This window comes from Prenolepis imparis, unplaced genomic scaffold, assembly GCF_030444845.1.
Source record: "Prenolepis imparis isolate NDT839.2.m4 unplaced genomic scaffold, iyPreImpa1.0 SCAF_2, whole genome shotgun sequence".
Taxonomy (NCBI): domain Eukaryota; kingdom Metazoa; phylum Arthropoda; class Insecta; order Hymenoptera; family Formicidae; genus Prenolepis; species Prenolepis imparis.
Window position 1 is genome coordinate 19,850,050 of NW_028141160.1, and position 60,948 is coordinate 19,910,997.

Below are 60,948 nucleotides of genomic sequence, written 5' to 3' on the forward strand. Positions count from 1 at the left end.
CATATTAATTATAAACAGATTATACTGATATTATCTGTTAGCTTTCCTAAAACAGCTTTTGCGGTATATGAGCATTACTTTTAATAAGCAAATGGAAAAATTTTCGGGTGTATGTATTATATTAAAATATATCGCAAATTAATAAGATTAATGAATAATAAATTATAAAATATATATATATGAGAAATATACATATCAAATTCATTATTATCAACTTTATGAATTTTATGACGATGAATGTTGAACAATATAATTGTTTTTATAATACTTTTTTCCAGATGTTTATATATTTTATGCAATGTCTTGATGATAAAGATATACTCTCTGTTGAAAGAATTATATATATGTATCTAAACATTCGAGAGATTAACTGGTATCATGTTTCAACGTGAAATTAAATTTTAATGGAAAGAAGGCAAATCAATTAAATTATTTAATTACATTCTTATAATATATATATGTCGCCATCTTGTTTATGCAATAGTGGAAGTTACAATTATAAAAAAAAGAAAAAAAATTTTTTTTAATACGCATACACTACCAAAATATATCGCAAAAATTTCCAGTCGTGGTCAAGCAATCCCAGGCGACTTCGGAGATCCCGAAAGCTTGCCTGTGTCGCGTTGGCACCGCATCATCCTGCAAAAGCCGGATCTCCGGCTTAAGAGCGCGCAGCTCGTGATTCCGATAAAGTTTTCGTTATACGGGACAAGCATCGCGCTAGGTGCGCTAAAAAGCCGCGTAGTCGATATTTTTCGCCGTACGAAGAACGGTTCTTCCGGCGTGGGACGCGAGAACGTGGACGAGGAGAGAGAGATGCGCGGCGTGGCGCGACGCGATGCAATAGTGGCTTATAAGTACATTCATGAATAATGCAGCAACGCGAACAAAAGTATGCGCGCGCGAGCTACTGCGTCCCGCCATATAATACTTGTGTGTATTTTGCAAACACCACCCCGCCGACGCTGATCGCGTTTTCGCGGCGGTACCGGGTATATGCGCGTATATACGCGATTTAAATAACGCTTATCATTTTCATTTTGCGGGAAGCCTCGTCCATAAATTAGCATAGATGATCTCTTGGGTCTCCGCGCGGTCCCGGGCCGGCGCGCTCTGCCATATTGACGTTTATTTCCGGTCCGAGGTGCGAGGACAATTTCCCGCATTACGGTGCGGTATGTATATGAGTTAAATGTAAATAACTCTAGCTAACACTTTAGCTAGGACGCACGTGAAAAAGTGCATGTTGGATCGGAAAGTCGATGCTTATCGCAAAACATCTTTGCCTTGTTTTAATTAGGTATGTTAACGTCTTGGGAAAAATATCAGCTGATTAAAAAAAAAACGCATGGAATTAAGAATTTTTGAATATGTAATGAACATTTTTTCCTTGATTCTCTCTTATGAAAATATCTTGCACACAATTCTCATTCTACTTACTATTTATGAAACCGCAAATAAATTAATCCGATTAATTGTTCGATAATTTTGACGCAATCGTTATTTGATTTGGATTATTGTCGCGGAACAGCGTTTACATTCTTTCCCCTTTTCTTTTCTCGCCGCGCCATTTTTCCACTTTTCTACTTGTCGGCGAGTTTAGCTTCCAAGTGCTCGCAATGTTTCGTGTTTCTAAAAGCTTAAGAAACTTCTTAACCTCTGTAAAAGCGTCGTTTTGCAGCGCCGTTTATACTTATAAGAAGAAGCAGAATTATGACCCGCTGCGCTTGCAATGGGAAAGCGGAATTAAGTATTGCCGTTGCTCCGCTTTTTAAAAGCCCACATGACGGGGAAAATCGATATGAATTTGTTCCGGATATATGTATCTTTTTCAATAAAGTCCAGCTGTATATTTTGCAGATTTTTTAGAAGAGAGAAAGAAAGACTTTTCATAAATTTTAATTGAAAACTCCGAGGAAAATGAAAAAAAGAGAAGGAGAGAGAGAGAATAATTTTTAAAGCAATTTATATCTCTCTTACTGGATAATAATATTACATACGATTTGAGGAGGCGAAGAGAAGGAAAATTTATGTAAACAGAATCTAAATTTTAAGTGACAGCGATATTGATATAAAGGATTTGGAACGGATTCGGCGAAACACAAATGTGAGATGCGAAATTTAATATGCCGAAATTTCTCTCCATACGCTTTCATACTTCGCTTTCAGCGAAATGATGGCGGCTGAAGAAACGTCCGCTCTTTTACGATGCCAATTGAAATGCTTAACGTCGACGAGTAATAGCCCACGTGTTTTTACTTCCGCGATGTTACGTACGTCCGCCACGCCAACCGATCCGGATACGTCGAGGCAAATCGGCTTTCACCTATCGCGTAATTCTCTTTGAATTGCGCATTACGTACGCGCGCGTGAATAATCGTGTAACACGATTCCGCCGCTTTCCAGCGATTAACGGCGATCGTTTAGGTCTGACGGATCGTTTAATCCAAAGTCAAACATCTGTCGACGCGCGACTGCGTCGCTTTACGTTTCAGCTGAGCGGCGACGGCCAATCACGGTGATACGGAGACGCTCTCTATATAGCGTTGTCCGCCACTGTCTGAGACACATCGATTGACGTCTGATTTGAATTGACACACAGGAGGAATTACACACACCGTCGTGTGATCCGTTAATCGCAGACAAGGGATTTACATTGTTTCATTTCATTTGACGTTACCGTAGCGGAATAGCGGCTTAGTTTAGTAGTCGTATTGTCCTCAAGGACGGAATTCGCAATATTCCTTGCGGAAATCTGGATTTCCCATTTAATTGTAGAATGACACACTGGGTAATTTCTTGCCCTATAGATTTTTGATTTTTTTATAGGGTGTTTTCGCATATTTCTAAATAATTATATCTACGATTCAAGATGAAAATAAGATCGTATTTTATATATAATGTAGATATGTGAAAGGGATGTTGCAATAATTATATAGATAAAATATATAAAGAAAAAAAAATCAGAAACGTAGGAGGAAGAAAGCTAACAATAGAAGTTAGGAAATTGTCTGTAGCAGCTATCTGATTGAATGATGTGAACATATACATATATCAATCTCTTCGCAGTATGGAGATTCTATTTTCTCAAAAGGCTCACCGTTGTAGAATATGTTATTTCTCCCTCGATGATAAGAAGAGAATATTTTCTCCTATGAAAGCAACTCATTGCACGCAAACTTGTAATGTAATCAGTGGTGGCTCAGTAAAAAATTTAATTTACATAAAATTTTACTAGTTACGTAATTAATCTAAAAATTAAAAAGAGAATTTATTTTGTGTTTGATAAATAATCTAAAAGAGAGAGATTATATATTTCCAGAGATAAATTGTATAAAACAATTTAAGTATATATATGATACAGAATATAGCACTTAAATAATTATGATGGAATTAAAAATCGAAAAATGAAAAACTATAAAAAACATTCCTTACAATTAATATTGTAAATATTTAATTATTCATAAATACAAAAAGATTCAAGTAATCGTAGAGACGAAATAATTCGTAAATAAAAGAAATAAAAATTGTTTCTTCTTCATTGGATTTTTTGAAAGTAAAAAAAAAAGATGTTTTAATTTTTTATATCTAGATATTAATTTTTAATTAATTAAATTTTATTATGCTTCTTTTTCATGATAAATAAGCAATAACGAGATAGACATTGAGTAAAGGGCGAGGGTGCACATTAAAAGAATAATCTATTTTCCATAGATAAATCTTTATATATACTTGTTTATCCTATTCGCTTTTACTAAAAGGCTCCATTGAAGGAGGTAAATTGTATCCAATTATTTTGCAGCAAATGTAAATCAATCTTTCTCGTGAAAATATATTTTGTTCTAACAATATTATTATATATTTCTCCCTCTCTATACAGTTGAATTCAATAAGAATTTTTTAATATTTTTTTTATTTTTTATTATTTTTTAATGCTTTTCATTTAATGTTAAGTATAAAATTTGTAAATGAATTAATTTTTTTCTTAATTTTAAAGAAATAGAAAATATAATATTTACGAGTTGATCAAAATCTTAAAAAAAAAAAAAAATGATGGAGTATGCACGCTTACAATTGACGTGAAGAGACTGATGGGCACAGCATTATTCGCAAGTCAATCATGGCACTATATTTTCTTGTCTACGTTAATTATCATATTCTGATGCATTCATCAACCGTATATCTGCATCCTTACATTTGCATACATCACCGATAGTATATATCAAAGTCTTTGTATTCGAGGCCTTCTGGAGCAGTCTACTGCTTTATTGGCATAATAAAAATAGAACGAGAAGTAACCGAAGCGAAGACAAATAAGTGGGACACGAGGTAGCGATGGCTGACCTGTTAATCACAGGCTATCGATCGGTCTAATTAATGCACCTCGTTATATCAATCGGTGGAGGACGGAGCTCGTTCCTATTTGCGGTCACACCGAGAATACGTCGCACGAGGATTTCTTTGCACCCGTAAACATACTGATCTCGTCATGCGGTATCGAGTGACCCGGAAATCACGGAGTATCGATTGTACCTCATTTATTAGGGGAATTAATACTGCATTTGTAGTTGGCAAAGAAAACAGGAATTTTACAGTCAGCTCAAAGTAATTTAAGAGTAGGTACAATTTTTAAATTTAATAGTTAATTTAACCATTTCACATCAAATTCTTATATAGTTGGCATAAAGATAACAATGACTATTATCTGGCTATATGAAGAAAATTTACAGTAATAAAATAAAATATGAAATTTTTTTTCGGCTATTTGTTATAGATACTATTTTTTATACTCAGACTAAGTTATCTACAATCTACAACTTTTACGCTTATATGTAATGTACTATCTCAAGAAGTGTACGTGTTAACGTCTTCAGTTTTCCCCGTTTAACTTACAACGAGCGCCAATTTATCGCATCTTCTTTGAGTCTTCTACAAGGTTACACCATTCGTCTGATAAAAATGCTGCTGGGGACGAGATAACTTACTCAATATAACCTGTTTTCGTATCGCGCGCGATAAGAAAGCACGGTTCTTGTCTAGGACAAGAGAGACAGCCCTCTCTTGGCGCGAACGAGAGCGGGAGCTCCTTTTCCGCGCCTGTAAATCTGCCTCGCTCATAAAGAGCCCATCTTGCCGAGCGAGTGAGTATCTTCCAGACACTAGCTATTGCGACTTGTCGATAAGAAGAAATATTCCCCTCTTGCACGAGAATCGGCGCACGCCTCGTGCACGAACGAGTGAGAAGAATGGTACTTTCGGTCGCGGAAGTAGCTGTGTATGAGGAAGATGATACGTGGAGACTACCACGGCGTATCCTGCCCGGATCTCCTCTACCTCCGACTACCGTTATATATTCCAATTCGATAGACACGTTTTTCCAATGTCTGATAGGAAAATGGTTGGCTCTATCGGCTCTCAGTCGTGGATTATCCGTTCGCGGGATAACGGTTGGTGGCGAAAGAGAGGCGCGGAAGAAGAGCAGGGAGGAGGATGGCGAGGTAGAGATAGAACCCGATTTTCTCTCGTGGAAACCTTGGAGATTTTTTCGGCTATATTTACACGGTGCTTTTCGATAGATTAATTTCAGCTATGTCTTTATGTGCAAAGCGAAAATAAATTATAATAATTATGTGACATTCTCTTTCCCTCACCCTCCTTTCGCTTATCGATGTATACAGAGAAAATATTATAGTAAAAATTACAATATTATTTTTGTAATCGTGAAATATATTCACATATGCACATATAGGAGAAATTATGATATTTTTATTCAATGATATTATATGCGTATTATATTTTACAAAGAAATATTGTAATTATTCAAATATTTTGATGCACAAGCAAGTGTATAATCATTAACAATAGAACAAATGCGTAACAAATATCTTATAATGTCATTATATTCCAGCTTTACAATAAATATTGTAAAAGGAAATACATTTTAATGTTATTTGTACTGTAAAATTTTCTCCGTGATATTACGTTGCACGCATTAATGGCGTATTGATAAGTAATACATATATAAATTTATCTCCGTGATCAAAACAATGTAATGGTTCGCGCAAATTAATTTATTATAAAAAAATTACTTTATAAAGCTTTCTTTTTCGATATTTTCGGCGAGTTTTAACATATACAAAGCGGTTTGTAAAATTGTGATTCATTTTTCAGGTAAAATTGTCATTCATTTTGGACAATTAAAATCCATTTTTTTTCTATAAGTAAAACAAATTTTAATACACGTCTATTGCAGTCGTTTGCATATGTACAAAAATTAATATTTCATTTCAGAATACTTTGCTATTGTATATAATAAATAAAATATCAAAGAGAACATATAATCTTTATTTTTTAATTATATGGTAGATTATCGGGAAAGGTATTTTTAGCAGCGTTCTCTTTGTAAACGTGCATTTGTACGCCGCGTTTTCTAATACGTTGTGAAGATCCTGATGCACGAGTGCTCTTTGTTAGAATTAATTAGCGTTAAAGCAAACCTGACATGCTTGCGAGATTGGATAACTGTGATGCGTACTGCTTTCCAAGGGGTTAGCTCTTTAATAATTTATCATAATGTATCTAATCTCGCGTGCCACGTAGACGCGCATACACATACCACTTTAATGCGACACGAAGGAAAAAAAGACTCAGCATATTAAATGCTACAATTTACATGCACAGTACGTACATTAAGGAATTAAGTGGCCGCCTTGTGTAATTTGTATAAAACGCGCGATTATACCAATATGTGCGCGATTATTGCAATAACTTAATGCGTATAAGCGTCTCAAATATTGAATGAAGTTGAAAGACTATGATATTCTGCGAGATAAATTTAAATGTCATAAATAAATAAGTATAATAAATGAAATAAATTTCGAAACTCTATTATCTCGCAATCAGAAAATACGTAATAATGAATGTATCAATTTAAAATATTATATTGTATTTATACATTCCTTTTAAATTTTTTAAAGTATTTAAATTAAATATTAAGTATAAACTCACAATTTGTGATTGACAGAAAATGTTATTACGCGCAACTTTATTAATATCTTTTATAATTTTCAATTATGTAACCGACATTAAAACGTTTCGTATTGAGATCAGTAAAGCCCGGATTATAATAATACGTCGTGAATAATAATATTACGATAAAATTCATTAGTAAATGCGTGTATTTTACTGCTAAATCGGTGAAATTTTGACGCATAAGTATAAAGCAATTTTAAATGATTTGTAAACCAGTTTTACTATAAAATGTGGTTATAAATAACTTTATTGAAATGGATAAAAATTATAAAGAATTGTACACACAAAGGGAAGTTATAAGATTAAATTAAATAAAAAATAATTAAAAATATTATTTATGTACTTTATATATGCATGTATCATAAAATGCTGGATATTATTACATGCAATATTTATAAGTTTTAAAATTTGGCAAATAGAGATATTTAAAAAAAATGTTTTAAACTTTTTCACTAATTGCATAAATTTCGTTAAAATTTAAAGTATATTATTTGTATACTATAAAGTATATTATTTGTATACGTTAATACATACAAATAAAATATATCATTGAATTATTATTGTTTTTAATATATTATATAAATATAATATTATAATATGACAAAATAAAATAATATTAAAGTTTTTATAATATTTGTATAATTTTAAAATTTCCCTTTTCTGTTTTTTCGAGTTAAATCTATTACATAAAAAAAAAAAAGAAAAAAAAAGAACAATATTATGAGAGATATTTTGTCTCAGGCTGATATATGTATAATCATAAAGAAAATGTCCAACATTTTCAATATCAAATTTTCCAACTAAAGTACTTTGCGAGGTTTAAATTTGTACTCGACATCTCTCGACATTCTTTATATCGCAAAGTTTTACAAAGAATTATATACATAAAATCGATTGTACCGTTTATTTAACTCAATGAACTTGTCTTCTCATTCTTCGTGCATTACGCGTTATAAAAACTCTTTTCTTAAATTAAAACCCTTTTGAAAGTTCTTATAAAAGCCCATAGTGCTTAGCTTCCAGTCACTGCTTCAATTCATTGCCTCTCAAACGGTTCTTAAAAAATTCTAGTAACACCTAATTCTATTTTCCAACTATCTTTAAACATGGTGAACTAATTTTATTTCAAAAGCTTGATAAAATACTTGTCTAACATTTTCATAGTCACTTAAAATTTTTTCTTTTTTTAAGAAACTTTTGTATTTACATATTAGAAAGTTACACACACAAATATTTAACGCTTTTTTATTCTTTATAAAAAAAGAGAACGTAAAAAGTCTTTTTTGTTATAATCTAAACTAAATTGTATGAGTTCAAATTTGCATCACAATAAATTAAAATAGAATATAAATTATCATTTTTATTGATATTTAAATCATTTTTTTTGTATAACAGCTTTATTAGCAGTTTTGTATCTTATTCTGAATACTTTTTAAATATTCTATAAAACAAAACAATAAAGCAAAACAAAAAAATAGATATATTGTTTTATTTGGAAAACTGAAATTAATAAATAAATAATAACAAATAAATAAATAAATCGAAGGAAATTAGAATAAAAATATCGTATGTCACCTATTTTATAAATTCATGTCAACTATCTGCCTTGTCTCCAAATCAAATAACCACGATTACTCCGACTCAGATCATATGAATCGATGATTGACAATGATATCAGTTATTGCACTTTTAGGCAGAGTTTAACAACAATAGATTTCACTTACGTTCCTCGTCATGATAAAAAATTCAAATAAAAGTAAATTCGCTCAAGTCCGACGTAAGTATGCTTAAGAGTTAATAATCTTTCAATACGTAACAAGATTATGTGAACACAAAGAGAACAGGGGGGGGGGGGGTCGTACATTCACGTCGGGTCGGCCAATATTCAACCATCCATCGCTATCCCATCCGCTGTTCTCCCGCGTACCCCGTGCGTTTCCGCGTTCTGTATAAAATGCACTCCTCGCGCGCACGCATTGTATGTAGTCACACAGTTGTTTCGTTCTCCCCGATGAATTTCAATGAAAACCCACGGGGCGAACGTCGGCCTCCTATGTGTCGCTTCAAACGTTGCAGTCGCGCTAACCGCAGTATCCGACCATCGGCATGTCGTTTGCGGCGACTGTTAATTCGTCACTCGTTTCTGACGACCGCAAACAAGTTCTGCCTCTCGATTTTCTCGTTGACTCGCGCCTCGTAATTAGGCCAGGAAGGGAGGAGGGGAGGGGGGGCTCACACGAGCATCCGCTAACGACACTATGGCAACCGTGACTATGTAACTTCCGTTCGCGTGCATTTGGATCTTGCAGAATCCAAAGCAGTCCTCAATTAGAGGGCATTCACGGAGAAGGACTAGTAAAGGGACTAGTAATCGAGCGATAGATTCGAGCATGTCTGCTGTTTGGAATGCGGTATGCGAACACTATAAGGTAGTCGACTATACTTGCAACTTTTTACAATTTCTAGAAAGAAGAAAAATATTCTCTCTGTATACTAAAATGTTAAGGTTTAATTTATTCTTAATATACTGAATGTATATTTTTTGCAGAGAAAGGAAGAAGAAAAAGAGAGAAATATATAAAATTTTAAAATAATATTGCCTTTATGGAAGATATTAATAAATATCATTATATGACATATTTATTTGAAATTTAATATTGCTCTTAAATTAATTTGACATCAATAATTTTTCAATTTTGTAAACAAAATTTACTTCAAGATTATTCTTGTTATAATAATAATAATTTTTGCTTTTACAAATTAAAATAGTAATGAATTGTATATTTCTGTAAAAATAAATAATAATCCAGATTTTAAAAAGAAAAACTTTCGAATTTCTAATCTATATATATGTATGTATAAAGTGAATTCATATATGTATAGTGAATTCAACTCCGACATGTAATGGAATATTCGTAGTGACTGAAACGAGCTATACGAGCAATGTCCATCTCCAACCAGGCACACGTTTGTTTTCCATATTTCATAGTTACGAGAATATGAGTATTCGGCTACACTCGCTTGTTCGGCGAATATGTCGACGGATGCTCGACCTCGTACCTATTCACCGTAAATACATGACTTTTATTCGTCACTAGATATTGAACCGTAAGATAAAAACACAGTAAATAAAATGAAATAAAATTATTAAAATAAAACTAACTTTTTTGTATCATTTCAAATGCAACAATATATTGATTTTTTACATGAGAAAAAAATGGTTGATTTTTAGTTTTTCATCATACTCTTACAAAGTTGCATCTCTTAGAATCATTTTGCGTACCTTATCGTGTTTATATTCTTTGGGGTCGATTGTTCCAACTTCTTGGTAAGTTTTACCCGACAGGTAGCATATTTTCGTCTCTTTTCAGATAAGTTCTAAAAAAGAGACGAAGATATGCTACCTATCGGGTAAAACTTATCAAGAAGTTGGAACAACCGGCCCTTAATTTTCTTTATTACGTGTAAAAAAGAATAATCTGTTTTAAAATTACAAATAGCTTATTCTCACTTTATAAGAGATAGTGTGTTTTATTAGACAACTTAAGCGAGCTTGACACGCGAAGACAAATTTTGTAATATATTTCATTTACGGCAACATCCCTTTTTTTTTACCTAAAAAATCGATTAAGTTCTATAAGCGTACTTCGATAAATGACCGTTATTTATCTCAATCTCGGGGCGAGAAATTTCTATTCACCGGAAGGATCATAATGCAAAAATTCTTATACATATATAGTAGATCATCGTGACGTGATGTACTTTCAGGTGACGTATTAAAAATATGGCCATTATTTTAAATTCAATGGGTACAAAGGATCAGACAACTAGGATATTCATATTCTTTCATGCTGGTACTTGGGTGTACGTAAATATTTTAGACGTGTATACAAGCGCGACATGTTTTGAGTGCGGTCGACAGTGATATACAGTCTTTCCATTCACATATATATCCACAGGATATATCCGAAACATCATTTATTTATTCACAAGATTTTCTTTAAGCCGCAAATTAAAAACCTATGAGAGCAAAATTTAACGAAAAAAAATTAAACGTAAAATAATATTTTCTTTCTTATTCTCATTTTTGAAGCTTATAATTGAGTAGCATATAAAAAGGACGATTATTTCTCTGCTAAAATTGAAAATTGTTTGAGAATTGCTTTGTTTCTTTAAAATTTGTTCAAAAAATAAATGTAAATATATTTTTTGTACGATAAATAGAATTTACAAACTGTAATTTATATATGTATAAACGGAAATGACATCCATAACTTTTACCCCGCCTGCGGACTAGAGTGGCGAAGCTTGAGTCCTTATTATCAAGATAAATGGCATCTTTTGGAGGGAATTATCGGAAAGGATTATATAATATTTCTTTAATTAGTTGTTAGGGGTTTTCTCTGCGAAACAAACGCCGGGATATAATGTAACCACGGGGGAATAAAGAGATCGAAGCAACGAAATACCCAGAGTTATTGTCTTGCCTTTTTCCCTTTCTCTCCTAACTGTGAGATTTAAAGATTCTTTTCAGCTCGTAATTTTTTTTTGCATTTCACATTTGCGTTTTCGATTCAAACCAATAATATTGAAAGTAGGCTTCAAAGAGAAGAGTGTACGATCGTTATAGATTTTGATGCGCTCGATTCTGAGTAACGTTTGATAATAATCTCGACAATTTTCTGAATACACACGACAAGTCTTTTTTTTTATGTGGACATTTCTCTCCATTCCTTTCTTTTCTCCTTGTATCACAAACAATTTTCTTGACTGAAAGGTGCGATGCGAGAGGAGAAGAGTATTTCGTGTATGTTATTATGCGACAGATACGAATGGCGGTGATGTACAGGCGCAACGATAAATTGTTAATGCAAGTGTCTCATTTACATTCATCTTACATATACCTATATGCACTTTCGCGTGGAAATTCAACCGCCGAAATACCGGACGCGTTCCGCGTTACCGGCAGAATGAGAAACTGTATACGCGCATCGGCCCTCGCATAAGCCGAAGCGCAAATAATGGGTCGCGGACGAGGGAGAAACGACGGACAGGCCCGAGTGAATTATTCCGCGAGAGTAATTACCGTGGCGAATAAATCATTTATCACGCTTTTGTTACGCGCCTGAATTCGGGGCGGGGACTTGTCGACGAAACGAAATTAACCTAAGCTTTGGCGTTCGATCATATAATATAGAGAATAATTTTCTCATAGTTTGACGAGATAATGTTTACATCTCCTGATAATGAGATAATGTATTGCCGTTATGATGTGTGGTTTACTTTTAAAAAAAGAATATCCTCAAGTAAGTCATAGAGATTTTTAGATGGAAAAGACAAACGGGAAGTATTATAAAAGTTATATTTTGTTGAAACTCGCGGAGAATACAATAATAACATAGAGAATACAATCCTTAAATTATATTTATTTTATTCTACGAAAAGATCAAATCTGTTATATATTTAGCAATTAATTTAATATTAATTATTTAATATTGTGTAATTAAAATAACATAATACCTCGTCTAAAATAACACAAGACCTTGCGTCCTGTGTATAGTTAAATTTAGTAAATACATTCTCTTGTCGTATATCCAATAATAAAATAATTAAAATTTTATTTTGTGTTAAACTTGTTAGATTGACGGGCTTCCAATATATGTGCACACAAGATATTGTTCTTTTCTCGTTTTCTCTTAAAATTATTTATTATTCTTTTACATAAGTATTTATAATTTATTATTAATTGAATGTTTGAGATATTTTATGAAAGTTTTCACTAAAAACAGGAAGAAAAAAAATTAAGAAATTAAGCACGCGTAAAAAAATTTTATATATTATTAAGTAACTTTCAGAGAAATTTTCGAAATACTCGATCTCTCAATCTCGCGGGAGAATCGTTACATACCGATATTCCATCCAATGGCTCATTTAACGCATGCTCGAAATAGCTCGATCGGCCGCGCCGCTCATTAATATCGGCGCGGATTTAATTGCCCCGCTGTCAAATCCGAAAAGGGTGTCTAATGCATCGGGTCAACTGCGAGTTGGCAAAACGAGACTCCGGCGACACGTATCTACACACTGTGTTCGTGACAAGAGAGACGGCAAAGCAGACTTTCCCGTCTGATCCTACCGGCTTTGCCGTGGTTACAGAGCAAAGTTAAGCTCGTTAGTATCAGCTTTGCATTTTCTTTCATGCCATTCCGATAACATCGGTCGCTTTGTCGCGCACATCGGCGGCGCGGCCGCGTGTATATACACATCTTACACGTGTGAATACGTATATATGTGTATGTGTGTGTGTGTGTGTGTGTGTATAAGCGCATAAAGAAAAGCATGCAAAACGGTAAAAGCGCAAGCATCTCCCGCGGAGGCAGCATGATAGGGTGGTAGCGGTTTGTGAAGGATAAAATTGATAGAGGACACACATAGGCGCGCGCGCGCTCGCGTAACCCCGAGGCGAACGTTTTAAATGTACTGCATGCGATGATTTAGAACTTTGACCTCGCCAGACTGCTGGTACATGGCTGTAACGTTTTTTGCCCGTGTTACACGGAAAGAGAACTGTAATTTTCATCAGTCCAGTGTCAAATCCCATTCGGTTCGAATAAATGGGGTCGGATATGGATCAATTTGTTTGAAATTCCGTTTTCATCGTGTAACAAGATCGTCCATCTTTTTTTTTATACAAAGGATTATATACTTCGATAAAATCAAAACGTTACAGGGAGGAAAGTGGGCTGTGTCACGGCTAATCGTTACAATTCGTCGATAAATTTTTGCAAGTATTATAAAGATTTTCCTTTCCTGCGATACACCTCTGATTTAACAGATCATTTTTTTCAATTAGAATATATAAAAAGTAATAGAATATAAAAAATAAAATATAATTATGTATACGATTTATATATACATATATTTTTTTTTACAATTATATTATATACATATACATATATTATAATTGAAAAACGACATTGTGTGCCGCATTGCTAAAAGTAATGAGAGAAGTTGCATGTGTTCTCAATCGTCTAAAAAATTCGTTCTGCAGATCACTAGATATAGAATGTATACAACAAGCTGGAATTAAATGCAGGATACAGTTTACCAATTTTTCATTCAACAATTTATTCGATGTTGTATATGAAATAAAAAGAAAGTCTAGTATATCGAATCGAATGTTGCAAACTAGTGCGACATTTTATTTTCACGAGCGTCTATAAAACACATAGCTCCGAAATTGGATACATGCAGTGAGTTATATACAATTTCAAAATTAGTATTATTTCTACGTTTACCTATGTTAAAAATATGAGGAAACCCTCTGCAAATATTATATTTCTTTTCCCATGTCTTACCATTCCTTTTACGAACTCATTTAAATTTAATTTTATTATAAAATTCTAGTGTTCTGTTTTTTGTACAGATTTCTGGAAGGATTAATGGGAAAACGTATGATCTGTCTTTTTAAATTATGATTTTTGTAATGTATATTTGTCTCCTTTCTTAAATCTGAAACTTTAAACCAGCTTTTCTCATTTTACTGCATCAAAAATTTTGATTCAGTGTAAGATTATATATATATATATATATATATATATATATATATATGTGTGTGTGCATGATATTATGTAGAATAACATGCATGCAAAATGTTTTGGCAAGATGTGCCCGAACTATTTCGCATAAGCTCGCAAAATCCGGCTGAGGCGCAAATAAAAGTATCTCTAGCACAGCTCAATGCTTAGGCAATCGGATTCGGATCGTGGACGCGCATGAAAATTCTCCCAGTTTCCGCTTACACGTTGCAGAAGCCGCGGAAATAGATTAAATCCATATACACAGTGCCTGCACTTTCTGCGAAGTAATTCGAGAGGCGTATTCGAAAGTTCATGCGTCTAAAAGTTCCCGAGCGACTTGCAAGTGCGCTTAAACTTTTCACCGCATAATATCTCTTTTTAAGCTGGAAAAACTATATTTGTGTGTGTGTGTGTGTAAATCAAGAAAATGGAAGTAACGGTAAAGAAAGTATCAAAAAATCATTTTTTATTAAAGAAAACGCAATTAAAATATTTTACATTTATAATTATGCTTTTCAAAAAATTTATTATTTTAAAAAATTTCTGAATAACATTTCAATATATATATATTTTTTTTCAAAAAAATCAGTGATTATTCCTCTATTTGTTTAGCTATAATAAACCATTTTAGTCTTCTTTTTAATAAATTTGAAATGGAAGTTGTAAGAAAAAAATACTTTAATGTAGTTTAACATGCTACAGCTATGATACATAAGTCTTGGAAAAGTTTTGCCCCACTTAAAATATATAATTATTAATATATTAAAATTTCTTATTTCTCGAAAAAACTTTTTGTGATTAAATATTGGGGAAAGTTGTAAATTAAATCATTAAAAATCACACATCAGTTTGTGATGTCTAAATCATATCGAGCATAAAAAATAAATAGGAGAAATAATTAAGTATATTTTCAATTTTATTATTGGAATGCATAACTAATAATCCTCTGTTTTTCCATGAGAAACCGATGCACGATTGTCTCAAAGAAGCAGGTATATTTATTTATCGAAATACACTTTATATCTTCTCTTTCTCTCTCTCTGTGATATACATTGAAGAAGTCATTTCCGGTAAAAAGCTGAACGACACAGAGCTGACGTCGTTTTTGCACTGTCAAACACTTCAATGACACTATTCGCTTTGCTTTTTGAAGAATCGATGCAACGATATACGAGACTGCACGCGGGGCGCGTCACCGCCAGATGATTCGTGATAAACTTTTTTACGGTCGATGCTGTCAACATGATTAGCTGATAACACGCGCGAGTGCTGGGGAGAACGAGGGTAAAAAAAGTTCTCAATTTTCCGGCGCGACGTTTTCACGGGTCATCCCCCGATGTGGTTCGAAAACCCCTGGACGGAAGGGGAGAATTCGCGTCGCTTGCTCGTGGAGTATTTTAAAGTGGATCCGGTAGAATGTGTTTCGCGTCCGCCTGGCAAACGGCAGGTTTTACAACTGTTTCTAGCATCGAGGACCCGATGAGGAGAAAGAACGGGATAACAGGGAGAAAACGTCGGGTTGTGTTCCCGCTGTTGTCGCGCACGGTTTTACGAGCGCTATGTGACCGGCGTATCTAGAAATCGTTTGCGAATAAATCGTTTTTTACGAATTCGTTCAATCTATAGACTGATAGAACTTATTCGCGTACACGCAACAACTTTGAGCAGTGTTTCGCTCCGAGAAACATGAAACGATTATACGAAATGCATGAAACGTATCTGCGCATTAATCCTTTTCCTCGTATATATCTCTATTTATTGAGCGGATAAAAATTGAATTCCGTAAGCTGCTTTTATAGAAACGTTTGAGAATCTTTTCAGACATTCTTGCGTGGATCGCAATAAATAATGATATCACAATTGTCACGATAATACTATTATAATAATAATGAAATAAATTGATCATGACAAAATGATTGAAAGATTTGATTTTTGTACTTACAATGTAATATCAATATCTTAGATTATATAATTTTTTTCTGTTTGTGATATTATTTATTAAATAATTTTTTAATTACTCGGTTCTAATTTTAAAACAATGACAACTAAAAATTAATCTTATAAATTTTTTAAAACAATTAATAATTAATTTGTCTACCAATTTTTTAAATTTGTATCTGTTGCATATAAACTTGAATATTCTTCGTGTGCTCCGTGTTTTCCTTTAATTTGTTTTATTTTTTTAAAAATTATTTTAAAAGAATTAAGATTAAAATTGAAAAAAAATAAATAAAATTTCTTGTTAAACACACAAACTATTCGTTATTAATATCTGTCATTCGTATTCAATGGCCAAATATATTCCGGTATCGTTATAGCTATTAAATTTAACACGATATGTGACGAGCGCGGGCCAATCGATTATACTGCCGTTTGGTAAGTCATTATCTCTGCACAAACAAGGAGCTTCACGTCAACTCTGTGAACTCAAAGACATCGAGATCGATCAATGGCGTGCGCGGCGGCGATGTCGGGAGTAATATCGAGTTGTTTGTTGTCGGTCAACATCAATTAAGCTGTCGACCGTCGTGCTTTAATCTCCGCGGCTCATGAACGACGATGGTGGAGTGATCGACCTCTCGCGATCTAAACGATTCTCCATCGACAGATAAGTGACACAGCCCTTCGAAATTATTGCGAGAGTAATAATACAATCGCTCCTTATCAGGTATGAACCGTTCTCTCGCTTTCTTTCCTATTATGCACGATTTCCGCGACATTGAAAGCGCTTCTTTTCTGAACCGCTGCCAGCCTTAGTTAAGATCGAGCTTCTTAAGCTATCGCTCGTTTACATTCACTTTTTTCATTGAGAGAGAGAGAGAGAGAGAGAGAGAGAAATTGTCTCTCTCGTCGAATTTTACGTTTTTCTTTGATAAAATTCCATCCATCGTCGAATTTCGATCAATTCAACCATTCGGATTACGAGCTTACGAGGGAAGCAGCCCTCTTGCTTCACCAGCCAGTGCAATTGCCAATCGAGCTGAGCCGTGGCTTAAGTCGAAGATTACCATGATGTGCCATATGCGTGCCTGATTAACCATTGCGCCCTAATGCTCTTCTCATCAACATAGCATCATTCATAACCAATTGCCTCCTTTACACAATACTGGAAATTATTGTTATGCGATAAACGTCGTTTTATCGCCTCTCATGTGTTTCAATATTTTCCTATGCGTATCCGATATTTTTTTTTTCAGCGAAAATGCAATGTAAAATTTTGTAAATGTTAATTTGCGAAATCAAGACAGAATGAATTACTTATATGTTCAGAAATTCAGAACAGAGATCTGTTTACAATTTTATGCGTCGTACAATATAAAAAAAACATTTAAGGAAAAAATATATATACAAACACAGAGAGAATTTTCTCTTTGAATTTACCCTGAAAATCATGGTAATCGTGGGACAATATGGTATGGAAAGAATTTTATGAGAATTTCTCTGATTAATATTTATCACAATAAAAATAATAATATCTATTACAATAAAATATAAAATATTTTTGATTAATTTTACTATGCAGTTTAATAAAATTAATCAAACATGTTTCATATTTTATTGTGATAGATATTATTATTTTTATCGTGATAAATATTAACCAGAGAAATTCTCGTAAAATTCTTTCATACCATATTGTCCCACAATTACCATGATTTTCAGGGTAAATTCTAAGAGAAAATTTTCTCAGTGTATACATATACATATACACATATACAAAATATATGTCAAAAAACATAAATTAAAATATGCGGCACACAAAATAATAAATAGATTTTTATTTTGAAATCTGTCGCAAACCGCAGATCATTTAAAGTAGATTCTAGATTAATATAGAATTGCATTTTGAAAATAATGTGAAATGAGAGATAAAACGGAGAATTCTCGGCAAAATAATCCATAATAGCCTAGCAATCTTTCCGTAATTTTTCGCAACTCTTGCGCGCTTATCTCTAATCCTCATTAATTCTTTGTAGCGCCGTGTTTAAGAAACAAATGGTGAAACTTGGACAGTTCGTGTCTCCGTTTTCGCCACAGTAACTTGGCGCGTCGGTGAAAAGGCGCGCGTGAGGGAGCTCTCTCCTTCTCTCGAGACCCGAGAAGCCGAGATGCAAATTTTATTTCAAGAGTGCCGTCTTAACGGCCGAAGCCTTAAAGGGGACTTGCCCCGTTCGCTCTAATCGCGGCCGTGTCCTTAATTGGCGGAGCGTACACAACGCGAGTGAGTAAAAACCCGGTTGTTTGCGAAACTCCGAGATGCACGTTAAGCGCCGTATAATTCGCTCCTTAATGCCCGATTATCATGCATTATCCTAGCGCACGTGCAGACGCACGACGCGCGCGCAAAGCGGAATGAAATTATTATCGGGATATCTACCAGTTTTGTAGCCTGTTCCGGCGGATGACTCGAGGTTACGTTATCGGCTTATTCTCTCCTAAGTAACGTCGCGCCGCTATTATGCCAGCTCGTTTGTATATCGAAAAGATTCGATTAAAGCTCGCGTAATCGCGCCATCAGCGTCAAAGATAGCTATACTAGAAGACAAGACGAAAATTAACGTTATGATGCACTCGATTGATACGTAATTCGTGAATGTGAAAAGTAAGCAGTATCGCGAAATATTGCGATCTGTTACAAGTAACTTGTTAAACGGTGATGAGTTGGAACGGAACTTGCAATTTCGTATTATCGCGGAACACGTCTCGCGCCGCAACCTCGTTAACTATCCCGAGACCACGAAATTCGATTAACGTATTCGTTCGTAATGTATCCGCTTCGGTGTAAATCCGCAAAGCCCGTTTACAACTACTGGCAACTTCGATGTAGATAGTGATACAAGGAGCTAATTCGCTGCATGTACATGATATACTTTGTATGTGTAAAATAAATTAATAAAACATTTGTAACGATGGCACCCCCCCCCCCCCCATTTAGTACATTATAGTACATTATAGTAAATTTAATTAATTGATTAATTATTTGACCTTAAATCAATTAAAACAAAGTTTAAGAACAATTTCTACTAAACAAGTTCTACTAAAAACAATTTCTACTAAAACGTAGATGGATAAGCTATAAGTAATTGAAGTAAGATTGGCACAATATAAATTATTACCATTATATTTAATTATTAAAATTGTTTTTTATTAAATAAATTAAATTAAATTAAAATTTCATTAAAAATTTATTAAAATTAATTGAAAAAATTGCTTTTTCTATAATTATCTTTCTTTCATTTTAAGTTGGATTAGATGCAAATTGAAAGCATTTATTCAACTTAATCTGTTCTAGCTCATCCATTTCGAGGTAACGGACTTATTACAATCTATAATCTGCATTTACAACTTCTACAAAATTCTACATCTACATCTCAAAATTCTACAAAATTCTACACTTCTATATCTCAAAATTAAATAAAACTTTATTACTCACCAACACCGAGAACAGCGGAGTTGTTGATATCGATGCTACGTTGTCTGTAACATACAAATATAAAATCCAAATTATAAAAATGCCGAAAATATAATTAACATTTCAAGAAATTATTATTATATGCGCTGAATTTTATACTTGAATGTAAAATAAGCAAATATATAAATATGTGTGTGGAATAATTTTGTTTTAATTCTTAAAAATAAATTTTTTAAATAAAATAGAAATACTTTTATACAATTTATATAAAAATCTTTCTCTCTCAAAGTCTCTCTTGTTTAAATTAATAAAAAAATTAATGAAATAAATCAAATAAATGACCCGAGTTAATGCACGATTTATGATAAATTAATATATACAAATAAAGATACTCACCCTAAGGTTGCTCCGCTGATGCCCGATGCCTCTCCCAAATCTAGCCTCTTCCTTCTCTCAAGTCATCAGAATCGTCGAAGTCCGTTGACTAACGTGCGCGATACTTTTTTACAGAACTCCCGCACTTGTACGCGCGATACTTTTAACGGCACTCCCGCATTTATACGCGCGATACTTTTAACGGTACTCTCGCATTTATATGCGCGATACTTTTAACGGCACTCTCGAAATCGAAAAATCGAACTATTACTATATATACAAAAACGCGAATTTTTTTTTCGTAGCTTTTTTTATTTCGTATATCTTCGTATTTTCTTGGACCTATCCTAAATCGTCGTAAACGTAAACTAAATGATACTTTTTCTCTGAGAGAAGTGAACAATAATGCTAGCTCGAAGTTAATAATAAAAGAGTAATTACACTCGCACACAAAAAAGTAAAATTATCTCTAATTCGTAATATAAGACTGCACTCTCATTTGTAAATACAAAAAATAAAATGTGAAATCTTCAAAATTTATTCTATTAATATTTACTAATTAATAAATTTTATAAGATTGGTTCTCGTTCGCGATAAATTAAATTTTGAGGATCTATTTACAATCTATAATCTACATCTACAATTTCTACAAATCCGTTACCTCAAAATTAAATAAAAGTTTATACTCATCGGCACCGATGCGCAACAGCGTAGTTGTTGATATCGAAGCTGCGTTGTCTGTAACATACAAATATAAAAACCAAAAATTATAAAAATGCCGAAAATAATTAATATTTCAAGAAATTATTATTATTATACGTGCAGAATTTTATATTCAATGTATAACAAGCAAATATATAAATATGTGTGTGGAATAATTTTATAAATTCTTAAAAATAAAAATAAATTTTTTAAATAAAATAGAAAAATATTTTTATACAATTCATATAAAAGTCTTTTTCTTTCAGAGTCTCTCTTGTTTAAGTAATACTATATAATATTAAATCTATTTTATTATATGTATAGATATATTGTATATAAAATATTATATTATACATAAATATATTATATTACAGAAAAAATTATAATGTAAATACATATATTCTACAAAAGATGTAATAACGAATATTAATAATAAAAGAATTAATTGGTAATTAAAAAGAAAGTTTGAAAGAAGCTTTAGGAATTTTTTAAAATTGGATGACTAAAATGTAAAACAATATTTCTTGGTTACATAAATTTTTTAATGAATAAAATATAGATAAAAGAAAATCTCAACATTATGTGATTTTTAGTATGATCTCTAACTCATATCTCCTTTGAAATATTTTTTTAAGTTTATGTCTCTTTTTCTTGTATTCTTGATCATGTCGAAAATTTATGTTGAATTTTATGTGATCCCGGAACCCGTCGTATGGATATGATCCTGTCATTTTTCGAAAGAACGATGAGTCAAGCGTTCATCCAATATGAGTTGGTATAAGTGATTTTGATTTTACGTGTATTTTAAAAAGGGATAGAGTGAGGTCGGGTCGCAAGATCTTTCTTATTCATATAGTCGCGGTGACAGCCTTTATTTCTGCAATGATCGATTTTCCATCAGAAGGTGTTAAGACGCGACTGTAATGCCAGGAACAACGTTATAGAATGGTGACACGCATAATATTTCTAATAAGACAGAAATAACACTAAGAATTATTGACATATCTCTATCGAATTTCCCTGCAACCGCAGACTTTTTCCGAAACTTAAAATCACATTTTTTGGAGCACAAATTTTAGAATAAGACAGAGTTTATTTATAAAATTATTTAATATCAAATTGTTTAATATAAATTTAAAAATTTTTCTTCTTTAAGCATATTGAGAGTTATTATTAAACATTATTTTTACTTTAAGACATTCTAAGTATAAAATTTAGATACTGAACATTAACATTAATCGTGTGAATCGAAAGAAGTTAAAATAATAATTATCAGAAAAAAGTTCTCCCTAGAAAGAATTATAATCCTTATTTATCTTTTACAAACATTTTTTTACACATTCTTGAATACAATCGGTCCAATCTGTCTCATATATATATATAAACTATTTGCATCGTACATTCGTATAATCTCTATTTTACCCATTATTATCAAACCAATTGGGATGAATATCGCGTGAAATGAATCAGAATTTTTCATTTCGGAGCGCTCTTGCAAATACTCTTTTGCTCGGTTCTCTCAGAAATTCCGCCACGTAAGCGAAAGCTTTGCCACGGACATAGATACCGAAATTCCTCTTGATGCGAGGGTCGAAAAATCTCTTATCAGCTATTTAACCAGAAAATATTAAAAAAGAAAGATTGCATTTTCTCCAGATATACGCGAACGTCTTGTCCATTTTTGAGCATGCCAATATGATAAAACTAGAAATTTTTCTTAAATTTAGATTTGTAACAGGCTATTATTAATAGACTCTAAAAATTGATAATACAAGTCTGAATCTAAAATCTTTGCAATTTTTCTCACATATTAATACGATTACTGCTCATATACATAAAAAAATGAATATTATTTACATCAAGAGGAGCAGTAAGTAAAAAATATTAATGACAATAATATAATAAAATAATAATAACAATTTAAATTTATGGAGATTTTTATAAATATATATATGTACAATATATACATATATTATATCATATATACCCTAACAGTGATATTCTGATATAAATAAAAGTCATGCATCCGCGAGTATCATGAAGATAATTAAATGTCAACACATACCTATATACCAATCTTTTTTAAAAAGTAAAATAATTTGTGTGTGCGTGTGAAAATTTATATTAAGTAAAAATTCAAAAATACAATAAAATTAATATCAATGTAAAAATATTTAATTCATTTATTTTACTGTTGATTGCTCTATATATAATACATTTATGACTTTTGACGCTTTATCGATGATGGTTATTAGACAAATTTGACAGGCACTCTTATTAGTAGTGCGCAATTAGAGAAACATTAAATGTTTTTCTCGCCCACGTTATCAAAGAAGAACTGCACGACTATATCTCGCTTTTTACGAGAGAAATTAAATCTCCCTCTAGATCTCTTTCCCTCCTCAACCCCTCCTTCCTTTCTCACTCTCTCTTTTCCTTTCTTTCGTGTCTTTCGAGAATAGTCTCTATCAGATTCGATCTGTCGCATGGTGTCAAGTCGTGTAATGACTTTATGAGCAATTTCACATCTCGCGAGCATGCGCGCTTTATAGGCGCTCACGCGGCTAATTGGTAATTACATACCGTACAATTCGTGCCAAAGGCTCTACTGTCCGCGTAGAAATTGGACTTCTTTATATTTGCGCTGCTCTTCTGTCTTTCATAAAGTATTCGTTCGCGCTGAAGACTTTCTGACGGGTCGGGAAATTGCTTCTTGATCCCGCCAGCCGGCTCTGCGGCATCTCAAAGTGCGCTGGTTGTATTTATCTATTTATTTACCTTTCGCATGTTACTGCGTTAAATTTCTCTAATAAGATCAGACAGCGAGCCGCCGCCGCAGGTCAAAGATTCCGTTAAGAGAGTTGTACCTTCTTGTCTTTTAAATCTTTCAATTAAATTAAAAAACATTAACTACTTAAATTCAAGTTTTCTATAAATAAAAAATATCTATCTGAGAAAGATAATTCTAATAGTTCAAATAGCTTTTAATATTTTTAATAATTTTAGCAATCCTAATAGCTCAACCTTTTGCCGAAATAAAATAAATAATAATTCATAAAAAAAATTATTAAATATTGTTAAAAAGCTTGCTGTACTCAAAAAAGTATGATATCAATGCAATTAGCGAAATACTTGATTGTATACTATCAATTTATATAATAATCGACGCTAAGTGTGATTTAGGATTCTATTTTAATTTGTACAATATTAATAATATATATTTTATACAACATATAATTATAATTTTATGCAATTCTCAGAGAAATTAGATTAAATCAATTCTCTTGTACTCTTGAATTCAAGTTTCTTGCTGGAAAATACATTTTCTGTAACAATATTTATCTTTGCTGTCCGTTATACCTATGTGTTTTATGACAAGATCATATATATATCGATATCAAACATTTTAATATTAAATTATAACAACACATCATTTTGAGGTTAAGTAAATTGCCTCTGTGTTTAACTAATTTATTACCGATAATGTGACTAAACAGTAACATTTAGGTCATTTGCGTTAAACTCTAGTAAAGGCCTCCAGTCTGTGCGCTTCTAATTTGCGTTATATATTTGCAACCGTAGATAATGGCACATGGGATGTCGAAGCAACTGAAAACGATCAATTTAGTGTCCTATTTATACGTTTAATTAGGTTCACTGCAACACTAATGAGCAGTAATGTTCGTATAATTGAAAATGAAGTCGATCCGCATTTGTCGTATTTAGCATTTTCGTCTCTGATGTTGCCATATTTCTGCTTTCATATGGCAGATGTATTTTCAGGATTTACATATAACTTTATTCACTCTATTATTGCTTTTATTATGTTTAAACATTTAAAGACACGCGTATATAAAAATATATAAATATATAAAAAATATAAATATAGCTGTTGTGTGTGTGTGTGTGCGCGCGCGCGTGCGTGTATATATGAATATGTATATGTATATATATATACATACATATATACATATATATATATATATACACATATATGTATATTAAAATATAAATATTTACATCATATATTTTTTCACATTAATTATGTATAATGTGTTTTTCTCACATGAAATATTATTATTGAAAAATTTAAATCTGAAGGAAAGAAGTAAATATACGATAAAAATAATATTTAGAAAATGTTAAACCATCTAATAAAATACTCTTTTAGAAAAGTTAGTCGCTGATGCATCTATCTTTCTATTTTTGATTCAATATCATTATATATCGCTGCACCATCGCTTGTCGAGCGGAAATGAAATTGAAGGAAATGGACGAGAATAAGATCGTTTTGGTTGGGCGAATTACTTAAGAGTGAAATGGCACGGATGCATCGGTCGAGGAGAGATGCATCGAAGTCGCCGGAAAGGCAGTTGCGAAACAGCAAGGTGGAAGGAAAAACCTGAGCAATCGGGTCAACGGAGAGGTGTCCTCGAAAGGAGAACGCCAAAAGGAAAGAATGGCAATGGGGAAGGGCGAAAGGAAGAACGATTGAGTTTAAATCGATCGGAAAGATTAGAGATGACGAGACGCGGCAGAAATGACCCAAAATCGAAGAGAGGATTACGCGGCGAGAGGGAAAAAATCAATTTTAAATTAAAGTACCCGCGCAATGGAAATTTGTCTCCTCTTGCCTCCGTTTAGCTTTTCGTTAGCCTTCTTTCTCATTTTACGGGAAATGTCATTGAATGCATTTTCGCGAGTGCTTTCTGTGTAGTACAAACGCCAAAGGACCAAACGAAGAAGAATGCCCTAAGTTTCATGGCGGAAACATTGATGGCTTCCGAGTAATAAGCTATTCAGGACGAAGAATTCTCTCTCGTGACTTAAGCTTCAGTGATGCAAAGGGAAAGCAGATTCTTACTCCTCTAATTTAGAGTTAATTTTATTTTAAGAGTTTTTATTTATAATTAAAATTTAAGATATTTAAAATATTTAAAATAAAAGTTGCGAAAAAGGACCTTTGGCTAAATCCTTATAAAAACATAAAAAAAATTAATAAAACTATTTATATTCAGTTAACTCGATTCTTTCTAATATTTTGGCAGGCAAATATCTCTTTATTATGTTATTACTTTTGTAAATGAAATGATTGAATGATTTTGATTAAAAAATGAGAATTTTTGACACGAAAATCTTAAACTTAGTTTCGAAGGGTTTATAAAATGTTCTTTTTATCTAAAACACATCGCCAGAAACTATAACATTTGAGCAATATAAATGATACTCCGTAGAAGGCAAAGTAGATACGTGGCACGTTCAACCAGAAGCAAACCCTGGAGATTCTAGTGCCAGAAGTGCATACGTTGTGCGCATATGGCAATAGAGAAAAAAAATCTTTTTATAGGATGCACAGTGTACACACGTGACTGGAGTGCTTGGAATATATTTGAATAGAGCCGAGACTCTGCCAAACGCGATAACGCGCGAGGCGAAAAGAGGAAAACTCAGTTTATTTTAGTGTTTATTTCAGTGCCATGTTATTTTTTTCGCGAATATATCGCCGATGATGTAACTCGCAAGTTTCGGTGCGCGTGCACAAAATAAAAGAAATTACATGTTACAAAAATTGCAAGAGTTCTCTTGCGTTATAGTTTATATTATGAAAAGAGAATATTGCACAATATGTTGTAAAACTCGATTAACTTTAGCGATTAATTACAAGTTTCATCCGAACTTGCATTATGTAGAAACAATTGAAAGAAAGTTTACATTTCTTAAATAGACTTTAATAATGTGAAAAAATAAAAGAATAATAAGAATAATAAATAATATTAATTTCATCAATGTTAGCCGTGGAATTAAAATAATTGAAGAACAATTCCGAAAAATACTATTTTCAATGCTTACTCGCTATTATTGAAAATAGTATCGAGAACAAGTAAGCTTGCACTTTATATAGTATATTTCATTATTAATACATTAAATTTTCGAAAAATTTTTGTGAAAACAATAGATAGTTGAAACGAGCCGATTGTGAAAAAATAAAAAATAAGCTGAAAAACCGCGGAATATTACCACCTATTAAATTAGCCAAACTGTACAAAATATTTTCATAAAATTTATAGTAATGCATCAAGAGCATATAACAAAATAGATGTCATTTCAGCTATTTCATAATACCATTTCAATTTGAAATATTTTGTCGACATGCATGACTAAAATCTATGAATATTGAGATCAATAAAGTTATTTGAACGAATGTAAATGGATATTTGCTTTACAAACCATGGACACATATAATTTCATGCTTTTATCAGCTTAAAAGAAAAACTGAATGTATTGAAAATATATTAGATTTTTTTTTTCCATTTTGCTACATTGGTTGGTATTCATTTAAAACTGCAACAATGTCCCTAAAAAAGGGTATTTGATGTAATATATATTGAAACAACTCAAATTAAATGGCAAATTAAACTCTGTCTCTATCTTTAGTTTATTTTACCCAAGTACTTTTATCGTCAATTGGTATATCTGATGTTCAGATATTCCATTATAAATATATCCATAATATGTTTCAATACTTTTCAATTTGCATCCTATTTTCGAAAGCATTCGATCGTAAGTAATCGCGAAAATATATATACGGCGAAATATATTAGTTAATAGATCAACTGATTTTTTACTTATTTTGTAATACAATAATGTGCACAATTTGTCTCCCGTATACTTCGATTAGTATCCATAAAATCACATACTGTTCTAGAATGTAATATTGATTTTAATACAAACGCGCGGGCGCGCGCGCACACGAGTATCGAGAATAATATTCTTTTCACTGAAATATTTTAAACTATATTAATACGCTTCCTATATTTACACAGTTTGAAACATTTTAACATAATAAAAAATTGTATAAAAACTCAATTATTATATATGTTACATTGGTATATAAATAAAAGAACGGACATTCATAATTTTCTCTGGCAATCAGATATGAAAGATAATATCCACAGTTATATTAAATTTTTTGAATTTTTATGTACCGTGCAAATGTAGAGCGAATTAAATGTTCTGTTTCGAGACTCTTTATTATTTCGAATGTTTAATAAAGGATCAGATTATTGGCTACGTTATATTCCAATTATTATTATGCGAAAAATATATGTACCCATTAAAGTAAACATATAGATATCTTCAATAATCATATTCATAAGTTTAACGAGTAAATTTAATTTCATTTATTTTGTATAAAATGTAAGTAATGAGAGATGTAACATTTCTCCATAAATTTGCATTATATACGAAAATATCAGATATTAAAATATATAATTTATATGCATATTGCACATATATGTAAGAAAGTAAACATAAAAAACTTTATAATCATAACATTTTTATTTACTATCTAATTAATTAAAATTGTATATAATTATGTGTAATTGTCAAATCGGTTAAATGCATCTAGGGAAGTCTTGACAAATTAATTGAATTTTTTTCTGATCTCTTGACGCAATATTTCAAATCACATTCTGGCATAGTCACGTTTGTAATCTTGCAGTCAGTGCTTATGTTTACCCTAATTAAAATTGCAAGAATAAGAAATTCTTGTGATATATCTTAAAAGATTTTTTATGATGATTAAAAAATTCTGATAAAAAAGCAGATAATAAGAAATCATTTTTCATTACGCATTTGCTTCTTTAAATAGTAAAATGACAAAGTTATTATTATAATATATTGCTTTTATTCTCTATTCTTTTATAAATTAAATCAAAAATTATGAAAATGTCACTGAGTAAAGCAATAGTAAGATTTCATCCAGGATTTGTGAGTATTCTACTGATCTTCAGTAAACACTCACACTTACTTTTGTCTTATATTTCACCGATTTTGGCAGTAAAATTTCGCTGAAAAATCTGCTACAATCAACTAATTCTTCTCATTCAAATCAGTAAAATTTTACTGTTTCTAATACTAATACGTATAACTAAAAACAATGCTGATCAGTGATAATATATACTGATTCCATTTAAAAAGGTATACAATTAATCTCGTACATATTTCTCTTGATTTGAGTTGAATGCGTCTTTGCATCGAGTTCGTTCGACGCTCATTTTGAAATATTTTACACTACTCTGGGGTCTCTCTCTCTCTCTCTCTCTCTCTTTGTGAACTTGTGCATGAACCAGGTGATTATCGTCTCGAAATTGGAGTGAGATCCAAAATCCGGAAAACAAGAGTGGTCACCGGATTCCACATCGCGTACCGACAGTTTCTACATACAGCTCGTCATAGAACCGCCTGTGCTGCATTTCGCTGCTACCCCAGCATTGTTTTCCCGAACAATACGGACAATACGTACAACTGCCTGAGGTTCGTACGACAACCATTCTCTTGCAGCGCAGCTCAAATTCTCCTTAATGTTGAGGCATAGCACGCTGTTAATTACGCGACGAGTCAAATATTATTAACAAGGGCATGATAAAAGAAGATTTGTCTTTATTTCTTGAAACAGTTTGTCGCGCTTTTATGTAACTCAGTTAAACTCAGTTAAACCAAGTTACATAAAAACGCGAAGAAATATTTTCGGGAATAAAAACAAATCTCCTTTTATTGACCTAGCACATAATTGTACGCGTATTATGGAAAACTTGAATTATGCTACGGAGAGACACTTTTGTAACTCATAAAGTTAGTTCTCGTATAAAGACTTAATTATATGTTATTAATATTAATTATTAATAAAATGCGGTAATTAATTAAAATATATTTTACTGTAATGTAGAAACTGGAAAATGTTTTAAAAGTTAAAAAATTACACAATAATAACTATTAACTTTTAACATTACTTTTTATATTACACAATAATATTACTTTTTATATTACTTTTATATTAATTTTTTACATATTATTATGTGACATTAAGATTATGGACATTATAAAGAGATTTTATTTTTCTATATGTGCCCCAACATATGCATCAATTTTCGATTTTCGTCAATTTTCGTGTTTGCAATTATCACAAACTGTTTAAAAATATATTTAGAGATATACATTAAACAAATACTATATTATCGTCTTAAAACAGCAAATATTTCGTTTTAACAGCGATATTCATATTTTAATATCATATTTACGATATTACAACACATACATATAATATGCACATTTAAAAAAAATGTTTCTATGTTGCATAATGCAGTAATGGTCATTAAAACGAAGAATGTGGGAGCACAGCATTCTCGAAATACGAATGGAATCTTTTTCCTCCTCTAATCGGTTCTACGCTTTCTACTTTAATCATGCGAATGTCCATGAAAATCGCGACCTCGCTCTGGTTTCTTTCACGGTAAATTGGGAAAAATATTTATGATTCCAGCAAAAGACTAGCTATTCCATCAGAAGTTTCGCAATATGGCACATAATTAAGTTACATTGCCGGTGTGCACTGACTGCGTAAAGAGCGGCGTCTTGCCAGCTCGTTACGAAGTCATGATGTTTTCCTTCAAGAAAAAGATGAGACTCGCTAGGAAATGGTATGAGAGCACGCAAATTCGCAGGAAATGGAAAATGCACCGCTCCATGTACGTGTTGACAAGATAGAGGGAAAGATGATATTATAAAATCCTATTTTTGTTCTTAATATCCTATGAGCTCTTATTATCTAAATATTGTATATAATAATACATTAATTTGCAGCAAATTTAACAGTATAAAGTGTAGAATAGAAAAATAGAAAAATAGAAATTCAGTTCTTATCAAAATCTTATTTTTTTTAAATTGCAAAAATAATATAATATAGGTATGCTGATGACATAAATAAAACTGCAATAAATGTTTAATGGAATCATAAGTACACCTAAAAAATTCGAAAATATTAAAATATATAATTGTAATTATTATATAAAAAATATGTAGATCAAAAGAATGCATATATTGCTATTTTAAAAAATTAATAAATTTTTTAGAACTATTAAAAAGTTTTTTGTTCTTTTTTGTTACAAGAAATTCTTATTTCATTTTGATGCTTTTATAATGAAACTAGTAAAAAAGCATCTTTCAAAAATGTTCTGAATGTGTACCACGTACAAGAGTTTCATATTAAATGCAATGTTATGTTTAACTATGACAAAAGATTAATACGGTTACACTACTCATATAAAAATTTTTTTATGTCAACAGGACGGTTGCAACCTGAATTATATACATATGTTATGAAAAAGTAAAATAACGAGCTTACTTTAATGTTTAATACACAACAGTATATGTGTAATACGCAATAGTGTACATATATGTATGTACAAAAATTTCAAAAAAATTTAGAATTATCAAACTAAATAAAAAGGGTTTATCAATTATTCATAAGAATTCAAAAAAGTTATTATTATTAAATTTCTTTCCTAGCTTGATAACTAATTTTTTATTAGAGTTGTGTCAAAATTATTATTATATTAATACGGGTTACGGAATAAATTAAAATTTCATATTTTCTTTACTACACTGAGAGAAATTTCTCTTAGAATTTACCCTGAAAATCATGGTAATCGTGGGACAATATGGTATGGAAAGAATTTTATGAGATTTTCTCTGATTAATATTTATCACAATAAAAATAATAATATCTGTCACAATAAAATATAAAACATGTTTGATTAATTTTACTAAACTGCATAGTAAAATTAATTAAACATTTTATATTGTATTGTAATAGATATTATTTTTATTGTGATATTAATCAAAGAAATTCTCATAAAACTCTTTCTATACTATATTGTCCCACGATTATCATGATTTTCATTGCAGGGTGAATTCTAAGAGAAAATTCTCTCTGTGTAGGCTTATATAATATTATTTTCTCGAAGCATATTATTTCTTGATATCATTATTTATGTTATACAAAAATAAAAATCCAATTAATACAAATTACGTTCTGATAAAAAAATGATTAAATTTCATTTAATTAATGTTTCAAGATCAACGCGTGATATAAATTCCATCGAATCATTCGATTATTATAATTTGAAGCAGTCAAATAACACTGCATATAATAAAAATATCTTGCTGGATTTTCGCTTTTATTTTATTAATATAAATATGTTCATTTCATAACATAAATATATATTCCTTTCAATTTATTCATGCTCGAATTATAAAATTGTGGAATGTATGCATGACATTAATTTCACATAACAGTACATTGATACATTAATATCAATGCATTAATTGATAAGTATTTACTATTAAACCGGAAGTGAAACCAAGAGATACGCGATCCATAGATCGGGCAACACACAGCACTGATGGAAACTGACTGTGGTGCGATTGGAAATTTCCATCCTTTCCATATGTACCGTGTGGCGTAAACGAACGTTCGATTAAACATTTTTAATTGCTTTCCTTCAATTAGCAGATCGTATGAGCGTCACGTGCAAGGTATCCTGAACTCGTTCAGAGACTGCCGGTCCAAAACTATCGCTCTATGTATTCCCGTCGTCCCTTTTTCCGTTATTTCTCCCATCTACATCCCCCATCCCTTTTTTCTCTCTTTCTCTCTCCCCCTCTCTCTTTTTCTCTCATACATTCACAAAACACACGCGCATACACATACATGTATACACATATTCACGCTCCCAACATGCAGTCCCACTTTTCCTCTTCTCGCCTATATTCCACAGATTATTCGGGTTAATCCGCCATTTCCACCAACCAACTTTCCTCTCTCAGCTTCCTCTCCAGTTGGCCCTCAACACCCGATTTCTGATTGACTTTTCGCCCTCTCGCTGACCGGCTCGCTCACCGACCCCATTTTCAGCCTCCTGCCAACAGCGTTTCGACGTCGTAAAACGGGACGACTATTATCGATAATGAAATACTGAACTGCTGTGTCCACTTCGGTGGTAATTACCGCTAATTACGACGTTCGGCTATCTAGCTGAGGAAATATTGCGACGAATATCGAGTTCATAGGCAGAACTTAAACTCGTTAGCGGAGTCAAATTAATTTAATCAAATTTTGCGATCTGTGTCGTCTGTACTGCATTGCCTCTTCATTTCGCGACTTTTTGAAGAGCTATAGTCGCTCGTTACCGATTTGTTTAGCAATCTGCGGCAATATTGCGCTCCGATAATTGAGTTTCATTTTGACATCATTGCCTGATTGCGTAGACTGTGAATATTTTGTTCTAGATTTGGTAAAAGTTTAGAATATCAATTAGATAAAAAGATAAATCGTCGTGAAGTAAAAAGCAATATTTTACGAGGAAGAAAAACTTTGCATTACACTAAAAAAATTAATATTATAGAAAATAATTTATAAGAGTATTTCACTTCCCGCGTAGAATTCCTGTAATTAATCTTCTAAACATAATACAATCTCTAAATTTTTTTTACTTTGATGTAAAAGTATATACATACCGAGATTTTATCCTTCAATATTTTATTTGTCTCATTAATATTTTAAGATCTAACATGCATTTTGCAAAATTACTCATAAAAAATTCTAATGAAATGCAATTATAAATTGTAAACATTTTAGCGTTTCTTTTTTGTCTGTCTGAAAAATACGTCTGTTCACTCATGCAACTATTTATATGTTATTTTCGCTGTTATTTTTCAAACATCATACACGTTCTTTCAGAAGCTTCCTGACTGAACAAACAGCGGTGAAAATAGTGCTTTGTTATCCGGGAGTAACTGCTAATTACCGTGACACACGCCTGTGCTGGGTGGGTTAGCGCTGTTATTTCTCGCGCAATTGCCTCTCGTTTACGAACAAAACGAGTTTGCGTAAACACGCGACACTTTGGCGAGCGGACTTTCGCATCTCGCGTTGACGCCTAGTTTTTGCGCTAACGCGTTTCACTCGTTTCCAATTATTAGCCATTGTCTGCCAAGCGAGTATAATCGCGCATCGAACTTATTAAGAGACGTTCTCCTCTCTCGTGGTCGCATTATTGTTGTAATTCCCCGGACACTCCATTTTCGGAGCCATTCGAGCGTTCCGTTCTTCTCTTCCGTCGTCGACGTACGAACACGAGCGTGACGCTAATTAAAGCTCGCATGAGCAAACCCGGTAGAGACTAGAGACACACGTAGATCCGAAGCCGTATCGCGATTAATCCGCGAGCAAGATTGAAACAAAAGCCTTAATCGTATAAATGTGCCGTTCCTCTACAATACGTTCGCTAATGCTAAACGTACGCGTTGCAAGTCGCAATTCTCCATTCAATTCGGCAAGGTCATTTCTGTTTGCTTAACTGCAGTGCATACGTGTGTTTATTCGCCTAATATCGAAATCGTTGTTTAAGAACTGCTATTCAGTTCAATAAATCAGATTTCGACAATGGTATAAGATTTGTCAGATATGTTCAGAAATTTAATGAAAATTGAAAGCATCTAGTTTTACACATACACACAAAGATAATGAAACTTATTTTTTTTTTTAATTGAAAAACATAATTTTTTGTTGATTCAAATACTTATAGTATACTTATACTTTCTAATCGTAATTTTTAAAAAATAGATTTGATCGTCTTTGAAATTAGACGTGTCAATCCATATCACAAAATTATTTCATGGCATTGATTTTTTGATTATAAGATTGCACATCAAGCACGTAATAAACGGGTAAGATATCTTTAAGCCTTTAATTTTAAGTTACACAATTTAACTTTTCAATCTCAAACACACACATAGTTTGACTAATTTTAGAACATTATATAATATTTCACGTAGATATAATAAAATTTAACATTTTTATTTCGAATGTTATAATATTATTATTTTAAATTTAAAGTGCAATTATAAATTCGTGTAATTAAAAAATAACAACATAGATTTATTGCTTTACGGGTTTTACTACGTAACTCTAATGAAGCGGTTGTCAAGTGGCGGAACAAGTTGCCAGGTTAAATACAAGTTCGCGGTCTCTCACCGCCTTCGTTTTAATCATCATCAAATATTATGCAGTCACTGTCGGTTAAACTCTTATGCATTTGGAGCGCGAAGATAACAAAATTCCGACACAAGAATACGTTCTTGATGAGTCGCTTTAAAACCGCCTGTGAATTATCATCGCAGTATTTTCTTATATAATATTAAGACGCACTTAGCTCGGAAGATCTGCCATATTTACGGAAGAAAAGTAAGTTCACTGACTTTAATAAGTCCGTTCTTGTATTTTTACACTGTCGTGTAAAAACTGCGAAAGTTCTATTTTACGAAGAGAGTGACGTTCTCAAACGCGTCACCCACAAAACTCCCTCACCTCCGCTTCACTTTTCCGGTACAAGCCGACGATTATGCGCACGCTGAAACGCGTTCGCAACTGAAAAGCAACAAAGCAAAGTTTCGAAACTTTGCCTCTTTTCCTTGTTTAAGTTACTTATAGTTCGGGGGGGAATTTATTTTCCAAAAATACAAGATATGATAACGGCGAAAACGTCAGATAGTAGATAAAAAGAGTTAAGATTTCTCGAAGAAAAATGTAAGAATAGAGATATTTGTGTACGCGAAAAAAATTTCAAAGCGTTAAAACATGAACAATAGATACAATAATAATACAATATATTTACATGTTACGTGTTGCGTCAACTGTCTCGAGACTAGCTCTACGGATTTGTCCCGGAAATAAGCATGCGCTTCAGAATAGCGACTACACGCAAGTTTACTAAGATCACTTCATCTTGTCAGTTTCATAAGACACTGAAGGAATTGATTGATCGACAGATCACAAGTGCGTTCCTAATAAACAGAGCTTTAGTGCAGTAAAATGCCTATCAAATGAGCTTCTCTGTGCAGACAGCTCGTCTGATAGGTGTTACTGCAGGGAGAACTGTACTGTCAGCAGAAATTCTCTTCCGTAACGCAGCAGATACTAAGACTCTGGCGGATCACTTTACGGGTCACTGCAAGCTAAACTACTCGCTATGCAGGATAGGTCTCATTTAGTGCGCAACCTGTCTAGGAAGTGGAAAACCGTTCACTCCCGGCTACTGTTTCATCGACCTCTCTATCTCAGCAGGATAAAGTTCACCTTTCTAGCTAAACCCTCACTGTAATTGGGAAAAATCAAAGATTAAGTCTGCACATGTACTCTCCTTCTTTAAATGAGTGGACACAGAAATGTAAAAAAAAAAAAAATATATATATATACATATATTACTGCAATAATTATCTGTTTATTATATGTAAGCAGCTTAACACTATAAAGTAGTAATTCACCGTAACTGGGAAAGTAATAGGCAGTCTTAAACTTAAGATTAGATTGGCAGTAGATTTCGGAAAACAACAATAATATATAATAATATCTCTTCTTTTTTAATCTCGAATGCGTCCTGTATCAATCTCGAACAAAGGGGATGAGAGAAGAGCAACGAACGTCGCGAACAAGGTCGCTCCGATCACGTAGAGTATCCTGACGAGGAACAACACCCTATGCTTGCCCTCTAGCGACGTCGTCGTTGCGCATTGCTTTAGCAGATCGGTGCCATTCACTACGGTACACACATACCCTTAACGTCGACCGGGGCTTTTCATTACGCAACGTGATTGATGACGAGCCATCGTCCTGCGATATTATTTTGAGTAAGTGCGCGCGCTCGGTCTAGGCCAGGAACGGCCGCGCAGCAAGACCCATTATCTGTCGGTCCTCTCTCTTTTGCCCTCTCCTCGGCCATTGCCCACCTCATCTCTCGTTTCTCCCTCTCTCTCCCTCTCATGCCATCGTTCTCGTTTCAACGGCCTGCCATCGCGCGCGCACGTAACCCGCCTTTCGTATTCCAACCCTTTTGTTCGGCGTGGCCCGGCGGCGCTGCTAATGGAAAGCACTTTTAACCGATGCTAATGGAAACTCTCGCTTGCGCGCCACCGAGTTATCTCGACGCTCCCCGGTGTGCGGGGAATCACCGCGAAAAATTATCCCTCCCGCTTTTCGCGCGTCTCGTTACGACTTTCGATCGATCGGTTCGTCCCCGCCGACCGGATCGATTCCGACGTGGTTGAGGTTGACGCTTGAGGGCTTGAGGAACGATCGGTGAGCCAGGGCGGATGAGATAAGATCATAGGGAAAGGTCGGCTCTTGTGGGGAAACTTTACGCGCGACTATTGCCACGGAATCTCGCAAATTTGGAAAATCCTCCCCGGGATATATATAAGGGCGATATATTCGGGAAAGAAAAGCAAGATGTATCAGATGTAAGAATTATTTTCACACGCGCGTGTGGAAATTCTACGCAATTTTTCTACGAATGCCAAAATATTTATGCGCTCTCTTGCTTGTCGAAAAAATGGCTCATATATGCTGACAAGCTTGCTCATTTATTTCGGCGCATTTGCAAACAGCGTAAGAGGAACTTTTATGCAGGATACGCTTGTATACAGCATTTTGTCGTGGACACAAAATAATGACACAAAAGAAAGCAAAAGATTTTTAAAAAATCTTTTAAAATTAGCATTTAATTCTTGAAAATAGTGTAATTATTTTCACTACATTTATAAAGGGAATAATTATTTAAAGCGAGATAGCGTTCAATTATTTAGAAATATGTTGTTTAAAATTTTTTCTATCATTATATATAAATATATGAGTATCATAACTTTCTATGAAAGATAGAGCATTAGAAATGTATAAAATTGGTCTTTAATTATTCCTATATAAGTTTCAAATGATGGTAATAAATATAGTTAAACTTGATCGATGTACATAGAAATTATTCGATGCTTGCAGACGTATACAAACGACAAAAATGCAGATACACTCAGATATATTCTCGGCTTTCCTTATGATCTTGTTTCTCAGCTTTATATAATGTCTTTGTTGAAAAATTGAGACTGCGCGGTGCTCGTTCGACGTGCTCGTTATTAAATGCGATCATCAAAAGCCGTTATTATAAAGTACATTTTCTCAAGCGGATAAAATTGAAACGCTTCGCCGAGAATGAAGAAGCTGGATTCCTAACGAGAGCGTCGTTGCGCGGTGGCGTTTACGCTACATCGATCTTCGCCGTGACGAATTTTCGTGTCGTTTCACCCCGTCTCTTTCCTCTTCTCCTTTTTTTTTTCTTACTGCTACAGCGGAGAATTTGTCTTGGTCTTATCTCGACGTCGTGCTGTAACCATCTGGTTGCGAGAGAAGGTTGGCGTACTCTCGGTCATAAATTCCCATCATGCTCCAAATCAAACAGAGTAGAATTGATCCATTTGCTTTCTTTGTAGAAAGGGATGAGCTTCGTGTTTGCATATATATATGTAACGCGCGCAATATGTATCTTCCATAAAAATGATTTATTATTGATAGCGATCGTTTTCTACGACGTTTGCTGCATATAAGATAAAAAAAATTTGAATGAAGATAATACAATATATCTTTCAGTAAATTAAATTTTTGTACAAGATATATGATCGATACAAAGGCCGTCCAAGAATGTTATATTTAAAATATTTTTCGGCAATACGAAAGTAGTAACGAATATTTTAAATGTATTAAATATATCATCTTGTGAACTTTTTTATTTCACTCTCTAGAATATATATTTTTTATTGCCCACATTTTTTGTCTTTCAATTCTTCTACTGTATCGTGCAATTCTACGGGTACGAACGACTATGTAGTTTATTTACTATGAACGTCGGACGTGATTGTATGACAAATTAATGATCCGGCACGCTTCATGCATGAAAAGCTCCTTTGGCGCGAAAAAAGGCGCGTTTCGTCAAGAGCCCTCGGTATTTCGGAATGAAAATCACGTTCGCCGTCCGTCAGCCAGCCGGGCTGCCGGACAACGTGCCCGGCATTTCCCTGGGATTTTTCCTCCGCCAGTAATTATGCCTAAAGATTCGTTTTGCGCCGGCGCTTGAAGCCGGGGCTTCGAGTGTCTCTCTTAACGTGCGCCTAGAATAGCAAGCGCATACCGCAATGATGACGGCGCGGAAAATGCACACATACACGGAGGCCTAGTTTTCCGGAATGAGCGTAAACTTGAAAGGCTTCAGCGCCCGCAGACGAGAAATCCTTATCAAAGTGGAAGCCGCAAGACGAGGTAATCGAGCGTATGATTTATAGCGAACCGAAAGGGTTCACCCCTTCATTTCCGGACTCTACGCTTATACTGCTAAGTAAGCCTTAGCAATCCGCCTAACAAAACTCGATCGCAGATGCTGCCGAGTTAGCCCGGGACTTTATACATATATGTGTTCAATCGTGCGCTCTCTGTCCATTTGCGTAATTCGCCGCGTAAAGTTCGCCGGGGAAAGAGTTAACTGTCGGAAATCGAATAAGCTCGTGAGTACGTTGAAAGATGAGATGTTCCCAATAGAGGGAAATATGAGTAGAAACGAGGAAAAAAAATTTCGAAAACACTCGGGGCGGTTTTGAATAACATTTTTGTTTTTTTTTTATTTTTTTGTTTTTGTTTCGGGTCAGTTTCCAGTGAAGAAGCATCATTTTTCGGACAAAAGCTGTATCTATAGAATATCTCTACATTTCTCATTCATGTGATGTATAGTTTATGTGTGTGAAAAATGATAGCTTCTCTCTCTCTTTCACTCTAGCTCGAAATACAACTAATTGTGAGCAAAACTGTCAGCTATTCAAAACTTCTCCTTTCCCTGCTTATCTGTTTTGTTTGCAAAATAAATTGAATGCTGGTAGATCAAGATTCGATCTAGTCAATCTGTTCACGAAATTATACGTATACATTATGCTTGCCGCTATAGGACAAGAATTTAATTATATTTTAACGTAAATTAAGTTTTTTTATAATAATTATTTCTGGCCTGGGGGGGAGGGGAGCATGAAATTTTAAATTAACTTTATAATTAGTTATAATAAATCATAATATGAATAAATATAACATCTCAGTAGATGTGATTTATTTAATATAATTAATAATTGAATTTTATTTTATTTAAACATATAATTCGCTTTATTTTATTTTAGTTAGTAATTAGCTTCTTGTCGCCTAATTGTATCGCGGAATCGAATTATGACAAATATTGAGTTGTATTTATCCGATTTATTTAATTCGAGGTAAACGAGTCGCTCATTGCTATTTTAAAGAAAACCATAAGTTAAGTGAATATATACGTCACTAATATCCCATCTCTAGGGTACGCATTAATTGTAAAGTCCTACAGAGCTCAGCGTTTTCGATTCCCACGATTTTCGAGCGTCCCGGAACCTCTATCACGTGTGATCGAACGTTTTCCAATTACCTTCGTTCCTGGTGGAATCAGAAGGAAACCTGTGAGCGCGCGGAGTCACCTTTACGAATGCCGCTATATATTTACCGAGACGAACAAGGGCGCATGGCCGGGTGGATAGAAGAGTTACGGTCGTGTTTGTGTAAAAATTGTAGCGCCAGCGCACAGCGTACCTTGAATTTGTCCCAGTGAGTTACTTCCACGTTGGAATCGACGCGACCACTCTATGAAAAGTTTCCCCTCGGTCCGCAAACTTCGTCTTGCGCCCCGGTGATTTATTCATACCTTTTGTGCGCTTTATACGACGGCGTCTGTTTCTGTTGCTTAGCGTAGCGAGTACTATATCGGATTTGTGATGCGAAGTTTACGTGAAGTTTACGTAATCTTCGGATATCTAAGAAGATCAATATATATACGACTCGAGTACGAAAGCAACAATTAATTTCGTAACTATTTTCGGAATGAAATTACAGATATTAATTAAGACTAAAATTATTTTTTTTAATTAGAAACGACATGAAATTGATTCAAAAAGCAGAAGAAGATATTTCAATCTTGGTAGAATTTTTGTTTCTCATCGTTATCTCATGAGATATAATTTCGTTCAACTGTAATTATCTCTTAAATTTTCTCTTTATCCCCATTGTTCTGAATCTTTAGTTATTTTTTTCAGAATTTTATTTTTCTCCTCTTCATTTTTTTCCCATTAATTTGCGAGAACGAGTTTCTTTAAATCTATTCGTTTCGACATACGTATAACTTATTTTTTCTATTTATCGTTTGTGAAAGTCTTAGAGAAAAGTGTTAGAGAAAAAAAAGAATCATGTCGGATTTTGCATCTGGTATATGTATATAATAAATATGACTTTTTAATAGAAATTATATCTTCTTAATGAGAATAATAAAGACTGACGAATAGAAACTTGTTGATGGCGATTTGCATTTTGTTGAAATTTTTTTATCTTTGAATTTGTTGTAAAGCGATCATTTATTGGGTTATCGATCGAGAAAACGATACTTCCTCCTCGATATATGTCTGCGATTGCAGTCTACGTCTATCAGAGATACGGATAACGACAATGGGTTTCAGGACACACTGAGTATGGGCTCGACGATAAACCGCGACGTCGATTTTTCAAGTCGACGACGCGAGCAGAAGCTCTTAACGCGTTCGCACGGAGCTCGTAATATCCAGCGGCTTCCGGAAGCTCTTTTGAGAAGTGTCGCAGTGCTTATTGGAAAGTACGGCGACTCTCTTAACCGCACCGAGCTGGGCGACTTTTCGCGCAGAACCGAGGAAGGGCGTGTCGTCTCATCGAATTCGCGGCTTTTCGCAGCACCGCTCTTTAGTCCACTTCATCGTATTTTCTCTCTCTTCTTTCTTCCGTTTTCTTTTTGTTTCCGCTTTGATTAATGTATGTAACACGAAAGCAGCGTCGAAAGGGTTATGTGCCTCTCGAGGAGATGAAAATTGAATGGAAAATTAAAATATGCAACAGGAACAAAGATGTTACTACTCATCACAAAGTCGCGGATGATAACGCGAGGAGAAACGAGGTTATTATTCGTGTGGAGTATCGAGACGTGAAGATGGACGCGCGTTTCAATCTAGTGATTAGCTCGGCCAAATTACGATCGGCGAGCTTTTCATTTCTGTGATATCTTGCTACATTAGAAGCAAACGAGCTCGTAATATTACGTCGAACACATAAACTATCGCTCGCTACGTTCCCATGCAATTCCACTGCGGCCACGGAATTAATGTCTCCTTTGGCGCTCATTGCACACAGACGGAAATTAAACCTTCTGACTATATCAACTACTAATGGATTCCGAGAAAAAATTTGCACAGTATTCGTTTATAGTTATATATAAAAAAAGGGGGTGGAAATTAAATTTTTAAATGTTTTTCTCGCTTGAAAATGTATTCTACTGCGCATTTCTATTGAAATTTAAAAAAATTATTAATTTGTCATCGTTCTAGTTCTGATGAATTTTTCTGATTTTTCTGACAAAAAATTATTAATTTGTCATCGTTTTAGTTCTACTTCGATAAAGCATGCATTCGTGTAATTGATATATTAATTTATAAATTAAACGATTAAAAATTGGCCAATGTATGAGAGAGAGAGAGAAATTATCTAATAAATTAAATTAAATTACTAATTGTAAGTACTTTGGATGTCATTAAAGAATTAATTTCGTTTCATTCTAGTAAGTAAAAGATATTCTTACTGTTTTAGTTTTGCATAATATACACATTTTTTCTTATATTAAAATTGATTTCATATATATTTCAAAGTAAAGAAATAAATCTCATTTTATCGGCATAAATTATGAGAAACCAACGAGAAAATGTATAGACAATATAATCGGAAGACATCCATTCACGAGGTATATAAAATCGATCCTGTCCAAGTACATCCCAAAGTGTAAGAAACGAACGAAGAAGCCGGGGGACAAGGGTGAGAAAAGTGCAGTTAGTTCCAACAGGTAGCTGCGGATGCGACTGTGGTTTAAAAGCAATTTTCTTGTCACACCCCGTCACATTCTTCCCCGATAGTTCGGAACGATCGACTTCCTCTTGATTGCATACATATTGGGAGCTTAACCGGTCGATATTAACGTCTATGGTTTGCCTTGCACTGAAAAATTATGTTTCGACATCGCGAGTTATTTATAGGGCTTCTCTACTAAATGTCTACGGTATTATTTCTCGGATACTTTATGAAATAAATCATTTTTTAAAGAGTTTTAACACAACGTTTTCTCATATTTTTCATAAAGGTAGTTTCTAGATAAAGGAGATTGATTTCACATTTTTTATTTGAATAGAATATTATTTGATTAGCGTCGATTAATCCATCAATGTCAACATTCCATTTCTGTCGCAAAGTTTTATCTACAAAATATTTTTTTCATATAATGAATAATCTTCTCAATATTTCAGAAATGCAATTTTGTAAAGATATAAGATCAGTACAAAATACTTATACTTAACAATTTCGCTACTAATTAAGATATTTACAAAATAAAAATGAAAATAAAAATTTCGAAAAACTTTAAGGAAAAAAATAATTATAGTTATTAATTAAATTATATTTAGGTGATATTATCTATATACATACTCTTTTGATGAATCATTTACTATTCTATACATGAATATTTTCATTATTTCATATACGAGTATTACAATATTAAGATATATTAAGATATATTAAGCTGTATTAGTTATTTATATACGTAACAATTTACTTCTCATATTTTTATCTTTTTTGTAGTTTTCTGTAAATATCCATAAGCAGAATAAAGAGATTTGAAGTGTAAAATACGAATGACGACAGCAAGTATAAATAAATTAAGTTAGAGCTTGTGCTTCTTTGGTAATATCCAAATTTTCGGTACTCGATAAAACTGGATGAACAAAGCGGCCACGTACGAAACTAATAATGGTTGCATAATTTATGCAGATCATTGCGCTTCACGAAAGCTTCTACTTCCAAAATGGTCACCGTACGCCGAAAACGTACACGATTTTGAATGTCATTGAATACGATTGCGATGGAGTATACATTAGGGGAGCGTCAGTTGTCAACGCAATTAGATTGGTCCTCGTAACAATAGATGCATGAATAATTTATTACGCAATTGTCTTCGTTTCCAACTTTGGTCCCTTGAGTATTTCTATATTTATTACATCCCTGATCCTCGCCGAGCAGTTTTATCGGATCCCATGTCTGTCAATGATATTACAAGACTATTCGATAGTCAAAATATAGATTATCACTTATATCTGTATATATGTATATATACATAATAAAAGTCTTGTGCCTTTCTGTTTTTATCTTTAAAATTTTTGTTATAATATTATTCTTTTAATTTATTAACTCTATAAATTGTCGTTACAATGCTTGCAAAGTTTCACCTTCAAAATACTGATAACAAAGAGATTCAGTTTAATAATTAACGACAAAGTTCTAACAATAGTTTGTTTCTTAAATAGCTTAAAATTTTCGTTATTATGCCGTAAATTATTCTGAGAAAAAGCACTCATAAAGGCACTCAAATTTCGATATTCTTTCACAAGCATAACGTTTTTTCTCTTTTAAAAATAATTTTAAAGTCCATTTTTGAATTTGCAAGAAACCGTATTGTACATTTTTATACAGAAGCAGCACCGTAATTGCATAAGATGCGAAGTTTTCTTTTTTTTTTTCGACACTCAATCTTACTAGAAATCCATATGGGACGACTTTAAATTCAAGGCCCCAAAAATAGGTAATTTTCGTGAATTTTTTTCTAATAGAACTGTATATTTTGAATTTTTTGAGTTTTTTAAACCAAAATTTTGTTTACATTATGTTTATATAAATATTGTAAAAAGATTCAAGTTACAATGCTTTTTTTAATGAATAAAAATTCACGAAAATTACCTATTTTGGGGGTTTTTAAATAGAAATACTCCATTATGTGTACATACTCCTCAGCACGATTGATTCTCAACTTGCGACACGTTTTTCACGCGTGTTTACAGACAAACGTCATTCGCACCCCCCCGAGACTTTTGGCAGTGCTATGCAATGATGCCCTATACTGGTACTCCTGAAAATGCTTAAAAGCTGTAGTTGCCAAATTTTAAGATATAACGCGGCTAGAAGATGCGTTGTCCTCTTCCGTGAGGTACGTCTTCTCGCAACTACCATCACCATTTATCCGTTGGTAAGTTTCCAAACTTGAAAGTTTCGTGAGTCGCGCACGTATACTTGGCGTGCCGTGTATCCGAGTATCTCTCAGAGTTCGTATGCATCCGCCTGTACCCTTCTTGCACCCCGCAAACCCACGTTCTCCAACTCGCGCGATCGCGTTTCCTTCGTCGAGAGGCCGCTACATCATTATGAAAAAGAGCAATCCGAGTTTCTAATCCGCTAAAACCCGTCCTACTCCTTCCTACGTCACACAACTCCACCGACAGGAAGTATGACGAGGAAGAACGGAGAATGGGGAGAGAATATCCTTGCTTTCTTTCGACCGCAGATAGAAGTAAATAATCCGGACTCGAAATAATAAAATGTAATTTGAGTAACGGGGTTATATATATGCTGAAAGACCATAAATTGACCAAAGTGCACTCTTTGTTTGTATCATCTCATTTCTATTCTTTCCATCTGTAATTCCTCGATTCGTTGCGCGAAAATTTTTCTATAAAAGTGTTGTACAGCTATTTTTAGAGCTTGTAGATTTGTTTCGGAGCTATTTAAAATTATTTATTTCAGTACTTTTAAGAACTTAAGAGAAAATAAATTATTTTATAATAATTAAAATTGAGAACAGCACAAATATAATAATTTTCTAATAGTTATTCTCGACACTCTCTTTTCAATATCCATTTAGCTTAAATTCAAAAATATCCATTAAAAATTCCATTTACTTATCTTTGATGCAACTAAGAATCAACAAAATATGTTTTCAATACAGCAAATAGACCGATATTTAGCTATGTGAACCTAGCACCCGACTTTTTAAAAATTAATTTTTTAAAACGGAAAATGATAGCATTTCAATTGTAGTTGTTTGCAGTAACAATAATTTCGTTTGTAGTTTTATCAATTAATAAATAAAAAAAATTTTTTAAATGACTCGCACCCGACATTGAAATATCGCAAATCCGCTTGCGCAGTCTTCTTTAGAATCGTTTGTAGTTGTTTGTAGTGATTTTCCTTTCGTTTGTAGTTGAGTGGTTCAAAAGTTATAAACAATTGTTTATTCGTCCAAGAGCTAACTTTGTCAATTTTTAAGATTTTTCAAATCCGCTTGCGCAGTCTTCTTTAGAATCGTTTGTAGTTGTTTATAGTGATTTTCCATTCGTTTGTAGTTGAGCGGTTCAAAAGTTATAAACAATTGTTTTTAACTTTTGAACCGCTAAACTACAAACGAAAGGAAAATCACTACAAACAACTACAAACGATTCTAAAGAAGATGACTGCGCAAGCGGATTTGCGATATCTTTAAAATTAACAAATTTACCTCTTGGACAAATAAACAATTGTTTATAACTTTTGAACCGCTCAACTACAAACGAAAGCAAAATCACTACAAACAACTACAAACGATTCTAAAAAAGACTGCGCAAGCGGATTTGAAAAATCTTAAAAATTGACAAAGTTCGCTCTTGGACGAATAAACAATTGTTTATAACTTTTGAACCGCTCAACTACAAACGAAAGGAAAATCACTACAAACAACTACAAACGATTCTAAAGAAGACTGCGCAAGCGGATTTGCGATATCTCAATGTCAGAATTTATTATTTAAATATTTGTAAAAAAAATTGTTGTAAGAAATGATAACATTATTAATGCTATTATCGCGATATTCGTCCAAATTATTCGAACGAGGAATAAAAGCGTGCAGGGATGAAAAGAGTTCGGACGCTTTACTATTGTCGCTTGTATCGGACGGATAATCACTGAAATAGGCTGACTAGTGCTACTTTCTATCCCTGATTAATCGCCAGACTCGGAGAAAATCACTTTCTCATTATTATTGCATATGTACATTATATTGCATATTATATGCAAATATAATATGACTCATTCGAGCGAGATTTGTTAAATAATTTTGTCGAAACGCTCGTATATACATGATGTTATATAATATAAAACTTTCTGTTTTTTCCTCCGATTTCAAACATCAAATTGTAAGAGTTTTATACGTCATGTGCGAATAATGTTTTATTACTTTATCAATAGAGTTTATTATTTAAATATTTGTAAATGAAATTTAAAAAACATTGTTGTAAGAAATAATAACATTATTAATGCTATTATCGCAATATTTGTCGAAATTATTCGAACGAGGAATAAAAGCGTGCAGGGATGAAAAGAGTTCGGACGCGTTACTATTGTCACTTATATCGGACGGATAATCACTGAAATCGGCTGACCAGTGCTACTTTCTATCCCTGATTAATCGCCAGACTCAGAAAAAATCACTTTCTCATTATTATTACATATGTACATTATATTGCATATTATATGCAAATATAATATGACTCATTCGAGCGAGATTTGTTAAATAATTTTGTCGAAACGCTCGTATATACATGATGTTATATAATATAAAACTTTCTGTTTTTTCCCCCGATTTCAAACATCAAATTGTAAGAGTTTTATACGTCGTGTGCGAATAATATTTTATTACTTTATCAATAGAGTTTATTATTTAAATATTTATAAATGAAATTAAAAAAAAATTGTTGTAAGAAATAATAACATTATTAATGCTATTATCGCAATATTTGTCGAAATTATTCGAACGAGGAATAAAAGCGTGCAGGGATGAAAAGAGTTCGGACGCGTTACTATTGTCGCTTATATCGGACGGATAATCACTGAAATCGGCTGACCAGTGCTACAGTTTCTATCCCTGATTAATCGACAGACTCGGAGAAAATCACTTTCTCATTATTATTGCATATGTACATTATATTGCATATTATATGCGACTATAATATGACTCATTCGAGCGATATTTGTTAAATAATTTTGTCGAAACGCTCATATGTGTATATACATGATGTTATGATATAAAACTTTCTGTTTTTTTTTCCCCGATTTCAAACATCAAACGGTAAGAGTTTTATACGTCGTGTGAGCTATGTTAACCTAGCACCCGACTTTTTAAAAATTAACTTTTTAAAACGGAAAACGATAGTATTTCGTTTGTAGTTGTTTGTAGTAACAATAATTTCGTTTGTAGTTTTATCAATTAATAAATAAAAAAAATTTTTTAAATGACTCGCACCCGACATTGAGATATCGCAAATCCGCTTGCGCAATCTTCTTTAGAATCGTTTGTAATTGTTTGTAGTGTTTTTCCTTTCGTTTGTAGTTATAAACAATTGTTTATAACTTTTGCACCGCTCAACTACAAACGAAAGAAAAATCACTACAAACAACTACAAACGATTCTAAAGAAGACTGCGCAAGCAAATTTGAAAAATCTTAAAAATTGACAAAGTTAGCTCTTGGACGAATAAACAATTGTTTATAACTTTTGAACCGCTCAACTACAAACGAAAGGAAAATCACTACAAACAACTACAAACGATTCTAAAGAAGACTGCGCAAGCGGATTTGCGATATCTCAATGTCAGAATTTATTATTTAAATATTTGTAAAAAAAATTGTTGTAAGAAATGATAACATTATTAATGCTATTATCGCGATATTCGTCCAAATTATTCGAACGAGGAATAAAAGCATGCAGGGATGAAAAGAGTTCGGACGCTTTACTATTGTCGCTTGTATCGGACGGATAATCACTGAAATAGGCTGACTAGTGCTACTTTCTATCCCCAATTAATCGCCAGACTCGGAGAAAATCACTTTCTCATTATTATTGCATATGTACATTATATTGCATATTATATGCAAATATAATATGACTCATTCGAGCGAGATTTGTTAAATAATTTTGTCGAAACGCTCGTATATACATGATGTTATATAATATAAAACTTTCTGTTTTTTCCTCCGATTTCAAACATCAAATTGTAAGAGTTTTATACGTCATGTGCGAATAATGTTTTATTACTTTATCAATAGAGTTTATTATTTAAATATTTGTAATTAAATTTAAAAAAAATTGTTGTAAGAAATAATAACATTATTAATGCTATTATCGCAATATTTGTCGAAATTATTCGAACGAGGAATAAAAGCGTGCAGGGATGAAAAGAGTTCGGACGCTTTACTATTGTCGCTTATATCGGACGGATAATCACTGAAATCGGCTGACCAGTGCTACTTTCTATCCCTGATTAATCGCCAGACTCAGAAAAAATCACTTTCTCATTATTATTGCATATGTACATTATATTGCATATTATATGCAAATATAATATGACTCATTCGAGCGAGATTTGTTAAATAATTTTGTCGAAACGCTCGTATATACATGATGTTATATAATATAAAACTTTCTGCTTTTTTCCCCCGATTTCAAACATCAAATTGTAAGAGTTTTATACGTCGTGTGCGAATAATATTTTATTACTTTATCAATAGAGTTTATTATTTAAATATTTATAAATAAAATTTAAAAAAAATTGTTGTAAGAAATAATAACATTATTAATGCTATTATCGCAATATTTGTCGAAATTATTCGAACGAGGAATAAAAGCGTGCAGGGATGAAAAGAGTTCGGACGCGTTACTATTGTCGCTTATATCGGATAATCACTGAAATCGGCTGACCAGTGCTACTTTCTATCCCTGATTAATCGCCAGACTCAGAAAAAATCACTTTCTCATTATTATTGCATATGTACATTATATTGCATATTATATGCAAATATAATATGACTCATTCGAGCGAGATTTGTTAAATAATTTTGTCGAAACGCTCGTATATACATGATGTTATATAATATAAAACTTTCTGTTTTTTCCCCCGATTTCAAACATCAAATTGTAAGAGTTTTATACGTCGTGTGCGAATAATATTTTATTACTTTATTAATAGAGTTTATTATTTAAATATTTGTAAATAAAATTTAAAAAAAATTGTTGTAAGAAATAATAACATTATTAATGCTATTATCGCAATATTTGTCGAAATTATTCGAACGAGGAATAAAAGCGTGCAGGGATGAAAAAAGTTCGGACGCTTTACTCGTACTATTGTCGCTTGTATCGGACGGATAATCACTGAAATAGGCTGACTAGTGCTACTTTCTATCCCTGATTAATCGACAGACTCGGAGAAAATCACTTTCTCATTATTATTGCATATGTACATTATATTGCATATTATATGCGACTATAATATGACTCATTCGAGCGATATTTGTTAAATAATTTTGTCGAAACGCTCATATGTGTATATACATGATGTTATGATTTAAAACTTTCTGTTTTTTTTTCCCCGATTTCAAACGTCAAACGGTAAGAGTTTTATACGTCGTGTGAGCTATGTTAACCTAGCACCCGACTTTTTAAAAATTAATTTTTTAAAACGGAAAATGATAGTATTTCGTTTGTAGTTGTTTGTAGTAACAATAATTTCATTTGTAGTTTTATCAATTAATAAATAAAAAAAATTTTTTAAATGACTCGCACCCGACATTGAGATATCGCAAATCCGCTTGCGCAATCTTCTTTAGAATCGTTTGTAATTGTTTGTAGTGTTTTTCCTTTCGTTTGTAGTTATAAACAATTGTTTATAACTTTTGAACCGCTCAACTACAAACGAAAGAAAAATCACTACAAACAACTACAAACGATTCTAAAGAAGACTGCGCAAGCAAATTTGAAAAATCTTAAAAATTGACAAAGTTAGCTCTTGGACGAATAAACAATTGTTTATAACTTTTGAACCGCTCAACTACAAACGAAAGGAAAATCACTACAAACAACTACAAACGATTCTAAAGAAGACTGCGCAAGCGGATTTAAAAAATCTTAAAAATTGACAAAGTTAGCTCTTGGACGAATAAACAATTGTTTATAATTTTTGAACCGCTCAACTACAAACGAAAGGAAAATCACTACAAACAACTACAAACGATTCTAAAGAAGACTGCGCAAGCGGATTTGCGATATCTCAATGTCGGGTGCGAGTCATTTTGAAAATTTTTGTTATTTATTAATTGATAAAACTACAAATGAAATTATTGTTACTACAAACAACTACAAACGAAATGCTATCAATTTCCGTTTTAAAAAATTAATTTTTAAAAAGTCGGGTGCTAGGTTCACATAGCTACGATATTTCTATTCGAGGACGATTGCCTATTTCTGATCTGTATTATCTATTGTGTCGTGAAGGAAGAAAAATGATACAATAACACTGTTTTTTCCATATCTGTTCAACTATAAAAAAATGATTATCTGAATTCAGTATTTATTCTATTAAAATTTTTTAAAGATTATGCTTATGTTATATAATAATTTTATATGATTTATGTGTCTTTTATTTTATGTATAGTACATTTGAATTACATGCATTTGTTTTTTTCTTTTTCTCTCTCTCTCTCTCTCTCTCTCTCTTTTTCTAAATTAATTTTTCTTATTTCCTCCTTCATTAAATTTTATTAATGAAATTGCAATTAATGTAATTGTAATACAAAAGTCGCAATGGAGAGTCATGATCTTGGGGTATATCTACAATCGGCGTTCATATCTTGTTTGTGAAGTTTCCGTCCGTAAAGAATGTCGCGATATTTGCTTCGGAAGTAGACCGCGAGGCAATAGCATTCGCGATTGCGCGGCGCGACAAAAATTTGCATCGCCTGTTATGCGAAGCAAAGTGGGTCGAGCGGCATTAGATATATACGTAGGAAAGCATTGCATTTTACCATTATGACGTTGCCTTTCGAGATCATTGAACCAGCGTCAACAGTACATCCTTCCTCCACCGAATGGAATAGTTCCGTCATAGTTATTTCAAACGTTTCCAATCGGTAAATATCTTTATGTAAACTATATTTATGCTTCTTTCTTAATCAGAGTATCAAATGTGTCAAAATGCGTTTAAATAAAAATATATGAAATGTGGTATAAATAAATAATATGAGAATAAAAATGCTCAAATATAAAATATTATATTTTTATGTAAAATAAAAAAAAAATAAATATAAAAGATAATAAAATATTCTGAAAATTTTCTTGAAAAGAAGTGAGATAAATTAGTTCTCATTCAGATATATCAAATCGTGCGCGAGATCGATCGGAATGGAACACGTGTTTGCGCGCGGCAGGAAATGACAATTAAAATCGCAATCAGAGTTAGGAGTAACGGATTTGCATGAGTTGTAGTTTCGGAATATCAAAGCGCCGCAATCCTGTATCGCGCGTGAGATGGAAGAACCGTGTAAATTAGGATTCGCGCGGACGTCGACCCCTGAGCGCGCGGCTGCGATATTATTCCATTAATTATTATCAGTTTATACACTACTAGATGTCGCAAATCGGATTTAACACCCATTATGGAAGTGGTTAGAAGTGTGCGTAGCTACAACTCGGATAAGATCGTGCGGATTTGCGAGCAAAGGAAACTTAACCACGATCTCACAACCAAGTTCTCGCCTGTGGATACTTCCGGAGATAGCCGAGCCGGATTTAATCCCGATATTGAATTCGAGCAATCTGCATGAATCGGGCTACAGAACTAGCTTTTGAACCCGCGACCTGTCGATCGAAAATGTTCCTAATGTAACGGGAATCGCGCGGAAGGACTTGTACGACTACTGGTTATAAGATTATTACTTGGCCGTTATCTTGCAATCGCAGTGCGAGTTTGTTTATTTTCCAAAAGGTATATTGCATAAATTGCTTATTGGCTCATCAAGAAAAAAAGTAAGATAAAAGTAGAAGCAAGCACGATCAATTAATTATTTGTTTTTGTCCCTCTCTTTCTTTTTTTTTCTCTCTCTCGCTCAATCCATAAAGTTAAGGAGGAAAAATAAAATATAGAAAATGAAAAAAAAAGGCACAAAATAGAGTACAAGATATAAAAATTATAGAAATACTATTTTAAAAGTTTAAGATAAATCAAGAAAGATGTTATGCTTATATTATTGGTTTTACATGGCAATACTGCACAGAGAGAATTTTTTCTTAGAATTTACCCTGAAAATCATAATAATCGTGGAACAATATGGTATGAAAAGAATTTTATGAGAATTTCTTTGATTAATATTTATCACAATAAAAATAATATCACAATAAAATATAAAATATGTTTAATTAATTTTACTATGTAGTTTAGTAAAATTAATCAAACCTGTTTTATATTTTATTGTGATAGATATTATTTTTATTGTGACAAATATTAATCAAAGAAATTCTTATAAAATTCTTCCCATACCATATTGTCCCACGATTACCATGATTTTCAGGGTAAATTCTAAGAGAAAATTCTCTCAGTGTAGTTAAGCTTTAAAATGATATGAATTATCATTATTCAAATATAAATATTTAAATAAGAGTAATGTTAATTACTGTTAATAAAATATTATAAAAATATTTTAAAGTATCTTTGTATTATTTTTTTTCTGTATATTACAAGTGACATACATGAAACATAACAAACATGTTATAGCATCTCGTGGATCAAAACTGGGAATCGTTCATGCTTTAAGCTTCTGTTCTTATGTAAATCCGTGTGCAATTGTATGCAGCTCGCTAACTGTATATAAGCGTTTGCGTTGGATTCATGCGACTTTTGCGCCATTGCGAGAATTCTGTTCAGAGTTCACCTTTGCACTCGCGATGAGAGCTCCCAATATAGGATAGAAAATATCGCTGAGAATTTATTCGACCGTTGGTAATTCGCGAGTCACATACCAGATATTCGTACCTATGCACATAACACCCGAGGTTTTTCTCTTCGAAACGATCTTCCGATCTTCGATCTTCCGATAGCGGGGATTGCTGTTCCTGGTTTGATTCTAGAAAATGTATGCCGGACATGTCAGCTTCGTGCTGGTTCTTTTGACAGTAACGCTTTACTGCGTATCGCAGCTGAGTGACATCCAACTCTTTTTCTCTTTCAATAGGCGCAATAAAATTCCTCTCTCGAAAGATGCTTTTGTTAGATTTTATTTCGCATTTTGTTGTGTTTGTTTCATATTCAACGATATATTTCGTTCTCGAGCGAGTTCTCTCTCTAAGGGGTCAACATATTTCTAAATAAGATTTTATTTATATTTTTATACCTACTTGAGCGAGATATACATTTATAACTCATAATATAAGATTATATAATATTAAATATATCTTTTTTCTATGCAACTGTATAAATTAAGATATGAAAGAATTTAAAATGTGCTATTTTAAAAGAAAATGTCAGCAATTTTTATACAGTCGAATTGAAAGCTGAAAACTGCAAGAATTTTTAAACCTTTTTTGGTAAATTCGATCATCAAAATATATAATTGTATTTACGGTTATCATCAGATCTCAGTCTCTTTAATAATATCTTACTTCTCTCTCTTCTCTTGTTTTCTCTCAATTTTATCTGTATCTTTTATTTTCAAGAATATTCTTTCGGTAATCTGAATACTCAGATGCAGGAAGAAACGAGGGATTGCTAGGTCAGTGCTTTGTAACCCCGGGACTCTCCGTAACACAGAATCGCGCGAAATATTGGTTTGCTTATCCTACCTCGTTGAATTCAGCCCTACAATTCTGCCTTCCAAGTGCTGCGTCATAAAAGTCAAATGGCCGTGTAAAGGAAGTGGCTCGTATGTCCTGGAGAATCGCCAGAGATATAGCCAATACCACGAAATTTAATTGTTCGAGAGAGAGAGAGAGAGAGACTTCGGATTACGGTGCTCTCAAAGTGTAATCCGATTACGACTCTGCCTCGCAATCTCCCACCCCTCCCCCAATTACCGCACTCCGTTCGCTGTAATTAAACCGACGTGTACTGACCGGTGTAATTTCTGTCAACGAGGTGGAATGCACATCGTTACTTGATCTCCTCCTTCCGAATGACAAGTACTCGATCGCGACCGTTCAACGACTTTCATCGATTTAAAATGGATTTTATTTTCGTGAAAAACATGTTGTTGCAAACGCGCGCGTTTCTAGACAAATTGATTCGATTTTCCCAAAAACCAATACTAACGTTGATAACAGCCGATTATGAATCTAGTTCTCGAGAGATCGATAATAGTATTAACTGTCATGATCATTTACAGAGGAAGTGGATACGAATACACACATAATTGTGCAATTGACTCGATAATTAGTTAATGTTATATGAATTGCATTTTTGCTATGACGTCTGTTTATATATTTAATGAAATTGATGTTTTTAAAATGTGAATATTATTTATTATTAAACAGTTACAATTAATCAAGTAATGATAAATATTTGTTAGTTTTCTTTTTCTTCGATTCTAATTAATAATTTATTTCACAGAGAGAATTTTCTCTTAGAATTTACCATGAAAATCATGGTAATCGTGGGACAATATGGTATGGAAAGAATTTTATGAGAATTTCTCTGATTAATATTTATCGCAATAAAAATAATAATATCTACACGTTAAAATATATACTATGCAGTTTAGTAAAATTAATCAAACATGTTTTATATTTTATTGTGAAAGATATTATTATTTTTATTGTGATAAATATTGATCAGAAAAATTCTCATAAAATTCTTTTCATACCATATTGTCCCACGATTACCATGATTTTCAGAGTAAATTCTAAGAGAAAATTCTCTCCGTGTTCTTGATACATGATACAGATGCAAATTTAATTTATTTTTCATAAGCGAGTAATTAATAATTTTTCTACATCTTTTTTTATTTAACATAAGATTTATCGTAAAGCGCTACTGTCTAATAATTATTAACTGTTTTATGTTATTTGTTATCTCAATTTTTTATCGGCAAATCCATAATTTCTTTTATTTTTCATTTATCTTATCTTGTATCATTTCATTATTAGATATTGTATATTGATCCGTCTCATCGTAGTAATTGTATGTTTGTAATTATTTAGTTGAGATGACATTTATCTTGGAAGTTGGATCGATGTATGTACGTATGTACATGTTACGTTTACCGAGGATATACGAGCGACGAGCGATCGAGGAATGAAACAATCACCGAAGGGTACTTCAAGCACGAGAAATTGGGCTCGTTCTTTCGCGATGTGACCCTCTCCCGTCTTTCCTGCGACGCGACCGCGGGCTATTGTTTTTTCAATAATGGACAAGCTCCTTGGAGAATGAACCAAAGATCTAGCAATAATGGCATTGAGGAAAATGCTATCAATGTACGTGTCGCAGAATGGCACACACGAGGCCACGTACGGATACTGTTTACGTTGCAGGATACACGTTATATAAATCGACACGCATTTATCGGGTAAATTCTTATTCCTTGTCGTACCTTGTATTTCCCGTATCTACAGATTCTAAAAATATACATTTGAGCATTTTTCGTTCTGAAGCAGTTCTCGAATCGATATGACATAATCAAATTAATATTTAAATCTTTGAAAGAATTACTATACAAATAGAAAAAAGATTTGGTATAAGTAATGCATAAAAAGTGTTTTGTACTGTAATTAATACAGAGAGAGAATTTTCTCTTAGAATTTACCCTGAAAATCATGGTAATCGTGGGACAATATGGAAAGAATTTTATGAGAATTTCTCTGATTAATATTTACCACAATAAACATAATAATAGCTACATGTTAAAATATAAAACATGTTTGAATAATTTTACCATGCAGTTTAGTAAAATTAATCAAACATGTTTTATATTTTATTGTGATAGATATTATTATTTTTATTATGGTAAATATTAATCAGAGAAATTCTCATAAAATTCTTTCCATACCATATTGTCCCACGATTACCATGATTTTCAGGATAAATTTTAAGAGAAAATTCTCTCCGTGTAGTAAAATATAAAAAATTAAATCTTGCACGTATAAAACGACACAATTAAAATTATTTCCTTATAATCTTTTAATTTTAATAATTTGTTTGAAGCACTTGGCGTTAAAAGTGAAGATGAATTAAAGGGTTGTGCGTGTGTATGTTTCTCTATGTGCGGGAAGAAATAATTTGTGTTCCTAATTTATAAATAATACTCTAATAAAAAAGATAACTTACAGTTTAAACAAAAATATCTATAGATATTTGTATTATAATTATTATTATTATAACGTATATAAAATTTTAATTATTAATTGGTTCTTTCGGATTAAAAAGTATCAAATGCAAATAATTTGAAGAGATATTATTCGGTAATTTTTGTTAGTATTGAACATTTTAAAGAGAATAATCTGTACATCTTCCACACGACCTATATTTACGCGATCTGTTCGAGCACAAGTCCGCTTTTGTAGCTATAAACTGCGCGTTCAACGGACGTATATCAATATTGACGCAAAAATCGTCGACGCAGAACGCAGGGTACGGCCGCTATTAAAGCCGATCGTGCCCCTGTGTCTCATCGGGCGTGCCGTTTTTTTTTTGAACGGCATCTACTGCACGGCGTCAGCCCCTGTTGGTTCGTCACTGTTGTTTCGGCCGACCGGAATTGCGTGTTGGCAGCACAAATGCGTTAAGCTCTATCAGCTTTCGCTCGTGCTCGTAGCCGGGGACCATCGCTCCGTACCGGAGGTGTTTCGGTCCATGCCCGGATTTGCATGATATGGTAATTTTTCTCGATACGCGACAGCAGTGTCACATGAGCATCCACACACGCGGGTTCTCTTTCTCTCTCTCTCTTTTTCTCCCTCTCTTTCTCTCTTCTTCATCCACTTTTCCCGACCCCCAAAGCGTCGCACATATGCGGGACTGCATCACTGGACCGGAGGCGTATCTAGATACGACGAATTTTAGATCGAGAGATAGATCTTCGTATGCAAACTGCGAATAATCCCGATGGAGCATACGTGGCGAAATTCAAATAAAAGGATAGGAAGTTTGCGATGTGTATCGTTGATGTTTTGCAGTTTGTAGCAGTTTTCTCGGAATAATCTTTGATGCCACGTGCATCGGCATTGTGAGAAAATATGACTGAGATTTCTTTTATATAAAATCAAGCAATGTTTGATAATATTTATTTTTAAATATCACGATTTTTCACAATTTTATAGCAAACTGATATGTATAATAGGTTTATAATTATATGTGAATTTTTAAGTGCGAATTCTAATTCTTACATATGCAGCATTAATTCAATATATAGATTTATTGTTAGCTTTACTTCTTTTTTATAAAAGCATTTATTTTATGTAATAATTTTTGTTGATTTTATATTTAAAGTCGTGTGTCCTATTTTTTTATATTAATCTTTAAAATTATTTAAAGTAGAATATAAATAAACAGAATATTGTGGAGAAAGAAAAAGAGAGAATTCGTTTATTACTTTAATTTTTGAAAGACATAAAGTTGTTAAACAACTATATGATTAGGTACTATATCAAAAGAATTTAAATATGTTTGAGTATTAAATCAGAAAAAAATTAAATGAAAGATAATTTATTACTAAGAAAATCGGTTATTATTTGATAAAATTTTTATCTAAAAATATATGAAACGTTGATGAATTTAAGCCACACGACTACATTTGTTTTTACAACATATTTTTTTAGTGAAATATTACAAAGTACACACAATATCAATATACTTTATATTAACTATTTTTGCACAGCAAATTCGCAATATCGCAATATTGGCGTTAAATAAAAGTTTCAAGCTTTATTGATTTGAAATATTGACGTTACCCTGGCATAATACTTGCACTGGTCAGTAGTGCGAAATACTCTCCATTAACGTAAAGTAGGGTAGAGAACAGATGTCACAGTTGGGAGAGACAGTATCTACATAGTGGTATTCTAAAGTGGCAAGTTTAGCGCACACAGAACTGTATAATAAGCAGCGACATTTCGGACATTTCCGTACTGAATACTCTATGTAATATAGTTATGTATGCTTCAAGTTATATCTGACTATTAATTAAATATTATCATTTGTTTTTGTATCTTTTTCTAAAATAATTAGCAATTTACGCTAAAATATAATTCAATTTTATTTAAATTATTATTCAACTTTCATTTTCCTTTATATCTAATTATATTCCAAATGTATTTTATCCGCTTTGACGTTTTAAATATTGAATTGCAAAACCGGAATTGATTTTCATAACACTGAAAATATATCTATATCAAAGTATATATACTTATATGTTATGTATCTGCAAACAATCAGAGCCTAAACTACCGCGATTTCTACGATTTACAGACTGGACTGACAATCCACCTCCGCAGTTGCCACGCGACTCGCCATTCTCCCATCTTGCCATCTTGTGAAAGCTCAATCTTACGTGCACAGCGTGGTGAACACATCTCGTTACACCGCTATCAGCCTCGTGTGTAGTAGACAAACAGACCTTCCTTGCGCGCGAGATCTCGTTAATCTTACGGTAACAAAGCTGGTACAAGCATTCTAACGTCGTGAGGCGAATGAAAGACTTTTCGTCACAAAGCGAAAGAGAGAGAGAGAGAGAATCGATCTTGAGATAATGAAGTAAAATAGCCGCTTTACACAGCATGGAACTTATTGCCCTATCGACTCTGTATTTTCGATAATTATAATGGCTAAATTTGCGCTTTATATTTTTCTCTGTATAGTACAGCATTTTTTTAAATGCCATGGTACTTGTGTATTTCTAACACAAGAACGCCAGAAGAACCGTCGAAAATTTATCAATATATACGCGAATTAATTTCAATTTACATTTACAAGAATATTTCGAAATAGTTGAAGCATTTGTCGCCCCAAATTTTGGCAACTTATTTGTTTCAAATGAGAATTTTAAATACCTACATTTATGCTTGACATGTATTTGTTATTTTTATTCGAAAAAGTAATTAATTTAAAAAAAATAATAATATTTAATTCTGTTTTTTCAACGTTTTTCTCTAAATTGATTGTCATATATTAATTATGAAATTATGAAGACTCACTGGTACGCTGATTACGCTGCAGCGGAGAGTATCACACCTCATTAATCTGTAAAATATAAATATATCCACATTATATGTATACAAGCCAGTGTTCAAGAAAATTAAAATTATTTCTTGAAATTTATCTATTTGATTTATTTATCTATTTCAAAGAATATAATTACAATGCGATTAAATTTATTTGTTTTTTAAGCAAATATTGAACTTAAAAAATTACAGTTCATGAAAGAAGAAATTTTCAAATGTAAACTTTTATATAAAATATGATAAATATAATAAAAATTCTAATCATCTAAATAATTATAAAATTTAAAAATATAATATATATAAATTATTGCAATTATTTTATTAAATAATCAAATATATTATTATTATAAGATTTAAATCAGAAATATTAAATATATTTATATATCTAAATAATTGTTATTATTTCATTAAACATTTCAATATGTTATAACATTTAAATAAGAAATATTATATATATAATATATATCTAAATAACTGTAATTATTTTATTAAATATTTCAAATATTTCACACAATAAAATAAAATTTGGAATATGTATTACATGTAGTGATGGAAAAATAATCACACTATCGCGGAGATAAACGGATTATTAAGAATTTTATGCAAAATATGTTACATATTGTGCTCACCTTACAGTTGCCCCGCTGTCGCCCGATGCCCCCCTCAGGCCTGCTCCTCCTCTCTCGTCTTGGTTATGTTCCTGCCGATAGAGAAAATCTTTAATATACACATGTAACGTGAACTGCAGACTAGCTGTAATGACAATACTTACATATCGGAAAGTAATATTGTCCGCTCTTTCGTGGCACTGGTATACTCGCGCAACACTCCCGAAAACACGGTTATAATCGCGATCGCGTACGCGTTATTGACGACGATCACTCGGTATACTTATCGCACTCGACACTGTTCACGCGACACCGGCTCTTTATTAACATCGCGACCGAACATTACTTGCGAAAACTACGATACGATCTCAATAATACTCGTCCGCCCTGATCTTCATCCGCGAGGTATAAAAGCGCGCGAGTTAAATAACCCGACTCAACCTTAACTCACTTCACGCAATAAAGAGAGAACGGAAATGAGTTGGCGCGCGCCTCGACAATCCAACCTAACGCTATTACGTCACGATAAACAGCTGCCAACGTGAAGGGTGAGAAGTGAA

At 32.8% G+C, this 60,948-nt stretch overlaps 1 long non-coding RNA gene across 1 annotated transcript; it reads right to left on the reverse strand.

Moving 5' to 3' along the window:
- Nucleotides 1-21,052: 21,052 nt before the first annotated feature.
- Nucleotides 21,053-60,716, reverse strand: LOC145933197 (uncharacterized). The gene is made up of 4 exons (XR_014424827.1): nt 60,553-60,716; nt 60,410-60,480; nt 59,754-59,799; nt 21,053-21,135 (listed from the first exon to the last, which is right to left on the reverse strand). It is a non-coding gene; the product is annotated as an uncharacterized LOC145933197 (long non-coding RNA).
- Between the last annotated feature and the right edge of the window lie 232 nt (nt 60,717-60,948).